The sequence below is a fragment of the Miniopterus natalensis genome, chromosome 1 (assembly GCF_054644295.1).
Source record: "Miniopterus natalensis isolate mMinNat1 chromosome 1, mMinNat1.hap1, whole genome shotgun sequence".
NCBI classification, from domain to species: domain Eukaryota; kingdom Metazoa; phylum Chordata; class Mammalia; order Chiroptera; family Miniopteridae; genus Miniopterus; species Miniopterus natalensis.
Window position 1 is genome coordinate 7,673,830 of NC_142081.1, and position 69,668 is coordinate 7,743,497.

General features: G+C 52.2%; 3 protein-coding genes across 3 annotated transcripts; all 3 read left to right on the forward strand.

Annotated features, from left to right (window-relative positions):
- The first annotated feature begins 20,321 nt into the window (after positions 1 to 20,321).
- Positions 20,322 to 29,233, forward strand: SERPINA12 (serpin family A member 12). Its single transcript, XM_016212488.2, has 4 exons — positions 20,322 to 20,967; positions 22,619 to 22,889; positions 27,218 to 27,365; positions 29,042 to 29,233. The coding sequence occupies exons 1-4, from the start codon at positions 20,334 to 20,336 to the stop codon at positions 29,231 to 29,233; spliced, it is 1,245 nt and encodes a 414-aa protein (XP_016067974.1). The 5' UTR covers positions 20,322 to 20,333.
- A 7,753-nt stretch (positions 29,234 to 36,986) lies between these two features.
- SERPINA9 (serpin family A member 9) lies at positions 36,987 to 44,716 on the forward strand. Its single transcript, XM_016212484.2, has 4 exons — positions 36,987 to 37,617; positions 40,600 to 40,870; positions 42,819 to 42,966; positions 44,516 to 44,716. Exons 1-4 carry the CDS (start codon positions 36,987 to 36,989, stop codon positions 44,714 to 44,716), a joined length of 1,251 nt encoding a protein of 416 aa, XP_016067970.2.
- Positions 44,717 to 52,818: 8,102 nt separating this feature from the next.
- On the forward strand, positions 52,819 to 58,430 carry SERPINA11 (serpin family A member 11). Its single transcript, XM_016212487.2, has 4 exons — positions 52,819 to 53,440; positions 56,094 to 56,367; positions 57,386 to 57,533; positions 58,221 to 58,430. Exons 1-4 carry the CDS (start codon positions 52,819 to 52,821, stop codon positions 58,422 to 58,424), a joined length of 1,248 nt encoding a protein of 415 aa, XP_016067973.2. The 3' UTR covers positions 58,425 to 58,430.
- The last annotated feature ends 11,238 nt before the right edge of the window (positions 58,431 to 69,668 follow it).

Sequence of the window (69,668 nt, forward strand, 5' to 3'; positions counted from 1 at the left end):
TGAAGAATTGGACCAGACCGGGAACAGCAAACTCCAGTATCTTTGTTAGTTTTAGCTGTGGACAAAGAAGGGGTCCTCAGCTCTCTGCAGCCAGTCAGGACCCATTTGGGGCCTGGATCCTGCCCCGCGCCCCCAGCTTGCCGTTGTGGATGCTGCGGCCTTCGAGAGCCTTCCAGCTTTAAGTTGCATGGTTCTGAGATGGAACCCGCCGAGGTGTCACATGTTGGCCTTCAAGGACAGTGCATCCCAGGGGCAAGGGTGACATGGGCTGGGACCAGACCCCTCCTTGGGCCATGGATCCAATTCCACATTTTCTCTTTATGGAGCTTGAAGCTGTTCTTTCTCCAATCATCAGTGAGCTTCAGCTTCCTTGGTCGGTTCTGGGACAGCTGGGTGCTTCTCAAGCCATTTGGGAAAGGACCACAGGGAAAAGACCACAGGGAGTGACTAGCCCTCAGTGTCACATGGAGGGTGAATGAGATGCCCTTGGCATTCAAGCTTCCTTCTGTAGACTTTTCTGAATGTGTCTCTAGGTACTTGGGGCCTTAACTTGAGTGAAATATGCACCATTGAGCAGCACGACCGGGCTGGGAGCCCTGAACGGGGCAGAGCACAGAGCAGTAGAGGAAGAAGGCCCAAGACAGGCCTGGACCCAGCCGGCCCAGGGTCCAAATCCCAGACCTGCTGCCGGGCTCACAGAAGTTCAAGATGCGGACGAAAGCTGGTTTCCAGGGAAAGTAACCTCCCAGGGCAACCTGACCTTAAATTCCTAACGGGGCAGGTGTTGGTGGGTAGTCACAGCCCAGATAAGTAACTTCTTTGGAAAAAGGGTGATCTTTGCCTTGAGTAAGGCCTGTCAGTTTTCTGTGTATCTAGGTTAACAGGCCTTTGAAATGACTCTTTTCAGGGCCCTCCTTTGACCCCCGTGCCCCCTCCCACCAGCTCAAAGGAGCACATAATCCTGTTAACTACCCTGTAGCCCAAACCCTGTCTTCCTTCCCCCCATTTATCTCAGTCTGCTGAGGCCTTGCTTCCAGTCGTATCCTCTCTACAGGTTTGGATATTCCTACGTCCACAAAAGGCATGTCCCAGTTCACAGGACAAAAATGCATCAACACCAGGGCAAGACTGGAACTTGATGTGCCAGATAAGAGCCTCTCTCTCCCTCCCTCTCTTCCTCCCCCCCCCGCCCCCCCCCCCACGTGCGCATACAGACACACTAGGGGTGCTATCCTTAACCCATTTACAGATGAAAAAACTAAACCCCAAAATAGTTGTTAGCTCAGATTCCAAGTCAGGACTTGCACCCTGGACCATTCTTTCTCTGCATGGACAAGCCCATCCCCCCACTAGAATGTCCTCTCCAGTTCTGTCCCCTGCTGTGACCGAAGCACTAGAACAGGGTAAGACAGGCAGCAGGTGCCCAGCAGTGTCCCCTGAGTGAAGGAACGAAGGAAAGATGGCTGTTGACTTTTGGCCTCATGAGTGCAAAACCATTCCCTTCACAATAGTCTACAGTTTGGGGTCCTGCCTCCCTAGCCTGGCTGCTGCGGTGACTCAGAGGCTGATCAGCAGAGTGTCTGAGCTGCAGCTGCCCTTTGGGTCCTAGCACCCGCCCCTGCGGCACTCTGGGCAGAGGTTAAGCTTTGGAAGCAGATAGGACCTGCCACCGCTGAGCTGTGTGACTCTGGGCAAGTCACTCCACCTCTCTGAACCTCACTTTCCTCATTTGTCAAATTAGGAGCAATTACTAATTGGAAGGGCTGATATGAAGGGCGTGGGGGAGCGGGGCATCCTCGATGTGTCCAGTTGTACGTCTGTCAGGCTCCAAGGGTGTTTCCTTCTTCCCTCCCACTCGCCGCTGCGCTGGAGGGCAAGGACTCTGGGCCATTTAACCTCAGCATATTGGCCAACCAGCCAGAGGCCGCAACAGCCCACATTTTCCCCCTCAGAGGCGACTGAGCTTTTGTAAAAAAAAACCACTGGTTTATGCTGGTAGCCTGAGAGCACCCGAGGGAGGGACTGTGTGTGACTCTGGCCCTGCGATTCCCAAGGCCACACTCATGGTCACAGGACTGAGACGACTGGCCCCTAAGACCACAGAGGCAGCTGGGAAACTCAAGATTCGGCCACTCTTTGGCCTAAGACCAACATTCCTCAACATGTGGTCCTGGGGTCCTTCAGAAGCAGGTACTTACTAACAGCAAAGAATCACAGACCTTCCCCCAAGCTTCTTGGGTCATAATCATGGAGGTGGCGTAGGGTGGGTCGGAGTATCTGCGCTTTAGGGAGCTCCCCAAATGAGCCTTGGAAGTCACCCGTCTTCTCAGAGCCAGCGCTTAGCTGGGCTTGGTCCCTGCAGTTTCCCATTTCACCAGCAGAGGGCGCGCCACCACTTCTATTGGCACAGGCGTCCAAGCCGACAGGTGTCCCAAAACCTTTGCCCTGCGACTTGGGGTGAAAAACGGCGGTTTTGTGTTTAAGAAAGCACACCTGGCTCTCTGCTATTCTGAGCGAGTGTTAAAGTTAACTCATCCAGCCAGAGAGACAGAGCTTGCCCAAGGCCAGTTAATGGCAGAACTGGTCTCAGAAAGAAGGCGCAGCTCCGTCCACACTAGCACAGGCCCCCTTTCCCTTTGAGCTCAGGCTTGACTACAGATCGGAGGGAAACTGACACACCTGGGGGCTCTGGAGGAGAAGACATAGGCTGGTCCCTGCATCCATTCATTCATTCAATCATTCACTCATTCATTCATTCACTCATTCCCAGCTGTTTGCTGAGCCCCGCTGCATGAGCAACATGACCGCATCCTCGATGGGGGGGCAGGGCTTAAGCGCACACTCGCCTGTGACCAGCACTGTAGTGTGTAGTTCTGAAGGGCAAGTTCAGGAGGCAGGACTGACTGAGCCGGACTTGCTCTGGCCGGGGCAGGGCGGGGGCTGGAAGGGTTTACTGAGAAAGGGACCCCTGAGCTGAGCAAGAGGAGACACGCTCAAGGAGAGGGGCTGGCGCAGAGAGCGGTGTTCCACACAGGGGAGCAGCCGCTTTGGGGATTTCTTCCTTAAGAGTGAAAACAAAAGGTCGCACACTGCTGGTCACAGTAAAAAGGACTGAAACAGGCCCTGGAAAATTATATGGCGACAAACTAAAATGAGCTCATTTGTCAGCAAATACTGTTTAATGAGCCGAGAAAACATTGCTGACGGTCCAGGGCAGGACTTGAGCAGAGCAAATCCCCCGCATGGCCGCTCTGCTCCGTGGCTGGGGGACCATAGTGGCCACTCTGCTCCGTGGCTGGGGGACCACAGCGGCCGCTCTGCTCTGTGGCTGGGGGACCGCAGCGGCTGCTCTGCTCTGTGGCTGGGGGACCGCAGTGGCTGCTCTGCTCTGTGGCTGGGGGACCGCAGTGGCTGCTCTGCTCTGTGGCTGGGGGACCGCAGTGGCTGCTCTGCTCTGTGGCTGGGGGACCGCAGTGGCTGCTCTGCTCTGCGGCTGGGGGACCGCAGCGGCTGCTCTGCTCCGTGGCTGGGGGACCATAGTGGCTGCTCTGCTCTGTGGCTGGGGGACCGCACCGGCTGCTCTGCTCCGTGGCTGGGGGACCGTAGTGGCTGCTCTGCTCTGTGGCTGGGGGACCGCACCGGCTGCTCTGCTCTGTGGCTGGGGGACCGCAGTGGCTGCTCTGCTCTGTGGCTGGGGGACCGCACCGGCTGCTCTGCTCTGTGGCTGGGGGACCGCAGTGGCTGCTCTGCTCCGTGGCTGGGGGACCGCAGCGGCTGCTCTGCTCCGTGGCTGGGGGACCGCAGTGGCTGCTCTGCTCCATGGCTGGGGGACCATAGTGGCTGCTCTGCTCCGTGGCTGGGGGACCATAGTGGCTGCTCTGCTCCGTGGCTGGGGGACCATAGTGGCTGCTCTGCTCCGTGGCTGGGGGACCATAGTGGCTGCTCTGCTCTGTGGCTGGGGGACCGCACCAGCTGCTCTGCTCTGTGGCTGGGGGACCGCACCGCTGCTCTGCTCTGTGGCTGGGGGACCGCACCGGCTGCTCTGCTCTGTGGCTGGGGGACCGCAGTGGCTGCTCTGCTCTGTGGCTGGGGGACCGCACCGGCTGCTCTGCTCTGTGGCTGGGGGACCGCAGTGGCTGCTCTGCTCCGTGGCTGGGGGACCGCAGCGGCTGCTCTGCTCCGTGGCTGGGGGACCGCAGTGGCTGCTCTGCTCCGTGGCTGGGGGACCATAGTGGCTGCTCTGCTCCGTGGCTGGGGGACCATAGTGGCTGCTCTGCTCCGTGGCTGGGGGACCATAGTGGCTGCTCTGCTCCATGGCTGGGGGACCATAGTGGCTGCTCTGCTCTGTGGCTGGGGGACCGCACCAGCTGCTCTGCTCTGTGGCTGGGGGACCGCACCGCTGCTCTGCTCTGTGGCTGGGGGACCGCACCAGCTGCTCTGCTCTGTGGCTGGGGGACCGCACCGGCTGCTCTGCTCTGTGGCTGGGGGACCGCAGTGGCTGCTCTGCTCCGTGGCTGGGGGACCATAGTGGCTGCTCTGCTCCATGGCTGGGGGACCATAGTGGCTGCTCTGCTCCGTGGCTGGGGGACCATAGTGCCTGCTCTGCTCTGTGGCTGGGGGACCGCAGTGGCTGCTCTGCTCTGTGGCTGGGGGACCATAGTGCCTGCTCTGCTCTGTGGCTGGGGGACCATAGTGCCTGCTCTGCTCTGTGGCTGGGGGACCGCACCGGCTGCTCTGCTCTGTGGCTGGGGGGCCGCACCGAGTCCACTATGTCTCAGGCGGGGGTGTTTGCTAGACTCTCAGGCCCTGTTTTGCAGTGAAGTATGCCCAAAACGCTATTATTTTTTGGTGAAGCATTAAAGATGTACTGGAGGATACATATTTTTCAACACTACGTTATTTCTTAAATCAAAACAGAATTTTTATGGGAAAAGGGTGTAGGCACAGGTGTATTTCTTTAGACTAGGACAGGCAAAGGAGCCTGGGGCGTGCTTATAGGGGGAGCAGCACGTGTGAAGCGCCTCGCCTCGCCGGCAAGCGGGCTGAAAGGGCTTATCCATCTGCTAGATTGCATTTTGAAAACTTTACAATTTTTTATAATGACATGGAGAGTCATTTTGAAGGTCTTGATTTGAAAGGTATTTAATGAGTTTTATAAAAATCACATCTCAAAGAGAATCTACAAGGTGGGGAATTGTGCTAAAGGTTTTGATGCCACGGAAATTTCCTGCTCACCTGTGAAAAGTCCTGGAAGGTGTGATTGGCAAAGACGGGGGCATATTGTTTCTTTCATGCAAGACAGGTATTTCAAACTTGTTGACTCTTTTTTTTTTCTTTTTCTTTTGCAATAAGAAGTGGATCTTATTTTGCAAGTAGATTTATTTTCCCCCAAAATCTGCCTTTTCTAAATAAAATAAGTTTTCAGTATGAGTCAGACGATAATAGTTTTCAAAAGACAAACAAAAGCAGCCTCAAGCTTTGAAAATCTTTTGAAAAATGGATGTATGGGGACAGTTCTGTTGTTATCTAATGCCGTTGTTCAAAGCCATGTCAATGTGCCACCTATAAAAATTCTCCACTTGCCCTGGCCGGTTTTTTAAGTGGTTAGAGCATCAGCCCGTGGACTGAAGGGTCCCGAGTTCAATTCCAGCCAAGGGTGCGCACCTCGGTTGCAGGCTCCATCCCCAGTCCCTGTCGGGGCGTGTGCAGGAGGCAACCAATCCATGTGTCCAACACTCTCAGATCAATGTTTCTCTCTCTCTCCCCCTTCCACTCTCTCTGAAAAGCAATGGGAAAAATATCCTCAGGGGAGGAAAAAAAAAATTCTCCACTCAACCCCAGGAAAGCTTCTAAAATTGGGGTCGTGGGGAGGCAGGGGCAAAATCAACCCAGTATGTAGAAAAAGACAACCATCGACTAAACACACAGGTAAGTGGGCAGCTAGACATGTGGAAGTGCGGTGTCAGCGATGGTGAGTGTCTCCCCCTGCTCCAGGGTCAGATGCACAGGGATGTGGCTCATGTGGGGACAGCGATGGTCAGTGTCTCCCCCTGCTCCAGGGTCAGATGCACAGGGATGTGGCTCATGTGGGGACAGTGACGGTCAGTGTGTCCCCCTGCTCCAGGGTCAGCTGCACAGGGATGTGGCTCATGTGGGGACAGTGACGGTCAGTGTCTCTCCCTGCTCCAGGGTCAGCTGCACAGGGATGTGGCTCATGTGGGGACAGTGACGGTCAGTGTCTCTCCCTGCTCCAGGGTCAGCTGCACAGGGATATGCTCATGTCTGCCATGCCCAATGGTGGTCCCAATGCCCAGTACACAGTTGGTGCCAAATGCATGTTTGCGAATGAATGGGGTGAGTGAAGGCTAAAGAAGGATTTGACCAGAAAGCTGGGCGATGTCCTCGGGCAGGAGAGGAGCCAGTGAAAGCTCGCTGTTGGCTTTGAGGAGGCAGCAGGTGAGTAATAAGGCGTGAGCCTGCCAAGCACACCTGGGGTCCCCTGTGTGCTTCCTGCCGCGACAGGTACTTCCCAGGGTGCCAAGTGCATTAGACATGGTCCCATGCTCCGACGCCCACAGCAGAGTGAGGGACTCACACACACACACACACGCGCGCACACGCCCTGGGAAATGTGGGACTACATAAGGTCGAGTTTCCTTCCTCATCAGGTCCTTGGCCTGTCTCTAGCCACCAACTGCCACCACCTCAGAAGCCCCTTGGCCTTTCGCTTCCCTCGGGCCTCCTAGATACCTGCATTGGCCCAGATCAAGGTCCTGGGCTCAGACCCGCTGGCCCCGAGAACATCTGGGCCGCCCGCCTGCTGGCCCCCTCCCTGGACACCCACACAGACACAAATCACATCTCACACCAGCCAGCCCTCATGTTCCCAGCCGTGGCCCAGATCAACCTTCGCAGCCACATCCAAGGCCCCACCCAGCGCTGAGGCCTGAACATTGCTCTCCCACCGCCGCCAGCCATAGCTGGCAGGTGAGTCACAGACACCTGCAGCTGGCCAAGAGTGCCTGCCTGGCGCCTCTGGCATCCGGCTCTGCCCACACACCTCTGACACATGGCTCCTGCCCAGCCTAGCACGTCCAAGGCCACCAGAGCGTGCCAGGCGGAGACAGCTGTGATTGGGAGGTGGGTGGGTGTGGCAGGGTGATGGAGACATACCTGCCGTCTGTGAAAATGCTCTGCCTTCTGTGGCTCCATCTCCATTACCAGTGTCATCACAAAATAACAAAGTGATAAACAATTATGATAATGGCAATCGTAAAACAATTAGAGCAGCTCGCATGAAGTGCTCTGTGCCGGTGCAGTGCCAGGGCTTTGCCTGCGTAATCTCTTAGCCTGTCAACAATGAGAGGTAGGCACGATTGCGCCCATTTTCCAGGTGAACAAGTGGAGCCATGGTGGGGTTTGAAGTGGCATGAGGCAGGAGGCCGGTGCTCCTCAGACCTACACCCCTTCTCAGGCTGTGAGTCTCCCAAGGAGCCCCCAGAACAACGGGGCTGGTAGTTTGAGGAGGGAAATCATTTCTGGTCTTGGGAAGCCACACAGAGGGGCCGATGAAGTCCCCACTGGCCACGTTACTCTGGTTTCCGAAGCCTGACCCGAGGACCCTGGCGGTTGTGTGGTACTTAAGTTTAACGCTCACACCACACAGATTTCAAACCGATTGCGTAGTAATTTTTTAAAAATCATCCCCAAAAGGAAGAACATGAAAGCTACTGGTCTGGCCCTAAGGGACCCCAGCAAAATAACAAAGTTATGGGACATCCTGTGCATGGGCGGGCGTGGCTCCCGTGGAACCTCCTCCAGCCACGCGTTTCATGGGTCCTCCCAGTGGGTTTCTCAAGCATTTCCCCAGTTTGATGGGTGAGGAAATTAAGAGATGAAGTAACTTGAGGAGGGTTTGCAGCTGGGATGTGGCCGATGGGGAGCCTGAACCCAGATTTGCTGTCTCCAGGTCGAATCGTCTGGTCCCCACCCCTCTGTTTCCCGGCTTTGTAACCCTTCCCCACTCTGAGGTCTTTCATTTTTGCTTCAGATTCCTGGGTCTCTACTGTTTCTTCCCTTGCCCCCATTAAAGGTATCTGATATCAGTCATTTACATGTTAGTATAAGTTTCAATCACTACATTCTCTCTCCAAAAGTACTTGTCCTTCATTTTGCCTTGGATGGTAGAGAGCATCCTCTGTAAGAGGTCTGTGTGGTGTCAGAAACCAGGTGGTGGAAGCCAGGATATAGCCTTGCAGACAACAGGCAGGTAGGAGCTGTACTATTGCATCGTGCAGAGGGGCTCCCTGAGGCTCAGTAGAAGTGGATGGAAATCAGCCACGGGCCTGCGGTGCATGTCCTACCTGGCCGGCTGCGGGGCACCCTGGAGGAGGACTTCCCAGGGCCAGCCTTCACCTGGGCATGTCCCACGGCTTCCTGTGGCTTTGTCAGGGCCACACTTTCTCCAGCCGCAACTGTGCTGGGGCCTCTGGAATGAAGCTGAAAAGCCTCAGACTTCACTGTAGAAAGACAGACATCACCCACTCCAGGAAGCCTTCCTCGCTCTCCTGGGTGGCTAAGCAGCATCTCTCCACTGGGAGTTCCCAAGGCTTTGGTCAGGCCTCTGTCACAGAACTGGCTCCAGTGTCCATCCCTCTCCTGGTCGGTGAGTTTGGGGCGGAGGACTGGGGTCATTTCTCCTTGCTGGGCACCTGGCTCCCTGCCATCTGTGTTTCTATCCCAACTCTGCCAGCCAGTGACAGACAGGGGGCCACCGTGGAAGGAAGCAGGACAGAGGACAAGGAGGAAGGTGAGGACACAGGAATGGCTCAGGAATGGAAGGTGGGGCCGCCTCCTACTCCCCGCTGGGCTGCGTGAACCAGACCAACCAGGGGAACCAGCCGAGCCGCCTGGAAGCCGGCGCAGGCCGCTCAGCAGCAGTGGCTTTCTGTGGAGCTCTAGAGGCGATCCAGTTTCCCTCCGTTTCTCCCGTTTACGCCACGAGCAGTGTCTACATTCCTCTTTTTCCCTTTGTAGTAAGATACTCTTTTAAGGCTATACATCTACTTAATAACCAGGTGATACTCAACATCCTATCCACCATCTTGAACCTCAGTTTCCTAACCTGTATAGTGGGATCACAACAGTCCTCCCCTCGCTTGTAAGAATTAATGTGCACGAGTGTGTGTGTGTGTGTGTGTGTGTGTGTGTGTGTGTGTGTGTGAGTGCACGTGCACTGCTGAAATCAAATGGGTGGGCTTCTCCCCGATACAGTAAAGCATTAAAATGGGGAATTTTTTTTCAGTTCGCACTTGTCCTCCCATAATGATTTTTCTGGTGCATCCTGCTCCTAAGTCTTCCGTTCTTCTGCTGCTGCGCCAGCCTCTAGCTCTGGCTGGAACGGCATCGGCACACACTTGGGTCGGCATTATTTTAAGTGGAACTGATTCACAGCATGGCTTCTAAGAGCTGGGCCCTCCCAGGCAGTCATAGGTCCAGTGCATCCGGACCTCCACTGAACAGGCAGGTAAACCGAGAGCCAGGGCGAGAGCTGGCTGCCCTAGTCACTGGTGCATTATGGGTCACCCATGTCTGGACACCTGCACCCAGGCCCAGGCCGTTGTGTTCCAGGCCTCCCAGAGCTCCGGGAGGGCCGGGGGTGCCCGCTCCCAGCCCGCACCTAGGCGGTGGGGCAGGCCGTGCACACGCCCGAGTCTCGCGGCTGGAATTCTACAGCGGGGCCAGGGCACCAGCGCCCACTCCCCTCCTCCCCTGGGAAGGAATCTGGTGGAGGAGTCTAGTCAAAGCATTACAGACATCGGGGCTGAGGGGCCGGGACCGGGGTCAGCCTGTCGCTCTGATTCTGGGCAGCAGGCCCTCGCCTTTCCCTCTGAGCCTGACTTGGAGCCGAGCCTTCAGGTCCTAGCGAGCTAAGCGGGCGGGTGAGCCTAGCGCAGGGCTGGGTGCCGCCTGGGGTGGGGGAGGAAATGCAGGCCTGAGCCTTTGGGGGGGGGGGAATCCCAGACACGCTGCTCTCTGGGAGCAGAGCCCAGCGGGGCGACTGGCCACCTGACCCAGGGAAAGGGCAGAGGCTGAGGCTGGCCTGGCAGGTTCTGGGGGGAAGCCCACGAAATTTGTAAATGAGGCTGGGGAGGCTGGGGAGTCTCGGGGACCATACTTGAAAGCTGGAGGCTGGAGGAGGACCAGGACAGAAAGGGGGCCGGCAGGCTGGGAGCAGCAAGACCTGGGGAAGGCCGAAGACGGCTCACCAAGGGGGAAGGAGGGGACGGGAGGGCCAGTCCAAGGAGAGTGTGCCTCAGGGGAGAGAACCAAGGGCCTAGGCGGCCACTGAGATAAACATTCTGCCTCCTTCCCCATGGCTGGTGGTAGGGGCTGGAGCCCCAGTTGGGCAGGGCTCCAGAGGCCACTGCTGGCTGGCCAAATACTGTGGCCACTGATTCCACTTATGGTCTTCCAGAGCTGTCCATAGAACAGGGTTAGGAACCAGATGGCCTGATTTTTCATTCCTGGGCCAGCTAGTTATCTGGCTATAGAAGCCTCAGTTTTCTTATATGTAAAATGGGTCTAACAGTACCCAGTTTACAAAGTTGATGTGAAAAGTACGTAATATCTATCAGTAAATGTACTGGAAATAACGGGCATGGAAGTGTTTTGTTCTGCAGAGGTGACGATGAAGAAGAGAGTAAGACCAAGAGAATGCGAGGAGCCCGGCCAGGCGTGGCTCAGCGGTTGAGTATTGACCTAGGATCCAGGCAATTGGTGTTCGATTCCCGGTCAGGGCACATGCCCGGGTTGCGGGCTGCAGCCGATCAATGACTCTCTCGTCATTGATGTTTCTATCTCTCTCTCCCCCGATCAATGGCTCTCTCGTCATTGATGTTTCTATCTCTCTCTCCCCCTCCTTTCCTTTCTCTGAAATCAATAAAGATATGTTTAAAAAAAAAAAAAAAAAGAGAAGATGCGAGGAGGGGAGGCACAGAGGCCTCAAGGCCTGTTCCCACTTCTCCCCCCGCCCAGTAGGAGGCTCTGTGGTCATCCCAGATGCCGAGGGGTTCTCGTGGTTACCGTCAGCCCCCCACCGAGCACACACGGTTCAGTTTGCAGCTGGTCCTCACTTTGTGTGTGCTGAATTTTAATACATTATATCACAAGATACCCATCTCTTTACTCATTATTACATATTTTATTCTGGCTTTTGCATGTGTCCTGCTTATAAAGTTCTTTCCTACTCTAATATTATGAAAGGTGCTCCCCCAATATTTTTTAATTTTTTAAAAATTTAAGTATTTAAAATTTCATTTTCCAATGACTTTTTTTGGTTTCTGATAACATTTATAGAATTGTTTACCTTTTCTCCATTGTTTTGAAAGTCCAGCTTGGATGCAATGATTTTTTGTTATTTACAGAATGCTTTCTCCATTTTTTATGACATATTTCCATTCCTCTCATTTTTTTTCTTACTTGCTTAGATTTTTGTATGGAAAGCCTTTCAACATTTTGTACTGAAACCTCTTTGGGGTACTCTAGGATCTTGAGGAAGAGGGCTTTAAAAATGTTCGTTTTCTTTGAAAATCATTTATGATGCTCTAATTGGAGCCAATTTACTGGATGAAGTTGCATTTTTATCAATTCGACCTTTACCTTATTGCTTGGAGGTCCAGTTCAATTTGTTCTAATGTGATTTGGACTCCATGGCGTTTCACACTGTTGGTCATTGGCTCCCGTGGCTGCCTGTCATGAGCACTAATTGGGGAGCCTCTGAAACACAGAGTTGCGGGATCACCGTGGAAATGAAATCACGACCCAGGGTGGTGGCTGAAATCTTTTTTTTTTTTTTTCATTCTACTGTTCACTGAACATTTGGGTCATTTCCACTTTGGGTTATCACATAAAGTTGTTATGGATGTCCCAGTACCTGTCTTTTGTGAACCCACCGGCACTCATCTCTGGGTCTATACTCGGGGAGGCAATGAATAGGTCATAGGTTTAGCTTTATTGGATCCTGCCAGGAATTTTCCACGGTGTGTGTGCCAGCTTGCACACCCATCAGCCGTGTAAGAGAGTTTCACTTGTTCCACACCTTGGAATTGTCAGCCCTTTTTAATTATAGCTACTCTGTCATCATGGAAAGGAAAATCAAAACCACAGTGAGATACCACCTCCCACCTACGAGAATGGCTATTATCAGAAAGACAACAAACAGCAGATGTCGGCGAGGGTGTGGAGAAAAGGGAGCCCTTGTGCCCTGTTGGTGGGAATGCAAATCAGCACAGCCACTGTGGAAAACAGTGTGGAGGTGCCTCAAAAGATTAAAAATAGGGCCACCATTCAACCCAGCAACTCCTCCTCTGGGTATTTATCCAAAGACAACAGAAACAATAATTCACCCTCATGTCCATTGCAGCCTTGTTTACAAGAGCCAAACGATGGAAGCGACCTAGATATGGAAGCGGCCAGCTATGGAAGACTGGGTAAAGAAGATGTGATACGTAAACACAGTGGAATATTACTCAGCCATGAAAAGAATGAGGCCTTGCCATCTGTGACAACACAGGCGGACCTAGAGGGTATTATGCTAAGTGAAAAAAGTCAGACAGAGAAAGACAAATACCATACGATTTCACTTAAATCTGGACTAAAAAATCAAAATGAATGAACAGAATGAAACAGAAACAAACTCATAGATACAGAGAACACACTGATAGTTGCCCCAGAGGGGAGAGGGTGAGGAGATGGACAGAAAAGGGGAAGGGGGTTAAGAAGTACAAACTTCCAGTTATAAAATAACCCATGAGGATGCAATGAGCTAAAATCAACATGCCATACTAACGATGTGCGATGGGAGAGGACCCCTCGACTTACCACGGTGGTCACCTCATAAGGGATATAAATGTTGAACCACTCCATTGTACACCGGAAGCTAATATAATATTGTATGTCATCTATAACTAAAAATAGATTTTAAAATGAATGAATAAGTTTAGCTGTCTGGTGCGTGTGTAGTGGTTGGTCGCTGTGGTTTCAGTTGTACGTTCCTGCTGACCGAGGATGCTGGGCGCCTTTCCAGGTGCTAACTGGCCATGCGGATCCCTTCGCTTGTTCAAGTCTTTGCTTAGTTTTTAAGGTGTTTCTTTTCCCTATTGATTTGTAGAAATTTTACAAATCAGAAATCAGTCCTTTATTAGACACATGTCTTACGAGTGCCATCTCTCAGTCTGTGACTTGTCTTTGTGTTCTCTCAGGGGTCTTCTGATGAACAGAAGTTCTTAATGAAGCTCGATTTCTCATTTTTTTATGGTTAGTGCTTCCTGCGTGCTGTTTAAGAAGTCTTTGCCTGTCTCAGGGTCATGGAGATATTCTACTGTATTTTCTTCTAGAAGCTTTATGGTTTTGATAATTGTGGGTTTTAATGCAGAAAAGTCATTGAATATCAGCAGTTGCACATGGTCCATTCTAACACCTTCCACATTTGGGTCTATGGTTTCTTTTTTTTAAAATATATTTTTATTGACTTCAGAGAGAGGAAAGGAGAGGGAGAGAGAGAGATAGAAACATCAATGATGAGAGAGTCATTGATCGGCTGCAGCCCGCAACCCGGGCATGTGCCCTGACCAGGAATCGAACCCTGATCGCCTGGATCCTAGGTCGAAGCTCAACCGCCGAGCCACGCCCGGCTGGGCTATGGTTTCTTAAATTAACTTTTGTGTGTGGAGTGAGATGGGGTTAAGGTTCCCCCTGTATGGATCCCAGTGTTGCCAGCACATCTGTGGCAAGGATCACCTTTCCCTGCTGAACTGCAGTGGCTTTGCTACATGTCAGGTGGCTCTTCTTGGGTGGGATTGTCCCGGATTCTCCAGTCTGTTCCATTGATCAGTTTATCCATTTCTGTGCTAATACCTCACTGTCTTAATTGCTATGGCTTTATGGAAATTCTAGATAGCTGGTGGTGTAAGGAAGCTCACTGTTTTCAGAGATGTCCCAGATCCTTTCCACAATCACCAGGTGGAAATTACCTGCTTGAGAGCAGATATTCTCCACCCTGGATGCTCATCCTAATCCTCAGGAGAGGTTCCTAAAAGCACCCTGACCCAGGCTTTATCCTGGACTGACAAACTCAGAACCTCTGGAGGGGTATTCAGGAAATGGAAATTTTTAAAACTCCCAGGGCTGAGATGATTGCTTTAGAGGTAGGTTATTTTAATTTTTCAGAATAGAAACCTGAAGCTCAAAGGCACATTTTCTAGAGGCATCAGATTGTTCACTCACTTTCTTCAGGCTGCAGGTTCTTTGCTGTGCTACTCTTGCTCTCACTTTTTACTTAGAGAACTCCTACTCATACGTCAGAACCCAGGTCAAGAGTACCCCACCTATGAGGCTGTCCCAAACACTTCAGTTGGGATAAGGTGCCTCTTGAATGCCCTTACCTCCCACAGATATCTCTACCTCTGCCTTTAGCAAGCTTGGCAGTAGCTTTGTGCTCTCCTGTGCTCCCACCAGACCCTGGCTTGGGATGGTCATCAAATGTTCCTAGATCTCTCACCGGCCCACCATCTGGGAGAACAAAAAAGCAAGGGTGTAACTGGAAGCTCCTTGCTCCTATCTCACTCCTACGCAGGCCACGCTGCTCCCAGGCCACTCCCCAGGCTCAGCCACTGCCTCTGGTCCAGCAGCTCTGTGTAATGTCCCCAGACTGGAAAATCATCTTCACCTTCCTAGCCCTCAATGGACACCAGGCCCAAACCCCTGGGCCTCGAGTCTTCCCATCTACAGGTGGTAGGTGGTCGGGGCAGCCTCAGGTCTAGGCCTGCCCCTCGATGGGTGCTGGGAGGGGACTGGTCCTCTCAGAGCCTTCTCCCGCTGCTCCTCACTGCAAGGCGACCTTGGCTCAGCTGGGACTCCAAGGGCTCTTCTCCAGCACTTGGCCGGGCCTGGCCTCCAGCCCACCTGTGGCTTCCTTCTGCTGTGGCCTCCCTGCCTCTGGGTGCCATCTGCGCCCAGGCATCCCCAGGGCAGCCCCCCGATCCTCAGGGGCATCCCTTCCCGGCCCGATGCTGACCCTCTCCTGTGGTCTCCCATGGGAGTTTGCCCTGCCCCTGAGTGTGTCGGAGACAGGCGGCGGGCGTGGCCCTCAGACTCACACGGGCCTCACCCTGTCATTAGCAGGCAGGGTTTTTCTTTCCAAACCGGGGCGCAGACCTGGATTCTGGGTCAGCGTCTGCTGGCCGGCTTTCACCAGGCTTGTCCTCTGTCAGGGGTACGCGGCCATGGGCACCCTCAGTGACCAGAGCCCCGCGGTGGGGCTTCTCCCGCACCTAGTCATTGGGTGCACCTGGCCAGGTGCATTCTGGCGACGGGCCTGCCTCCCTCGGGAAGGTGGCAGCTCTGGACCTTTCGGTGGCTCTTCCTGATTCTGGAAGCCCTGGGGCCCCAGTCCCCACAGCCTGGTCGGTCTGGTCTGTGGGTGCAGGAGGATGTGGCTGAGCCAGGCCACTGTCTTTTGTCTCCTAGAAGCTTTCACTGTGCCACCTGCTCCCTGTCGCTTTTGGGGAGGAGAGTCGTGACCGGCTGAAAGCAGCCTCAGCTGCTGGCGCTGTGGTCACACAGTGGCGGCAATGAAGCCTCGCTCGGCGGGAAGGGGTAGCTAATGATTTCTCTGCTCGTCGGGGTTCGTCAGAGAGAGCAGAACTGAGAGCAGGTCGCTGGGCTCGTGGCTGTCCCCTCCCAGGACCCGTGGGTTTGGGAGGTTCTCAGCCTCATCACCACTCCTCTCTCTGATACGCCTGACGCTAAGAATTTCATTTTATTTTTAATTGTTTAAAAATGAATTCTAAAGTAACACCTGTTCCTTTAGACAACTGGGAAAATACAAGAAAGTGGGGGGGGGGGGGGGCAGCCATGGCCTCACTACTCCAGAATGACAAATACGCCATCGGAAAACAATTTGTGATTTTCTTGAGGGATCGCACACTTTGGCCCAACAGAAACTGTGTGTCCGACTGTCTGCTCGTCTGTTCAGTTGTCCTCCCCGCAAGGTCTCCAGTGAGCTAACGCAGCAGAGCTGACAAAGGCGCCGTTCCAGGCCCGCGATTATTGGGAAATACAGCCATTGCATAAAATAAAAAAAAGAATGGACTTCATTAGGGAAGCCGCCGCCCCGCGGGCGTGGTCAGGGTATCGCCCGCCGCCAGGGACAGAGGCGCAGTCCCCAGGGAGGTGCCGTGGCCGCTGCTCAGGCCTCCGCCGCTGCGCCGGCCCGTCCGTCCGCTTTCGGGGCGGCCATGGGCGTGTGAGCGACCGGGCGCCGTCAGTCCCCTCCGTCGGCTCTGCGGGTTGCTCCTGGATGCCCCGTGAGTATGGCGTCTTCCCTTTGGGGGGATCGGGGGCTTCTGCTCGTCCGTGTGGGGTGAGGGTTGCCCCGGATGACGAGGGGACCCAGCCCGTCCCGGGGCGCGCTCTGCAGAGGGGTGTGGAGGGTGCGGACCTGGGAGCCCCCCTCGAAGAGCCAGGCCCAGAGTGGTGTTCGTGGGTGTCTGGTTCTCATGGGTGTTGACTTCCAGTGCTTTTCTAGAGGAGACTCCTTTGTAAGGGAGTGGGAGACAAGGGGGGCCCCCAACTCAGGCCTGCCCCGCGCCCCGGTTCTGGCCACCTCAGCCTCAGCCGTGAGCTTTTCTCTCCGAGGACAGAGGCTGCATGGCTGTTTATTTCGTGGAGAAAGTGAGGCCAGGCAGCCCGTCTCACGCCCTTTTGCGGACTCGTCCGAGCGTGGTGGATCCCCGCTCTGCCCTAGCAGGTGCTCGCTGCGACCTCCGACAGCTCCTTTGCCCCCCCGGGACTCAGTTTCCCCTTGCAGCACACGCGGCCTTAAAGTTGACGGTCGCTGCACCTCTCCAACCCACATATCCCCTCAGGCCAGGACGGAGTCCTGGGGCAGGGGAAGCAGCCAGGCAAAGAGCTGGACGTGCTTGAGGGTCTGGCGGAGTCCGGGGGGGGCTGGGGACACCGCGTCTCAGGAGGGGGCTCCTGCTCGGGCTCCGGGGGCTGCGGGTCAGTCAGCAGCCTGAGCGGGACCATTCGCGGGGCAGGGCTCAGAGCCCCAGTGCCTGGCACAAAATAGCGAGGGCTCAAAATATCTCTTAGGAGGACGGAGGTGGAGGTCCCCAGGGCCAGTTTAGAGGCGGGTGTGTCCCATGTTGTCTCCAAGGAGGGGGCCCAGGCACACCACCGTGGCCATCAGGCTTATTTCATGGGTCTTCTCTCACCTCCAACAGAGGAAGACAGGTAAGCCTTGCCATCACTTAGCTGTAACTTCTAATATGTCGAGAGTGATCTCTTAAAACAATGTCGACCCCTTAAAATAGGGGGGCCACGGAGCATGATCCGATGTCTCCTGGAGCCCGGGGCCTCGGGCTGGTGTGTAGGAGGACCCCTAGCGTCACGCAGGCAAAGGGGGGCACTGGGTTTATCAGCATGCTCTACGCTCCGTGGGAACTGCGGGAAGGACTGGGGAAAGCTGGGGTCTGAGGGCCTGGGGTCCCTCGGGGCAAGACACCGGTGTCCAGCCGGGACAGGAAAGGGCCCATCGAGGAGTGGGCGCTCCAGCCGGCTGGCGTTGGCTCATTAGGGCTCACTGGCAATGGGAACTCCCCAAAGCACCCTAAACTTTTAGTCTCATTGGCTTGTGAGGACCGACACCTCGTAAACTTTTCCTTCCATTCAGTTTCATCGAGGGAGGAGAGGTAGCACAGCGACGGTCACAGGGGCGCTGTCCCGGACCTGGGCCCTCTGAAGTACACACTTGGCACTGAGCGCCTCCTTTGTGCCCGCGGGTGCTGTGCTGGCGTGTTGTCTCCTCAGACCTCTGGTGGAAATCATTTCCCCAGATTAACAGGGAAGAAACCTGGGGCCAGGATAGCCAGGGAGGAACTGAAGCTCTGGCCCCGTGTGCCCACAGGGCTCCGTTTCTGTTTTGTCTTCTCTCTCGTTTATTTTGTTTACCTAGTTTATCTAGAGTGACAGTCCCCGCCTCCCCCCACACACAAAACAAAAACCAAAGGAGGGGTTACTCAACTTGGGCAGTCTAATGATTTATTGGGAAACAACCAGCCACTCAGCTATTTTAATTGATGGAATAAACAAAAATGAGCCAACTCAGGCAGCTGGGACTGGTACCCACCCATCTGACAAGTCTAGGTCAGGGAAGGGCCCGTGATGACGGATAGAAAGGCCCAGAAAGGGGTCTAGTGTGGGCTGTCTGTGGGGAGAAAGGCCAGGCGGCGGGCACTCGGGGAACTGGGCAGGAGGCCTGTGGGGGCCACTGTGACACAGCCTAGAGAGGTGGGGGAAGTTGAGACCTGGCAGGGTGTAGACTGTGTCCCAAGGGCTGGGGGCTGCGAGCTGATTAGCAGCATCTAGTGGGGAGGAAGCCAAAGTATTACTGTCCCCCATTTAAAAGGTGACAACATCAAAGCTCTGAAGGGCAGAGGCTTGGTGCCTGCCACCAACAGACACATGAGCAAAAGAAGGCCAGTATCCTGACTTCTGATCCCATAGTCAGTTGCTGTTCCTGAAACTCGGTGAGTTTTAGGGGTCACTGCTGGGCATCACTGTAAAACCGTGTGTGAGAGCTGTCTGCGCCAGAAAATGTTTCTGGGATGGAGCTCCCAGCAGTTTCCCTCCCCTGCTCCGGGTCCTGGTACCGTCCTGCCCGGCAGGTTGCTCAATGGTTTCTCATCGCACCTGGCTGATAAGCCTGCTGTGAGAATGTTCTCTGAGCATGTTGATGAAGTGTCTAAACGCTACCCCTGGGCACTAGGAAATGGGGCCCTCAGAGGGGCCATCTACGTGAATACAAGAAGCTCCCATTATTAATCCAGGCAGACTTCGTCCACTGTCCAGTCCACTAACCTGGGAGACTGAACCCATTCCATTTGCTGTTTTCTTTTCTTATCTGAAACATACCCGGGGATTTTACTAATCTTCTTTCCTATAATCTATTTTTAAGCAATCTCTAGAGCCCTCATTCATCACCAGCTATTTAATTTTTACTGAGAAAAATGTGTCATTAGAAGTGAAAGGTGCTTAGACATCACCTAGGCTCAGAGAGGGGAAGTCATTTCCACAGTGTCACACAGCAATAAGGCGTAAGATCAGAGCCAGGTCTCCTGACTTCTTGGTAGTCCCAGGTTAAAATGTGTGTGTGTGTGTGTGTGTGTGTGTGTGTGTGTGTGTACACTTGTGCCCTGGCCTGTGTGGCTCAGTTGGTTGAACACTGTCCCATGCACTGAAAGGTTGGTGGTTCAATTCCCAGTCAGGTCACACACCCAGATTGTGGTTCCTTCCCTGGTCAGGGTGCATGCAGGAGGCAACCGATTGATGTTTCTCTCTCACATCGATGACTCTCTCTCTCCCCCTTTCTCTTTCTCTCCCCCTCTTTCTAAAAATCAATAAAACATTTAAATATATGTGTATATATATATATATGTATATATATACATATTTGTGTGTGTGTGTATTTATGTATATATTTGTGCTAGTATGCTTTTGGCTTCAAGTAACTGACCATGTAACTCACACTAGAGTCACTGGAAGTCTAGAGGTAGGGTGGGCTCTGGGTGGGCTTAATCTGTGGCCCCAGCTCCAGTTTCTCTGCAAAGCCCTTGGATGCATCCTCATTGACTTGTCCTAGAGTCACTTCCCTCACTGGGCAAATGGCTGTGGAAGTCCCGGTGTCTACACCTTCCTGCCAAGGACATCCAGAGGACGAAAAAGGGCAGTACCCCAACATCCCAGCAAAGAGCCTGAAATTCCCCTTCGTTGGATCACCTACCTCTCGTGCCCCTCCCTGGACAACAGTCGGGCAGAACTCACTGTGGCCTGACTGGCTTAGGGCCGGCTCCTAAAGCAGCCACTAGCAGGGAGCCGAGGTTACCCTGCCCCAGGCAGAGCCCCCTTCTGTGCTGGGGATGGGTCCTCTATCCCTAAGGCTCAGGGAGTGGAGGGAGCAGTTCCTCAAAGGAACTGAGATTCTGTTACCATGAGATGGGCAAGACAGGTACAAAAACTAGAGCTGTTTTCTACTCAGGCCTGTCATTTATAAAATGAGGACAATCATTTCTTGTCCCCAGGGTGATTGTAGAGGTTAAGTGCTATATGGATGTCAAAGCACTTATAAGCCACTGTGCATGGCACATGCTAATCACTGTATTACTTCTTCCATGGTCTTTCCTGAGGATAGACAGGGGCAATGGGGCTCTTTTGTTCTTTTTTTCCACTAACCTCAGGTCTACTACTCAACAGGACAATCTCCAAGGAAAATGAACCCCCCGCTGGGCCTGGGCCTGCTTCTGGCTGGCCTCCTCACCGTGGAAGGTCTTCTGAAGCCCAATGTTTCTCCAAAGAATCATGGAGCTGTGAGCCTGGCCCAAGAGTGGAAGGGAAGGAGGGCAGCCCAGGAGCTAGCGAGGCAGAACGTGGACTTCGGCTTCAAGCTGTACAGGAAACTGGCCTCCACTGGCCCCAGCAAGAACATCTTCTTTTCCCCCATAAGCATCTCCACAGCCTTCTCCGTGCTGTGTCTGGGTGCCCAGAACACCACGCTGGCCGAGATCAAGCAGGGCCTCAACTTCAGGGGTATGTCGGAGAAGGGCCTCCATGAGGGTTTCCATTACCTTATCCAGAGTCTGAACCAGAAGACCCAGGACCTCCAGCTGGACCTCGAGAACTCCTTGTTCATTGACCAGAGGCTGCGGCCAGAGGAGAAGTTTATGGCAGATGCCAAGAACCTGTACAATGCAAACAGTGTGCCCACCAACTTCCAGAACTTAGAAAATGCTCAGAAGCAGATCAATGACTATGTCAGTCAGAAAACCCAGGGGAAAATCGATAACCTGATCAAGAATATAGATCCTGGCACTGTGATGCTTCTTGTTAACTGTATTATCTTTCGAGGTAAGGCTTGGGACAGGTTGGCATGGAAAAGATAGCATGACCACTAGACTTGGATTAGAAACCGGGATTGGCCCTTGCTTGCTCTGTGACCTTGAATTTATAAGTCTCTCAAAGACTCACTTTTCCTATCTGCAAAATGAGCACCTTGCTATGTAACTCACAGGGCAGTCCTCGGTGTTCAAAGCAAAAATGTATGCAAAATGAACTCTATGAAGTCTAAGCTATTTTCCACATGTGCATTCTCATTACCACTGGTTACCCTAACACAACACTGGCTATACGGGTTGCAGGGACTTTCTTTTCCTCACTTTTTAGAAAAAGAAAGTGAAATTCAGAGAGACATTAATTGACATACTCAGTTACGAAGCCAGTCAGTGAAAGTCAGAGCTAAAACCCACGTTTCTTGGCCCCAGAGCGGTGCACTCCCCAGCATTCCAAGCAGATTCCCAGGACAGTGACGGTGTTGTTGATGATGGTGATTGGTGGGTGCTTTGGTCTCTTATCAAACCCTGTAGATTCCCAAGTCTGAGGGTGAGAGATTGAAAAAGAAGGTGGAAGAATGTCCCCAAATCCAAGCAGCATCCCTCCCACCATACACACCTACACGCTTACACAGTTTCACCAACATAGGTGAGAATCAGAAGCCAATAGCCCTCAGGCCAGGCAAGGTTACTGCTGGGCTGTCAGCAACATGGTTCTGAATATGGAAGTTCAGTTCTCTCCAAACCCACAGGGAGATGGATGGCAAAAGAGGGGGGAAAGAGTGAAAATGGTAGACTGAAATCTTAGGCTTCCCAAAGCAGAGGGAGAAAGGAGAATCTGGGAATTCCCTAATTCTCACACCCCCTAGATTACAACAAGAACAATGGTGCCAATGATGCTGATGATGCCTAGCATTCACTCAACACTTACTATACACAGGCACTAAGCTGTGCTGCCTTTTCCCAGTCTCACAGCGGCCCTATGAGGTGTCCATCAATATCCCCATTCTGCAGATAGGGACACAGAAACCCAGGGAGGTTAAGACATTTGCTCAAGGTTATATGTCTAGAACAGTAGAGCTAGAATTTGAACTGTGGGGGCTCTGAAGGTAGTGAGTGCGAAAAGACCCAGATCTGACTTTATGCTCAACAGCATCAAAGAATCCTCAGGATAGAAAAGGAGGGGTCCAGACACCCTGCTTTGGGAGTTCACTGCTCTTCAGCAGGCTCCCAAGGGCAGACTGTTCCATCAGTTTTCTTAGTCCCATGTGAGAACAGCTCCTCCAGAGCTGACTTAGAATAAAGCTGAGCATTTTTACTCATATCAGGTCCAAATAGCCCCCACTAAGTATAATCTAGTCCCCTCTGCTGAGACACAGTCCACAGACTTTCTCACTCTCAGGAGTACCTGGGCTTAGGGCTGCCTGAAGCTCCCCCCTGGGCTCAGCAGCCCCAGCTCTGGCTTCTTTGGGAACTGGTAATCAAGCCCCGGCCCACCTCACTAGAAATCCTTGGGGTATGTCATGAGCACAGGGATTCCTGGAGATGTATCCTGATGTCCCAGAGTATCCCTTTCCTTGAATGCATGTGGACAGAGACCAGTGCTAAGCTGGATCCAGTCACTTCTCCTTCAGGACACTCACATCACTTTGTTCTTCTTCGATCTTAAGCCAGGTGGCGATATGAGTTTGATCCAAAAGCAACCAAAGAGAAAGACTTCTTTCTGGATGAAAACAAGCCAGTGAAGGTGCCCATGATGTTCCACGGGGGCATGTATGCGGTTGGCTACGACGAGCAGCTCGGCTGCACGGTCCTGGAGATGCCCTACTTCAACAACGTCACGGCCACCTTCGTCCTTCCCGATAAGGGCAGAATGAGGCAGGTGGAGGAGGCCCTGACTCTGACCACTTTCGACAGATGGAAAAAGCTAATCACGCGAAGGTAAAGAGGGGTCTGGAGTGTGCGGCTTCCTCCCTTCCTCCTACTCTCTTCACTTCTTCCATCCCAGGTTTCCTGAGCTCTTGCCCCATCCCTGCCCCCAGGCTATTTCTATTTCCCACGGGGCTGCAGCCACGGTGCCCACGGTGGTTGCTCCACGGTCCCCTGGCCAAGCCCCTCTGCAGCCCCCGGAGCTGAGGTCACCACATGGCACCACTGACCGCATGCAAATGTTTCTGGGGGGCTGTCATCATTTTTCTGGTTTCAGGAGAGTACACACGCCTCCCTTTGCCCCTCTACCCAAGTGTGGGACAGGCCCTGTGACATTTTCTACAGGTCAGCACAGGCCTTGCAGGAGGTCTGGGGGTAACAGACCCCACGTTCCCCACAGGGGCCCAAGGATACCGACAATGCACAGAAGCGACTTCTCGTGGAGTCCAAGTGCAGGCTGCTCTTAGGGCCTCCTCCAGATGCCCTCCTAGCTACTCCTGTCTGCCTCCCCCACCACTAGGACTTCTCCCGGCATCTCCATGCTCGAGGCTTGGCCACCCAGCCAGGAGGTCATGGACAGCAGTGCTCTTCCCACCGAGGCCAGGCCCGGCCTCCCCCGTCACTTCTGGCCCCAGAATGACTGGCGGCAGCACTGTCCACACCCTCGTGGGAAACGCCATATCCATCTGCAGGGAAGGACTCTTGTCCATGGTCCCCGGGGGGGAGGCTGCATTTCATCAGAACATGACAGGCCAACCTTCTTACCTTCTGAGCTCATGCAGTCTGGGGGACAAGTTGTCAAGCCTGGACCACTCCACTGGTCCTTAGTGGGAGAGGGCAGGGGGACGGTCCCCTCCAGACCAGAAGGCCTAGGACAAGCTGAAGAGAAAATGCACGTTTTCCCCAGGAGACGGGACCGAGCCAGCAGACACACACCTGAAAGACGCCAACAGATGTGTGCACAGCACACTTGGGAACTCAGGCTCTGCGTGGCGTCAGCCTAGGGCCTGCACGTAGGCAGCCCCCGCGTTGTCCGCGTAATTAGCAGCCTGCCCTGAGATTCCCCAGAGGACAGGCTCCGTGTCCCCAAAGGCAGACCAAAGCTCCACCTGCAGGACGCGCGATCGCTGGCGGCCTTGAAATGTCCATTTTCCTGTTAAGAACGTCCTGGGTTCCCACCACGCCTTCGCCTGCTCAGTAGCCACCTGGCACGCAGCATGGCATGTTTCCCGTGTCCCCAACTGGACAGGAGCTAAAGCCGTCCTTGCGCCCCACTGCTCAGGGCGGCTCCCTGAAAGCCCTTGCTTTCCGAAGCCAGCAGGCGCGCTTGCTCTCCACAGAGCCGGCTGCAGTTTCCCCTCCTGCCCCCTGCCCCAGGGCTCCGGTTTTGCGCCCCGTTGCAGGCGATCGATCCCCTTGCAGCAGTCGCCCCCCTTCACTGTCCACAGCTCTCTCCCGGCCGCCCCTAAAGCCGCTGCAGCCGGCCCTCTGTGCTCGTCTCCACGGGGCGCTCGCCAAGGTTCCCGGCCCAGGGCCTCGTGGGGCTGGATCCGGGTCGGTTTCAGGCCCGTCTTTCTCAGCCTATCCGCACACTTGACCCAGCGGGTCCCCCACCTTCCTAAGAGGTGTCCCCCGTCTCCTCATTCCTCTCAGCTCCTCCTTCTCAGTCCCCTTCTGGCCCCCCTCTATGCCCCAGGTCCGAGCTGAGGGCACAGGCTCCCTCATCCTCAGCTTCCTCCCACTGATATTCACCCCCGGCGCGCATCAGGCTCCGAGCGTTCACTGCAGCTGCCACGTTACTCTGTTTCTGGTCTCAGCTCTCTCCCGGCTCCAGGCCACAGGCCCATCTGCTCAGCCAGGACCTCCCCGGGATGCCTGAGATCTCAGTCCCACGTGTCCAGAAGGAGCATCCTGATCTCCCCCCAGGGAACCTCCAAAAGCTTCCGTCTCCCCAGTGGTGACTCCATCCTTTTAGTTGCTCAACTGAAAAACCTTGGGGGCCTCCATGACCACTCTCGTCTTTCCAGCCCCTTGTTTGGTCTGTCAGGGGACCCCATCAGCCCCACTTTAAAATATACCTGGAGTCTGATCCTTCTGGCCAGCGCTGTGACTCCCAACATCCGACTGCCACTCTAACTAGCAAATGGTCTCCCGGCATCACCTCTGGTCCCCGCCCTTCGCCATTAGAAGAATATTTTTAACAGAGCAGACAAAATGGTCCCTTTAAACCAGGGGTGAGGAACCTTTTTTCTGCCAAGGGCCATTTGGATACTTATACCATCATTTGCGGGCCGCACAAAATATCAACTTAAAAATTAGCTATGAGAAAAACTTCTAGATTTATTGAACTTTGAGTAGCCTGCAGTTGCCTTGGCAGGGCCAGGCCAAATGGCCCGTGGGCCGGACATTCCCCAGCCCTGCCCCTAAGCAAGACCATGTTACCCCTCTGTTCAGAACCCTATGGCGGCTCCTCATTTCACTCAGAAAAAAAAAACCCAGCTCCCCTAACTCCTTTGTCTCTGTGCAAGTTTGCTCAATTCTTCGCTTTTCTCCAGCATCCCTGATGCCCATGAGCCGACCTGTATTCTCCCATATCGCGTGCTGCCTCCTTATACGCAGACTACCCGTCTGTGCGTCTCTGCCCAGTGTGGCTTTTGTTCTGTTGATTTCATTGCCTGTCTTCCTGAGGAAGCACAAGCTCAAGGGCATGGATTTTTGCCTGTTCTGTTCACGGATGTACCTAAGCATCTAGAACGGCACCTGGTACACAGTAAGCACTTAATAAATACTTGTTGAAGGAATAGATGAGTGGAAAGGTAAGTTTGGGAGTCGTTGGGCCTATCTCTGGTATTTAAAACTGTGATGATGAATGAGCTCCCCAGGGAGGGAGAAAGATAGAAGAGAGAAGACCATGGTCTGGGGCTTGGAGCATCAGCGATGACACAGGCGACAAGGTGGAGGCAATAAAGGGTGAGAGAGGGGGCGGCTGGTGAAGGAAGGAGAAGGCATGGGCTTGGGTCACAGTGCTCCAAGATGGAAAGACGCACCAACTGTCTAATGCTGGCCTCTGAGAGTTCGCAGTGGAGTCCAGCAAGCTAATGTCGCAGCGGCTCTGGAAAGAGCTACTTTGGCAGAACGTGGAGAACAACCCCTGGTTAGAGTGGGTGGAGGCAATAATGGGAGAAGTGGAGATAACTGGTGGGTACAACTTCTGCAAGAATGAAAGAAAAGACATGGGCTGGAGGCTGGAGAGGTGGCTCAGGGCCAGCAGAGATGTTTTGTTTTTGTGTTTTTAATATGTTTTTATTGATTTTAGAGAGAGAGAGAGGGAAAGGGAGGGAGAGAAGAGAAACATCGATGTGAGAGAGAAACATGGACCGGCTGCCTCCTGAACACACCCCAAATGGGGACCGAACCTGGGCCCTGGGCACATGCCCAGACTGGGAATTGAACCAGTGACCCCTCGGTGTACAGGATGACACTCAACCAACTGAGCCACACTGGCCAGGGTCCAATGGAGATTTGTTTTGCTTTGTTTTTTCGGATAAGGGTTATTATAGCAGGTGCTCTGCTCCTGAGAGTGGTCAAGTAGTCACCATTTAGGGGGAGTGCAGGCGAGAAAGGAAGCATAGGCGGGAATGGGTTCTTGGTGACGCAAGAAGAAATGGGGTTCAGGGACAGAAGGACAGGAATGGAAGGCCCACAGGTCCTCGTGGACACCTGACTACAGGTCCTAGGCAGAAGGATCAGGCCGGGTCCCACCCACGGAGGATGTGAAGTTGCTAAGTCCAGGGCCAGAGGGCGAACACTTGCCAACCACTGGCTGCTGAGCACCCTCCGTGCCTCCCCACGAGCACTCTCACTGCCCTGTGGGTGCATGGTTATCATCATCATCTCCCCACAAATGACTCAGAGAGGTGAGATCAGCTCCAAGCCACAGAGCTCCTGAGTGACGGAGGGGATATGACCACTTCTGCCTGGCTTCAGGTCTCGGGCCCTGCTGCCAAGCGTCAGGCCTGCTGGCACAACCGGCTGGGCTGGGGCATGGCTGAGCTGCAGTGGGGAGACCTCAGTGGCTGCAGTTGAAGGGGCCCTGAGACAGAGGGGACTTGAGAACATCTCTGGGATTAAGGCGCTGGAGCAGGTTTGACAGGAAGCAGGGGCAGTTCAGAGAGAGTGGGTATTTTGAAGGGTTGGGAAGCCCTCCTCATTCTGTGGATAAAGAGGAAGCCTGAGCCCTCCAGGGCTACGAGGACAAACGTCTCATTCACTCTTTCTCCTGGGCCTGCCCTGAAAGGGTAGAACCCTGCTGCTCACCCTTGTCTCTTCCCACTCCCCAGGGTTGTCGACGTGTCCTTGCCCAGGTTCTCCATCACTGGCACCTACGACCTAAAGAAGACTCTCTCCCAACTGGGCATCACCAAAATCTTCGAGGCGCACGGTGATCTCACCAGGATAGTCCCTAATCGAAGCCTGAAAGTGGGTGAGGTAAGTCAGCCTGGCCTGGGCATTGCCCCGTCCAGCACAGGGAGCCTTCACACAGCCAGGACCAGAGGACCATCACGGCAGCCGGACAAGCCAGGATCCCACCCACCAGCCAGGCCGAGTTCAAATCCGGCTCTGCCCCTACCAGCCATGCGCTCCTGGGTGAATCGTGACCCTCCCCAAGCCTCATGCTTTCCGTCTTTAAAATAAGAACCATATTCCCAGTGCTGCTTTGGAAGTCGATTCAGGGCAACAAAAACTGATCAAGGTCCTGAACATTTATCAGGCCTAGAACGGGCCAAGGTCTGACCCAGACCCTCACTCAAAGGCATCACAGGCCTGTTGGGAATAAGTCGTAAACATGGTCTACATGATTAAGAGATGAGTGAGCAACCGGCCAGTGGTCTCCAGCAAGGCTGAGCACCTGCCTGTCGGGGGCAAACAGAGAGGAACACTTGGGGTAGACTGAGCACCTGCCTGTCGGGGGCAAACAGAGAGGAACACTTGGGGTAGGGTTCCCAGATTTAGCAGATAGAATACAGGGCACCCAGGTAAATTCAAATTTCAGATAAATGATGAATTTTTTTTTTGGTATAAGTATGTCCCAAATATTGCATGGGATATACTTACACCAAAAAAAAAAAAAAATCATCATTTATTTGAAAATAAAATTTAACTGGACATCCAGTATTTTATCTAGCAACAGTACTTTTAGGTTAAAAGGGAACTGAGGGGGGAAAGATTTCAATAAGCAGAATCAGATGTGGGGAGGGGGAGCAGCGTGGCCAAAGACTGGTGGGTGGAGGGGACCATCTGGTGCTGAGTGTGAAGGTCAAGCCAATCCGAGTTGCCAAGCTGAGCTGACGGTCACCACTGATTCAGATTTATTTTCCAGTTTGCAAGAGGAAAAAAAAGAGTTCATAGAGTTGTCTCTCTGTAAGTTTTCCTGCCACTGACATCTCCTAAACGTTCAAGGCCAGCTACCCCTTTCCTGCAGCCTTTATGGAGCTCAACGGCTTGTGTCCTTCCTCAGTTAGATGTGCCGATGGCTGTGATCCTATATTGAACAATGGCTATCGGCCTGCTGGAAAATGGTTGGAATTGTGTAGAATGGAATGAAATGTGTCAGCATTTCACAGAAGCCCATCAATTTCCCAGCATGGATCGCCTAGTCACAGATGTTGATGGTGCTGGGGTGGATCTGGGGTCCAGGTCACCTCCCACAGTTCGCCTGGAATCTGGCTCCCTCTTCACCATCCACCAGCCACCTGCCAGGCAGGCAAAAGGGGTGTGGAGGGGACTGGAGGCCTCAGGGCAGGGCCACCACCTTCCTTCCATCTAGCTAAGGTCCCGCAGACACTTTCCACCATTACAGCCGTTGGCGCTTCCCTGTAATTCCCAGGAAGGACAGCAAACCACACTCCAACCCCCAGGCCCCCACCCTGCACCCCATAGCGATGCTCCCCTGCATCACTTCTTCTTCACTCTGCATTTCCTTGAGTGTCCTTTAGTGACGACAAATGACAGCAGAAGCCCGGGGAAGGCTGGCACCGGCTGTCACCGCTGTGCTGAGCAACTTTGGTTGAGGCTTGTCCCTCTCTGAGCCCCTCACCGTCCTCGGCTCCCCCATGGCCTCCGGGTGGCTTGGCGAGCACTGATCTTGCTTCTGGTCCCCACAGGCGGTGCACAAGGCCAAGCTGAAGATCGATGAGAAGGGCACGGAGGGGGCTGCGGGGTCCGGCATGCAGACGTTGCCCATGGAGAGGCCTTTAAGCTTCAAGCTGAACAGATCCTTTCTGCTGATGATTACAGAGAACCTCACCCCTACCATGCTCTTCATGGGAAAGATTGCTAATCCTGCCGGCACCTAAGGAGAAATTCTAGTTTGCTGCAGACCCCCAGTCATGGCCTGGGGCTGACCCCGTTTCATCTCCCTGGGATTGAGACCACAGGGACATTGTAATCTCCTCTCGTGTCACCAGGACCTTCCCAAGACACCCCAACAGGCAGCTGGGCTGGCGCTCAGGCCTCTGTCTTAGCCCCCTCCCTGCCCATTCGATTGCTGGGATTCAATGCTCCACCCCCACCCTCTTGGCTGGCAGTGGGTTCTCTCCCCTTGGCAGGCAGTAGGGTTTTGGGATTTAATAAATATCTGAAATACTGGCTGGTCTTTCAAATTTGAATGGAGGAGCCTAAGCTCTAGTGGTTTGTTCATCTTCAACTAATTTTACGCCAAAAAATGACTGCTGTGCATCTTAAATATTTTTCTAATGATTTCCTACCTCACAGCCATATTTTCAGTCTTCACTACAGAAATGAATTCTGAGGAAAAAAGAGGGTGAAATGTTGGGTGGGGAGCAGAGGGGGCTCTACCAAGCAGAGGGAGCAGTGGGAGCCGGGGGGGGGGGGGGCGGCATGGACAACGAGCTGAAATGAGATTAGAATCGCGGGAGCCGCAGAAGGAGGCAGGAGGGGGCGGTGAGGCTGGGGGGCAGGTCGGGCCTCGGGGGCCCGGGGAGACTGCTGGCCGTGAACTGAAGAGCCGCGATGAGCTGCTGCAGGTGTTTAGTTGGAGGGTGACCCAGGAAACTCGTTTGCTACAAGTGTCCCCCTGGCTGCGGACTGGGTTCCTTGGGCCCCCAGTGCCCAGGCTGGTGCACGTCGTGGAGAACGTGCTGGGGGGGGGGGTTTGCTGAAAAGGAGGTTGGCCGCAGCTTCGCCGGGTGCCAGCAGGGCCAGCCCCACCCGCGCCCTCCTCTCTGGGAGCAGGGTGCGCCTGCCCCTGCGAGTCCCAGGCACCCTCCGGCCCCTGCGCCATGCCCGCCACCCACCGCACGCCCCGCTCCTTCCCCACCGTCTCCCACGCCCACCTGTTCCTCTCCCGCATTACTCACGCTTCTTCTCCGAAGCCTCCCCGGGCCGCATGTTTGTGGCCTGACTGGCCGGGTGAGCGAATGAATGGATTCCGACTTGGTGCCACCAGCCTACTGAACGCCTCTCAGAGCCTGGCACCCCGGGGGCGCTTTCTCCAGCCCTGAGACCCACTGATCCGTCAGGTCAGTGAGGCCCTTCCATCGGACTGATGAGGAAACTGAGGATCCGGAAGACCACAGGATTTGCCCTCGGCCCCACAGCTAGGAAGCCACGGAGCTGGGCCTTTAGACGGGGCTTCAAGACGTGGCGGTCGGTGGGAGGCCCCGGAGTCAGACAGGCCCAAGTTCACATCCCAGCTCTGCCAGGTGTTTGGTTGGTGACATTAGGCAAGACACTTAATGGCACCCAGTTCTTAGCTTTTCCTCTCGTGAAGTGGGGGTCGCCATGTCCATCTCTCAGGGTGTCGGGGGATTAAGTGACATCATGCGTGTGAACCTACTTTGCAAGGGGCAGGCATCCATCCATAGCAGTGATGTCTGTGAAAGGCCCCGGGGTCAAGAGGGATGTCTGCTACGGGTGCTTCTGCAAGAGCGGCTGTCTCCCAGCAAGGAACCTTTGGCTGTTGCTTCTCTCCGTGTGACATGACTAAAGGAGCCCTGGGGAAAGGGGCCATCCGGAGAAGGGTTCCATCTGCAGCAGGAAGCCCAGCTGTCCTGAGTAGTCAGACAAAAGTCCTCAGGCTTCTACTCCCTTCCCCATCTTGACCACTCCCACAGGTTAGGAAATAAGCCATGATGCAGCCAAGGAGATGCAGGGCGCTCCAGGGAGCATTTTCCCCAGGAAACAGGTGTGCGTGTCCACAATAGACATTGCTGGGTCCTGTTGGTGGACATCACAAGTCCAGCCTCAAGGCACCCAATCTGCTCCACAGTTAACAGCAAATATAGGTGAAAATTTTAAATAATTTAAAAGTGAAAAGTATAAAGATGGAGCCAGATTTAAAAAGTGATATGAAGATCTTCATAAACCAGCAATGGGACAAAAGCGTAAAGGTGTGTGAGGCAGGCAAGAGATCCTGCAGTCAGGGAAGGAAGAGTCTACACAGGACTGGACAAGGCAGGAGAAGGTCCATGGAGAAACAGGCTCCACGGGGATCTGCTCCCGCTTCGCCACTGCTCCAGCAGGATGGGTTGAATCCATTTGAAGAGAAACAGGCCTTTGCTTTCTGGAAGCCCTGAGGTCCCAGGAACTGAGGAGCTCAGAGCTGGATGTGGTCCTGGAGAGCTTCTCTCTGGGGCAAGGGCAGAGGTTGTGGGGTGGGAAGGCCCAGGTCCCTTCACTCCCAAGTCTTCTCTTTCCCTGTTAAATCTGACTCAGTAGTTCTTGGCGGGGCCTGGGAACCTGCATTTTAATGAGACCATGATTTCTCTCTACAATTAACCAAGCTTGAGAATCCCCATACTCATTCAGACAGCCAACCTGCTTCGAAGTCCCCGGGGGTGGGTGAGTCAACAGAGTCTGGCCCTTAGTGTTCCAACCATTGTCCCCACTCCCTCCCACTTCTTTACATTCCCCTTCATTCTTCTGCCTCTGTCCCGTCAATTGCTGATCACAGTCCCTGCCCTAGAGGAAGCCACACAAGGTCCAGGCTATCTAACCAGGGAGACAGACACTTAAGAAGGTAAACTGCAGCGGGGTGCTCCAGGGAGGGGCAAGCTTTCCATGGGATTCAGGAAGTCTCTGGAATGGGCCATGTGGACCGAGCTGGCAGGATGGGAAGACGTTTGTCAGGTGGGGGCACGGGGGAGGGCCGTCTAGGCAGATAGAACCATGTGTGATCAAACAACATGGGGGGGGGAGGCAGGCTGCATTCATTTCATTTGATTGTATTTAGTCTTTTTTATTTAGATATACTTTACATAGAGTGAACTAACAAATATTTCCGGTCATTATTTCTTGAAAAGTGTTTCTGTTTTTCCTGGCCCCATTTTGCCTAGAACTTCAACTGCACGTATGTTAGGCTCCTTGGTTGTGTCCCACAGGTCGCTGGGGCTCAGCTATTTTTTTTCCAGTTCGTGCTCTTCAGTTTAGGTAGTTCCCCTTGCTATTTTTCAAGCTCACTGATATTTTCTTCTGTGCCTTTGCTCTTAAGTCTAGCCAGCGAGTTTTTCATTTTGGATAGTGAACTTCTCATCTCTGAAAGTTCAATCTGATACTTCTTTCTAGTTTTGATTTTTCTCACATTATAGCAAAGTTTTCTTTAGTTAAGCACATTTTAAATAGCTGTTTTAAAGTCCTCGTTTGTTAATTTTATAACCCCAGTTATGTCTGGGTCCGTTATCTATTGCCTGATTTTCCCTTCTGGTCATGGGTCACATTTTTCTATTTCTTAGAACATCTAGCAATTTTTGGTTGGATGCTGGTCATTGTGCCAGGACAGGTTTTTGGTCTGGATTTTGTTACCTTCCTTTACAGTGCTTTGACATCTGTTTTGATGGCAGACTAAATTACTTGCTTGATTTCAAGCCTTGTTAGGGTATGTAAAGTAGCTTTAAACCAAAGTCAGTTTAGCCCTAATGTCAAGATGCAACAAGTAGGGTCTCTACTGAATGTTCCAGATCTTCAATGAGGTCTCTTCACTTTAGCTGATCATAACCTAAATATCTCCCCACGTTATGTGAACTCTGGGAATTGTTTCACTTACATCTAGCAGTTTTTTGTTTTGGTTTTGAGGCTTTTGGGGTTGTTTTTTGTGGGTTTTTTTTGGACCAGGCTCGTAGAATTTCAGTTTATGTATGCAGAGCTTAGAACTTAATTTTGGACTTAAAGTAATGCACACTTTTGACGTACAATTGTAATTTCCTTAGCTTTCTCAAACTATGATCTCTGTCTCCTAAGCTCAGGAGGAGATATCAAGTAGGTGGTTGGATATATGGGGTTCAGAGGAAAGGTCTGGGCTGGAGATTAAAAATAAGTGAGCTCTCCCAAGGACAGCTTGCCATGCTCTCCTTGAGTTTCCTTCTCTGTGTCTAGAAAGTGCTTTCAGGCAGAAAACTGGGACAGTCATAGGGTTTACCTCATTTGTTTCCCTTCTCTGCCTGTGTTGTCTAATATCTGAATTGTTTCACACATTTTTTCAGTGTCTTAATCATTTTATAAATTTTTCTAACTATTTAAAAGTCCAACATCAGTTATTTTGTTTTGGCCAGAAGTGTAAGTCAACTCGAATTTTATATATGTATATCCCTGTGAACTATCACCTTAATTAACCCTAAAAGACCCTGAAAGAACCTCTCATGCTTATTTATGGTTAGTATCAACCCCCAGGGGTAAACCGCTCATTTATATTTCCGTCCATCAATTTACTCAGTCATTCATCAAACACTGACTGGGCCCTTAGTACTGGCCATACAGTGACGTGCAGGCAGAACAAGATGGGCAACTGCCTTGACTCATTGAATTTTCAGTCACACAAATAAATGTGAGATTAAGACAGTGGTGTTTCACTAAGAGGGGATATCGAGTAGGTGGTTAGATATATGGAGCTCAGCGGAAAGGCCTGGGCTGGAGATTAAAAGAAGTGATTTGCATTTTTTAGTAATGCAGCAGTGGGTGGCGGTGATGAGATGCACTCATGAGAGGAGAGATTCAAGCGAGGAGAGTCCTGTGTGCGATGGGTGCTGAGGCCCACGGGGGCGGGGCGGGAGGAGAGAAACCGGCCAAGGTGACGAAGGAGGGACAGAGGGAGGAGAAATCCAGGCGAGCATGGCGCCACAGGCAGGGGGCCTGCGTAAGGAGCTGAGTGGCCTCTAGTGCCAGGTGCTACTGAAAAGTCGGTAAGACGAGAGCCTAGACATGTCCGTGGGCTGGGCCCATTTCTCTGGACTCGGGACCCAGAGAGGAGAGGGCAGGGAGTGCGTGGGAGGTGAGCCACGGAAGCCATGGATACGCGGCTCTCAGATGTGGCGGGGGGGGGGGGGGGGGAGGGGGGGAGATAGGCAGCAGCTGCCTGGCTGGTGTGGCTCAGTTGGTTGGGCGTCGCCCCGTGTACCGTAAGGCTGCGGGTTGGATTCCCAGGCAGGGTGAACGCCCAGGTTGCAGGCTGATTCCTGGCAGGGGGCAGCCCATTGACATTTCACTCTCACATCGATGTTTCTCTCTCTCCCTCCCTCTCCCTTCCTCTCTCTCTAAAAATATAAAAATCTTTTTAAAAAAGACAGGGTAGTAGCTAGAAGGGAATGAGATTTTTATTGTGATTTGACTGGATGGGCAAGACCTGGACATCTTTAAAAGCCAATGGCAAGGATCCAGTGGAGGGGGGGGGGTGTTTAAATACAGAAGAGAGAGGTGTAGGGTCCTGAGATGGGGCAAAGGACGCTGTCTAAAGTTCCCGGAGACTTGGCTGGAGAAGAAGGGGTGCATGAAGGGGGGTGCTGGGGAAAGTAGAGCTATGTCTCTAGAGGAGGAGGTCGGGGCAGTTCCTTTTTTGAGGGGCTCTCTTTAATGGGAGGCAAGAGGCAAGGTCTCCTGGTGCGTGTGTGTGTGTGTAAGGGCGCGTGTGCGTGTATGTGCAGGCCTGCACGCGCATACGTGGAAGGGTGAGGAGCCCATCATGAGGAAACGGCAAAGGCTAAGATATTCCCCATCGTCAGTGGGGCAGTGAATTGATTGATTAGTGCTATGGCAGCCGGGAAACCGACTGGCGATCCGCAGTTCGCAGGGAACCAGGCTGCCTGCCTGAGGGGCCTTGCTGAAAATGTTCATCACGGGCGCAAAGACCCGGGGCATGGAGGGGTTTGGCATGAAGTGAAGCCTCTTGACACTCAAGCTGGAACGAAGGCAGATGAAACCAGGGCAGGTGGGTGGACTGAGCAAATGCAACCTTTCCAGGAAACTGGAGCAGCTGCTGCTTGGGGGTAAAGCCGGGGACGTAAGCTGGGGCCCAGAGGAGAAGGACCTGATGTGCCAGGTGCTTGGGCGTTCCTCCCAAGGTCAATGGGGAGCCACTGAGGAATCTCAGTAGGGGAGTGACACATGAGATTTGCATCTGGACAGCTCACCCTGTCCACAAGGCAGATGGGTGACTAGGGGAGTGAGGAACGGAGCAGGTGAGAGACAATGGAAGGCGGAATGAAGGCGGTGGCAGCTGGGAGGGAGGCGCCCAGAGAGGGGCAGGCTCAGGGAGGACATCATGTCCCTGTCACCCTGATTGCAGAGCCCACTGGCAGGAATCCTGCACACCCTCAGAGCACAGTCACATCACAGCAGAGAGAGGAGCTTCATGGGACTGGGAGAGAGAATGTGGGGGAAAGAAGGGAGGGCAGAGTGTGGATGGGGGGAGGCCCAGTGTGGAAGAAGGCTGGGTTCTGAAAGCTGACTGAAGGAGGTTGTGCAGAGCTTTCCCTCGAGAGTGTAAGGACCTGCTCTTGGGGCCATAGAGCCCAGACTCCGAGGAAGGAAGCCCTTCGAGGCCACCTCCCTGAGGCCCAGAGAGAATCAGCCACTTGCCTGAGATCCATGGAGGCCAGGCCATGAGAGGATGATGGGATCGTGACATTTACCAGCTGACTCCCACAGGGGCAACTGGTTCCGGCAACCCCCCCACCCCTGCCCAGCCGAGGTGCCCCACTCAGCACAATTTGGGGCGTGGAGTCAGATGTCCTCCAGCAAGGCCATGTCTGCTGACAGGGAGGTGGGGCCTTCTGGGAGGCAGAGCCAGTGTTAGCAGGTGCCCCTGAGAGCCCCCACCACACCCACACCTCCCAGAGAGGGGTACAGGCGCCTGGTGCCCTGTGGTGTGCCCATCCCTGTGCCTAGCAGTGATTTCTCTCCCCCAGGGCATCCTTCAACTTGATCCCTTCTCACAGTTATGAACATCCAGGGGCATGCCTGTCCCTTCATCCCACCTCCCATGCCCATTGTGGGCCAGATGCCATGCTGGGCATTATGCAGACTGTCACCCTTTCCTCAGAGCCACCCTCTTCCACAGATGGGGACAGTGAGACTCAGGGAGGTGACACAGGGAGGTGATTGCACAAGGTTGCATTCTTTAAACACCATTTATTACTCCAAGGTTGTGAGGAAACACGGTTTTGCTTAGGCTCTGACTTTGGGTTGATGGTCAAGATCAAGTGCTGCGATCAGTCATCACTGCCCACACTAGCACAGCAGCCCCCAGCCCATCACAGATGCCCTGCAGACCCCACATTCCCATGTGGCTTCCTGGAGACCCCAGCCTATCACAGGGTTCACCAAATAGGAGAAACTGGGGGTTTTAGCGCCACATTCCTCCCTCCTTCGTTCCCATCCGCCCTGGTTCAGACACTGGTGCAAAGGCTCTTCCAGCTCAGGCTGGTGCACCAGCATCTACCGAGCTCCTATACGGCGCACTGCAAGGGGCGCAAGGTGAGTGGAGCAATGAACGGCACGTGTAGTTACCAGAATAGTCCTTGAAAATTCCCCCGGGACTGAGGCAGGCCTGTGCTTCAATCCCAGTGGGTCCACAACCCGGAATCCAGCCTGCACAGGTCGGCGCGAGCCTCCGATTCTGCACCCTCCCCCACTCCTGTCCCGTTCCCCCCGCCTCTTAGGGCTGAGGTTCCAGTCCATGGAGTCTGCTAAGTATCCTGCTTGTCCCCATTCAAAACTAACGGTGCAGAGCGTTACACGGTCTCTGATTCAGGGGCCGGACCCTCAGTTTACCTCCCCTCAATGGTTCTTTCCTCTCTTGCAGACTTACTTCATTCCAAGATGGCATCTTCCTTTTACCATATTTTCTTAGTAATCAGCCTCTGTGCTCCAGTCTATTGTGTGTCCCCACCCGGTCCCCCCAGCAAAGGATCCCCCCGCCCGCCCTCCACAAAGAGCATCCCTGCCTCCCAGGTGTCCTCCAGCAACACCAACTTTGCCTTCCACCTGTACCGGAGGCTGGTTTTGAAGACCCCGAGTCAGAACATCTTCTTCAGCCCCTTGAGTGTCTCTGCTTCCCTGGCCATGCTGTCCCTCGGGGCCCGCTCAGCCACCAAGACCCAGATCCTTCAGAGCATGGGGTTCAACCTCACACACACGCCGGAGTCCACCATTCAGCAGGGCTTCCAGCATCTGGTCCACTCGCTCAGCGTCCCCAGCAAAGACCTGGACCTGAGGATGGGGAGTGTCCTCTTCATCAAGAAGGAGCTGCAGCTGCAGACAAGTTTCTTGGACAATGTCAAGAGGCTGTATGAGTCGGAAGTCTTTTCTACAGATTTCTCCAACACCTTCTCTGCCCAGAGGAGAATCAACAGCTACGTGGAGAAGGAGACCAAAGGGAAGATTGTAGACTTAATTCAAGACCTTGAACCTCAGACAGCCATGGTTCTGGTGAACTACATTTTCTTTAAAGGTAAGGCTCTGAGAGGTTGATTTTGATTTTAATGTTCTGTTTCTCCCCACCCTTAGTCAAATAAGCAAGCTAGACAAACCCTGGACAGCAGGGTGGAGCAGGGGGAAGCCTAAGTTGAACTAACTTTATAACTAGCTGGTTAAATGACCTTGGCTATCTCATGTTCCCTCTATTAGCTTTAGTTTATCAATTACAGTTGGGGCTCATTCAGTTCAGCCTGATTATGTGTCTTGAGGGGCTAACATTGGGCTTGGTGGGTAAGCCCTTGGGAAAGTTTTTTTCTAGAAATTAGCTTGGGAGAAAGGACCTTATTTCTTGCCACCAGTAGCTGCCCCACTGCCCTCTGAAGGTTTTGAGGAGGGACATAAAGCTTTCCGACAACCTGAGTTAAGAAACAGACTGATGGTTGCCAGAGGGAAGGAGGGTTGGGGAGCTGGGTGAAAGAGGTGAAGGGATTAAGAAATACAAATTGGTAGTCACAGAATAATCACAGAGATGTAAATTACAGCATAGGAAATATGGTCAATAATATTGTAATAACTATGGTGGTGCCAGGTAGGTACTTGAAATATTGAGAGGATCACTCTGTGAAGTACATGATTGTCTAACCATTACGCTGTATGTCTGAAACTAATACAGAATACTATTGAATGTCAACTGATATATGTCATTTTTCTTGTTTAGCCTGTTTATGTGATGGATTAATTGATTTTCAAGTGCTGAACCAGTCTTGCAAACCTAGGGTAAACCCTATTTGGTCATGGTGTATAATTCTTTCTATACATTGTCATATTTGATTTGTTAATGCTTGGTTAAGAATTTTTGCATCAATGTATGTGAGAGATATTGGTCTGTAGTTATCTTTTCTTAAACTGTCTTTATCTGGTTTTAGGGTAATACAGGCTTCATAGAATGAGTTTGCAAGTATTCTATCTGCTTTTTTTCCTTTGAAAGAGATTGTAGAGAATTGATATAATTTCTTCTTTAAATACTTGGTGGAATTCACTGGTGAATCCATCTGGACCTGGTGCTTTTTTGCAACTGCCTCAGGCAGCTGCAAAATTTATCACAGCCTGTAACTTTTTTGTTTTGGAAAGTTATTCAATATTGTCAATTTCTTTAATAGATGTAGGCCTATTCATTGTCTGTTCTTATGTGAGTTTCAAGGAATTGGACCATTTCATCTAAGTTATCAACTTTGTGGGCACAGAGTTGTTCATAGCATTCCTTTATTTTCCTCTTCATGCCCATAGGGTCTGTGGTGGTGTTCCTTCTTTCACTTCTGATATTAGTAGATTGTTTATTTTTCCTGTGTATAGTCCATCCTTTGTTTCTTTTTGTGCCAAATATTTTTTTTGTAAAAGCTTGATTTTTAAAGTAATGTAATGTGGCAGCTCTGAAAATCATATTCTTTCCCTTTCCCAAGGATTATTGCTTATTGCACTAGTTGTTTGTTTGTTTGGTAATTTTTCTGAACTAATTTTTAAAGCCTGTACTTTGTCACGGGCAGCCACAGAAGTCCCTTCTTGGTTATTTAAATGGTCTGCTCTGATTGGGCAGAGATTTCTTAAATGCCTGGGACAAATAAATCCCCCAGTCTTTGCAGAAGGTCTTTGTGTGCATGGTGGGGCATGCCATCAACACTCATCAAGGCAGCTTATAACTCTGATTCAGCACTCAGTTTCTGTTTATGCAGACCTTCGAGGTCAGCCAGAGGTAAGATCTTACAGCCTTCTCATATTTTTTTTCAAATATGCATGTAGCATTACATATGCATGCAACATCTAAATGCCCAAGGTATACTGGAACTTTCCAAAGTCTCTATGGACATCTTTTTCCTCAGCTTTTCCTTTTTAATTTTTTTATTAGTCTATTGTCTGTTATTAGTCACCTGTTATCCTCATCCAGGCAACCGTGAAGCTAAAACACTTGCTTATGATTGTTCCTAACAAATACTCCCTGACCCTGGGGGAGAAATGCTTGTAGCACTGAGTGAGCTCCAATCAACCCTGTAAGTGAGGTCTTCCAGGAAACTATCAGACAGGTCAAGTAATCATAATTCTTTGAGAGCGAGGCTTTGAAATTACTTCAGATCTCTTCCTCTCCCTCTGGTGTTGGGGATACAGTCTGATATTTTTCAAAGCTACTGCTGAGCTAGAGAGAGGGGAATGAGGCTAGCACAAGTTAAAATGCCACAAAGTTGACTGTTCTCATAAGGATTCAGCCACTTTTCTTGAATAGGCTCTCCCCAGGTTGCTGTGAGCCTTTGGTTAATTTCCAGAGTTCTGAAAAAGCCGATTCTGACCATTTCTGCCAGTTTTTCTTGTTGCCTTTATGAAAGGGTAAATATGCAGAGGTCCTTACTTGGTCATTTTTGCAGATGCTACCTCCACAGTCACCCCCAACCTGTCCTGTTAAGCTTTTTGGTTAGTTCATTGTTATCCACTGCCTCGGGCAGCTGCAAAATTTATCAGTGCCTGTAGCTATTTTTTGATTAATTTTCCCCGCGGAAATGGCTTTTGCATTGGTTGAGCTCCCAATCAGATCAAATACAGACAGCTTTGCAAGTGATGCCTTCCAGGGAAGCATAAGACAGCTCAAATAATGAGAATTCTTTGGGAGTGAGTCTTTGAAAAGGTTCCAGCCCCATTTCTTTCCCTCAGTGGCTGTCAGGTTGCTGGGTTTCTAGCCAATGCAGCTATTATTTTTCAAGGCTACTACACAGCTGGGATGTGGGGAATGGAACTAGGGCAAGTTAAAATGCCACAAAGCTGACTGTTCTTACCAAAATTTAGCCGTTTCTCTTTAATAAATTGTTTCTCAGTTTGCTGAAAGCATTTGGCTAATTTCCAGAGTTCTAAAAAAGTTTAATTTTAACCATTGGTGGAGAGAGTGTTCAGAGGTCCTTACTTTATTGTTGTTTCTGTCTTCACCTCGCTGACTGCACTGTAACTAAAGACCTCTCTTCTCCCTTTGTGCTAGCCAAGTGGGAGAAGCCCTTCAACCCCAAGTACACGAGTAAGAGATACCCATTCATGGTGGGCAAGGCCACTGTGACCATCCCAATGATGCACCAGGTGGAGCAGTTTGCTTTGGGGGTGGATCCCGAGCTGAACTGCTCTGTGCTGCAGATGGACTACAGTGGAGACACTGCGGCCCTCTTTGTTCTCCCGGGCCAGGGCAAGATGAGGCAGCTGGAACAGGCCTTGTCATCCAGGACACTGAAGAAGTGGAGCCGCTCACTCCAGAAGAGGTGGGCACCTGTGTCAGTTTGCTGGGGCCCAAGGCAGGGGATGGTATATATACATCCAAGGACCAAGGCCGGGGAAAGACTGTGATAGCAGCCGTTTAATAATAACTCCTGCAAAGTGAGCGCCAGCTGCATGCTGGGCGGGAAGCTGGGTGCTGCGCATAAGTGTTCCTACTTGAACTTCGAAGTCACCTGATGGGTGAGTGTTATCACCCCCACTCACAGCAAGGAAACAGAGGCTCCAAGAGGGGAAATGAATTACCCAAGGCCATGTAGCTGACATGCCCCTGTAAAACTCTTATGTCACTGTAGCTATTCTGTGCTCGCAGAGCCTCCCCTACCAGCCATTATGATGTTTAACCCCATGGCACGATTCCACAAAAATAGACAAACACACACAGCATTGGTGCCCACCTACAAAAAGAGGACAATCGTATCACTGAGCTCCCCGGCTGCTGAAAGGATAGAACAAGGTACTACTTATAAAGTGCTCAGAAGGATGCCAGGGAGATAGCAGGTGCTCGATGTTAGCTAATAGTAATATTATCATTAGTTCTGTAATTAAGGAGAGTACCAGAGGGCTGTTAACCATAAGATAAAAGGGAGCGTCAAAGTCCTATGTATGACCTCTTAGCAATATTTTCTTGGCATTGTGGGCATCGTGTAGGGGGAGAGAAAACACAGGAGCAGGGATAACTGTAATTCAGGGAAGACAAAGAGCAGTGCCCAGGGGAGGGAGGCAGAGGGCTGAGGACCTTCTGAGCAGAGAGAGGTCACTTTCAGCTGCGGCTGGTGGAAGCCTTCAAGGAGGTGGTGCATTTGAGCCACAAGTATAGCTAGGCCCTGAAGGTATGGGTGGGACATAAAGGCTTGGAAAAGGCATATTTGGTAAAGGAAACAGCACTAGCTAAGATGTCAAGTGGGGGATCGAGGGACGCTGTAGCATGTTTCCCAGGTTTCTTCCCTTCTTAGATTACAACCAGGGCCGGACAGAGGCAGAGGAGCCAGCATGGAGGCTGGCGGTGGGGTTGTCTGTAAAGAGACAGAGCAGAGAGATGAAGATAGCCAAGCCAGCGCAAGACACAAAACAGGGAAGAGGGAGCAGCCCATTGTGCTAGATGTCACAGGAAGCCCATCTATGAGGACCAAAGTGTCCATCCAATACTTTTGTGCATATATTTCTGTGGCTCATTAATCACATGACTGGGCAAAGCACTAAAACTAAGCTTTACCGTCACTGAAGTGGAGATAGTGTCAATGACCGTGCCTGAGACAATGCCAGGCACACAGTAAATGCTCAGTAAACGAGGGCCGTTCACTCTTGGTTCTGAAAAACTCTTACAGAGGGGGAAAAGTGCCAAACTCCAGGGCTCTGCTAACACAGCAGACATTAGCCACATATGGTTATTTAAATGTAAATTAATTAAAACTAAATTAAATTAAAATTTTAGTTCCTTGTTGGCACTAGCTACATTTTAATTGCTCAATAGCTGCATGTGACTAGTGGCTACCATGTTGGACATCACAGGTAGAGAATATTTCCGACTTTGTAGAAAGTTCTATTGGGCTTTGCTGCTCTCAGAGATTGGCAGGGTTTGTCTCAAGGAGGGTTGGTGGGTGGCACTCTAGTCCAGGGAGGTAGCCTCGATTCCGTCGCTATCCTGTGCCTCTTGTTGATCTCTGGCATTGGGTCCCTTGTTGAACCCCATCTCTGCTCTGTCCCCTACTTCATTAGGGGCCTATTTTTCATCTCATACCTCTTCAGGGCTGGACTTGCTCATCCAGGAGGCTTACTTCCAAAGCAACCTAGGCTGGTTGTCTGGGATGTGTCTACTCATTAGCTGCAGCCAGCAGTGCTGAGTGGGAGAAGTGACTCCTAAAATGCCACCTAGAAACAGAAATGGGGACCCAGGGCCTGTGACCTCACCTCTTCCTTTCCCCTTCCCCACAGGTGGATAGAAGTGTTCATTCCAAAGTTTTCCACTTCTACCTCCTATGACCTGGAAACCATTCTCCCGAAGATGGGCATCCAGGACGCCTTTGGCAAAAATGCTGACTTTTCTGGGATCACAAAGAAAGGCTTCCTGCAAGTTTCCAAAGTGAGTTGGTCCATGAGAATAGCTGCGTGAAAGCCTGAGTGGGAAGGGCCTGTGGAGACTGACTCACCGAGCTCCCTCGTCTCATTGATATGGAAACAGAGTCCCCAGAAGGCAAAGTGACTTCTCTGTGGCATATCCAGGGGCGCACCTGCCAGGCCTGCTGCTTCTTGGCCATCACAGCTCTGACACACAAGCACCCATTATCCCTCCTCAAACAAGTGTCCCTAAGGTTCAGCTACAGTCCTTTGGGAACCGGGCATCTGGACACCTGCTGCACACAAGCAGGTGGCCACCTGGCATTCGCCCCCGCCTCCCTGGAGCCCAGGTCCTCACACTGAGGTCAACGTGGCTGCCTATGGGCCATGAGCACCCTGTTGATGTGTTGTGCTTGGCCTGCAGTGTAAGAAGGAAAGAAGGGGAGGGGGGGAGAGAGAGATAGGAGAAGAGAGAGCTGACTTTTAAACTGTAGAATATTGGACTTAAAAATTCAGATTTCTGATTCTCCTGAAACAAATCATCGAGCCCAATTCCCACATAGTCTGTCCAAAGCTCTACACAGTGGCCGCTGGCTGGAGCTGAGCCGTGAGCACCCCTTGTAGACAGAGGGCACCCTCCAGGCTCCCCATGGACCCCATGCTCTTATAAGAGGTTTTCTTATCTCACTGGGGTTACCTTCTAACCCCTGTCTGCTTATGCCTTTCTGATCCCTGGCCTAAAATTTATTTTGATAACAGATTGTAATGGTCAGAAGTGGCCCTGGGCCACTGAAGGGGACCTCTGTCATTGGTAGCCAGGGAAGGAGTACTGACAGATTCCACAAGACTATGATGAGCAGCGCTGGCCGGGTGGCTCCGCTGGCGGGAGCGTCACCCTGTACACCAAAAGTTTGCGGGTTCGATTCCCAGTCAGGGCACATACCTAGGTTGTGGGTTCAGTCAGCTTGGGGTGCAGATGAAGGCAGCCGATCGGTGTCTCTCTCACACTCTCTCCCCCTTCCTCTCTCTCTAAAATCAATGAGCATGTCCTTGGTGAGGGCAAAAGAGAACATGACGAGGAATGGACCTCAGGGCACCTGTGAAAACTGGTTGCAGCTGCCGAGAGTTCACGGGACCCCGAAGCTCAGCAGGACATGAACCCCGGCTAAGAGTCTCTTGTGCAGAAGCGCAAGCAGGGGCGCGGCCTTCGGCGGTGCCTCACCGCGTCTCCCACGCAGCGGTGGCGGCCAGCACCCGCCACGCATACTTCGCAGGCTCGCCTTCGATTAACCCGATAACCCGATGGGACACGTACAGTTATCATCACCCTTTTATCCATTTGGACAGTGAAGCTTGAGGCATCTAAATGACTTTTGCAACACTAAGCGGCAGAACTGGGAATCAAACCTGGGTCTTCCCAGGCTCCGTTTGTAACCGTTCAGCCCCATGCTTGAGGGCCAGCTGCCCAGCGGCAAATCTCACGCCTCTCAGGGCGGCAGGGGGGTCCCCATTCCCAGGCAAAATATCAAAAGCTCAGTTTTTAAACAGTATTCCTGTTTCTTTCCCCTTGGCAGGCCGCCCACAAGGCTGTGCTGGAAGTCAGTGAGGAGGGCACCAAGGCCGCAGCAGCCACTGCCACCAACCTCACGATCCGCTCGAAGGATGGCTCCTCTCGCTGCATGGTCTTCAATCGGTCCTTCCTGCTGCTGATAATCCACAAGGCCACACAGACCGTGCTCTTCCTAGGGAAGGTCGAAGACCCCACTAAATTCTAGGCGGGAAGAGGCCTGTGACGCATGACATGCTAACAACGCACAGGAAGTAGACCATCTTGCTTGAAGGTCCCTGTGTGACGTTGGGACCTGCCCCTCCTCTTCGGAGGGTCCACCTGACCCCAGCAGAGCTGCATTGGCTTCCCAGATGCCACTGTTGAGGCTCATTCATCAAAAATCAGCAAAAATACGGGTCACAAACCAAAGCCCATGAACCCCAGTCATGCTCTTCCCACAAATCTCCCAGGTAACTGGCTTCATGGGATGTTTTTGGGTTGGCATATCACCGTTCCTTAGCGAGATATATATGGTGACATATAGTCCAGTGACCTTTATTTCAGAATTACAGTAATAAACTTAATAAACCTAAAGTGTGGATTTGGCCAGCACAGTGCTCTCACACGCCCCCAGGGTCCTAATTTGAAATGGTCTATTTGTTAACTCACGGTGGCCAGGTTGTCATTATGTGACATTTCAGTGACTGCAGGAATTCATCCATTCGTTCAACAAAAACGTATCAATCACCTAACATGTTCTAGGAATGAATCAGACAGCCAAGGTGCCCGGTTTTGGGACCTAGATGAGGTGATAGACCACCACCACCATGGTAAAACCAAACCTATAACTAGTGTGATTTTTACAGGTCATGGTGAGTGCTGGGAAGGCATGGAATAGGGTGATTGGGAAAGGGGTGTTTCTGGGAGCACGAGGACCGCGTCAGGAAAGAGTCGGCGTGTTGGGGTGTCAGAGAGAGCCGCTGTGGCTGCGATGGTAGAACCAAAGTCAGATCGTGCCAGGTGCTGTTGGCCAAGGAAAGGGGTCTGGGTTTGGTGGAGGTGCCATTAAACCCACTGAGTTCCTCAAACAGGAAATGAGGGTTGATGTATAGGTTGTAAAGGCCTTTCTGGGTGCACACGTTGGTTTTCCATCCAGACTGGTCAAGGCTGGCTGCCTTCTTGGCTCTGACACTGTCGCATGAGCACACACAGCCCTCTGGGTGCTCAGCCTCCTCCCTACCAGTTTGGAGTGACAATGGCCTGGGCCCCTTACTCTGATTGCTCAGAGCCACACGTGGTGCGAGGGGCCATGGGGTTCCAAGCAAAGGCTCCCCTGTCATCCTTCCCCACCCTCTGGTTAACGGGCTGCTCTGGCTCCTTCCACTTCACCTTTCATTATCCAGGGTAACCCCTGCAGCCTCCAGTGGAGCCCCCCCCCCATCAGATCCATAGACTGCCTTTCTGGGGGGGGGCCGGTAACCCACACCTCCTTGACGTGCTGAGGGCCTCACGTTGGCTTTCCTAAGCTCTTTTACACACAAAGAAAGAAAGAGAAGGGAGTTATGCTAGAGCACTGGAGAAGCTTCATGGGGATCCCCACACTCCCACCTTATCACAAACATGACAGAGACTCAAAGAGCGAGAACAGCTAACCCAGGGCGGTGTGAGAACCAGGCCCGAAGCCCAGACATGGGGCTGCAACGCCAGCCCTGTTACAGCTGCCAGGGCCAAACCTCATTTTATGCACAGCGCTCTGCCCTCAGGCGCACACGCGAATCACGTCTCTGTGGACAGGTTCACACGATTTTTATCTTTCATGGTCGCCGGATGGGAGGGGAGTGAGGGATGGGCAAAAGGCGAAGAGCAACGAGAGTACAACCTGCAGTTATTACACTATTAATCACGAGGATGTGCTGTACAGTGCCCGGCGCAGGGAATACAGTCAGGAGAAAGTGTTTTGGGTAATCATATCCCATTTTCCCATAGACCAGTTGATCTAAAACTTCTTAATTTACTTTGATGTCACTGTGTCGTCTAGCATTGTAGTTTTGCTCCCTGCAGTCCTCTCGGTCATATTGTTTGCCATACAGAAGATACTGTGGGATCAAATGCAGTGACTCGCACTGGCAGAAAGGACACAGAAATCTTTGGCAGAGGCATGCGCACCAGCTAATTCGCGTTCGCAAGGCCAGAGCAGCACCAGACCAGATACTTTTCAAAATTGTGTCCAGTGCTGAATTCTGGGTCACCAGGTGTCGAAAATATCACTTTCAGTTCCTGGTCACAGATCTTGGCTTTGCTTGATCTTCAGGTGGGTGCACGGCTGTCACTCCCCAGCATCTATTTCCTTCCCTCTCTCTCCACTCAGAGCTACCAGCCTCCTCCCTCCACGATCTCAGCCGACGGCCTCGCCTCCTTCCCAAATGGGATGCCCTTTGTGTGCCCAGTGCCAAGCCCGCCCATGCCCGCACGCTTGTCCTCCAGCTCCCCCCTCCCGTCACGGTGAGGCAGTGCTCGTCCCCTCCCCTGCTTGCCGAGGGTCCCCTTCCATCCTTCCTGCTCACAAACTTCCTCCACTTCTCTTTCCAAGAGCTCAGGCCCTTTCTTTGTCTCCTTTGCCGGTTTCTCCTCTCTGTCTCCCATCTCCCCGGGGCTTAGGGCCTCAGGCACCACCTGCGCTCTGCCTGTTCCCCAATCTCTATATTTCGCTTGGGCCACGTCTTCTGAGGTCCAGCCTCTAACATTCATCTGCCTACTGACGTTTCTTTGTGGATGTTTCACCAAAGCCCTTTGGATGGCCACGGAAGGCATCTTTGAGGGAGGGTGGAGGCATACAGGCTGAGGCTTAAAAGAAGAGGGGGCTCCATCTGGCAAAGGATGGGGGGAGGGACATTCCAAGGGAAGGAAGAGACTTGCACCCCAACCGGCACCCTCCCAACCCTGAGCTCTCCTGTGGTCCTCCATGTCTCAGAGTCACGCCACCCACCCACCTGCTCCAGGCGCGACCTCTCCCTCAGCCATGGCCAGTCCCACAGCACATCCTTCGGATTCGCCTGCAAAGCTTATCGCGAATGTGTTCACGTCCTGTCCTCTCCTCCCACGTCCCCAGACCAGGTCGCCACTGCCTCCCAGAGGGCACGCCCCAGTGCCTAGTTGCTCTGTTCCCACTGTGCCTCGCTCCAATTCCTTCTCCACTAAAAGGCCAGAAGAGTCTTCTTAAGGCACAAATAAAATCCCGTCGGCCCCCAGCCTCAAGTCCTCCTGCAGCTCCCTGCTGCCCTCGGAGTGCAGCCCCATCCCACCCGGCCGCGGGTGCCTGGCGCCCTCTGGTCCCTTCAGTGCTCCCCGCCCCCCATGCCTCCCACTCCTAATGCCTCACCCACCTTGACCTTCTCTCCTTCCTTCACTCCTTCCCTGCACCCCACTCTCTCCTGTCTTGCCCATGGTCTTCCTTCCCTTAGAATGTTCTTCCTCCCAGTCTTTGCTGATGGAGCACCTCTTCTTTTAAGCTCCCCCTCCCCCAAAGAGGCCTTCCTTGGCCATCCAAAGTAAGTCCTTCCAAGCCAGTGCTCAGCTCCTCACTCGTGTCTTTTGTAATGTCCACCATACTTTGGAATCATTTGCACTGGCGAGTGGCTTTTCTCCCTGTATTCCGAGTCCCCCAAGAAAGTAAACTCCACAAGGACACAGACCTCCTCCATTTTGCTCGTGGCTGTAACCTTAGTACTTAGTACAGTACCTGGCACATTTTACATGCCCAAGAAATGAGTAAATAAATGGATATCCTGAAGAGGGAAGAGACAGGAGGATGGTCATGCGCAGAATTGTGTCTGTGGGGGGGGGGGGGGTAGGGGAGGCTGGGAATGGGGCGCTACCTGGCTGGCCATGACTTGCCTTGGACATATGAGATCATGAGGTCTGATAGCATCAGGTCCTTTGACAAGAGAGGTCAGACCCAGAGGCCACGGGCATAGCTGGCAAAGATATTGACCAAATGGGTTGACCTAAGAATGACACCCAAGAGGCCGGGCCTTGCCTGGAGAGACTAGTTCTGTGTGGCAACCCAGAGCAGATGATGACGGAGGGTGAAATAAAGTTATACAGGTAGAGAGCCAAGGCTAGGAATGAGACTGGAGGCCAAAGATGGGGTATGGGGGGCTCCTGAGCCATGTAAGGACATGACCCAGCCACAGCCACCTGCAGGGCGCCATTTGCTCTAAGAGCCAGGAGCTGGATGAGAGAGAACAGGGCCAAAAATCCACCGAAAGTCCACTGTGGGTGGTTTAGGACAGGGCACAAGTGTTTTCTTTCCTGGGGTGATGCGACCCTGAAGGAACCCCGTTTATCACCAGAGGCATCGCCTCAGGGCTCGGTACTTCATTCATTAAACAAAAACATTCAAATGCCCAAGGAAGGGGTTCGCTGTTTGTGTCAGCACTTGCTGCGCAAGCTCCGAGGGATGAGAGGCCTGGGAATGGGCCACGAGAGCATCCTGGAGATGTGGCTCTGGAGAGTTGAAAGAACAGTAAGATGGATTGTTCTAGAAGGCAGAGGAAGTGGCATAACTAGAGAGAGGAAGGCCTGGAGAGCCACGCTTGTGCGTGTCACATCCAGGCAGATCCATGGCTAAAGCAAGAGGAGAGGTGCCCACAGGGGATGTGAGGGCCTCGTGCCCCACAGAGCAGAGGGTGTTCACAGAGGGAAAGGAGGGTCTAGTGTCCCTCATGCTGAAGGGACCCACAGGTAGTGTTCTGTCCTAACGTCCCCCATGCTGAAGGTGTTCATAGAGGATATCAGGGGCCAGTGTCCGACATGCTGCAGGGAGGTGGCAGTGTTCCAGGAAACAAGATTGTTGGCACATGTAAGAAAAAGAGAGACATAGTAGGCACCCGGCTCAGCTCTGCAGACGTAGCAAAGGCCAGTGGCCCAAGCAGTCCCGGTGAGCTATGTCACCTCATGCCTTCATCGTGAGGCTACTCCTGAAAAAATGCTGCCTGGGACACGCAGAGCACCCGTAAAGGATCCACAGCAACCGCGCCTCGACCCCCTGCAGACGGCACCCATGTCAGGGTCTCCTCAAACCCAGCGGGGTCCAGATTCCCACTCACTGTTTGCAGGACAGGCCGGTGGGACAGACACTTGGAAAAACAGGTCCCTTCCTATTTGCTGCGCAGTCTTCACACCATTCCAGGAACTGACTTGACAAATATTGACCAGGCTGCTGTGATCTGCAAACGCCACTCTCCTGCGGGTTGGAGGTGGTGCAGTGCTGCAGGCCCAGCGCCCCAGCCGGGCTCCTCGCTGTGAGTACTGAGCTTGCTCCCCTAACGCCAGGAACGAGGGCCGGGGTGCTGTACGCTCTGTGTCCCCCCCCTTCTCTCCCGCTCTCTCTCTCTCTGGCTTTGGCAGCAGGGATGGGAGAACCGAGGGCCCCTAAAGGAAGAAATGCCACGATGTACTGCTCCCAAGGCTTGAAGTAAGACCCTCAGGTTTAAAATAACCTTCTATGAAAAACGGTCTTCAAAAATTTTGAGAGAGGCGCTCCCAGGATTCCTGGCAGCTCAACAAGAAAATAGAACAACCCAAAATGACAACCTTGTTGCAGCAAATGTACTAGAAACGCTGTTGTTTGAAAAGGGTCATTCTGCAGAGCCCTGGTCTGGGCTCTGAATCACGCTCCCCCCGCTCAGCAGGTGCTGGGTTGACCTGAGCCGCGGTTTCTCCACTCGTACAGCAGGGGTAATAATACCTGTGTCTTAAGGTTCTCGTATGGATTTAATTAAATGGCGTGAAGCAAGTATTTCTCAACAGGTGGCATTTGGGCAGGACCATTCTTCATCACATAGGACTGTCCTGGCGTTTCCTGAGCTTTCTCTCTCCCGGTAGACTCATCTTTGAGATGATCCCCCCCTTCACACTCAGCCCTCTCCCTGCATTTCAGAGCATCTCTGGTTGGGGACCGGGGCTCAATATATCTAATATCCCCACCACAAATAAACCGTGCATGGGAACATTATAATTAATTGAGTTCTTAATTTGCCTCTGGGATCTTTCTGGAAAAAGAAGGAAGCGATAAATTGGATAGACTCACACAGCCTCAGTAGGAAGGGGGGAGATGTAACATTGCATACGCTCCCCGGGCCAGGGGCCTCAGACACTGTCAGTCCTGTCATCCTTAAGTGACGCCCCCAGGAGGCAGGAATTACCATTTGCCTTTTGCGCAGGGGGACACAGCTGTCCAGAGGGGTCCTTTGCACAGGATTGCCCAGTGAGTGCCTTCGGAGCCTCGATTCAAACCCAGGCCCCCAACGTGCAGGTCGGTCCTCTGTGGGGACTAGACCCCCAGCGAGTCTGGGAGGCTTGGCGTGCAGGTGGCAGAAAATGGTAGTGAACTCGAAGGGGCGGAAAGGATAAGCCCAAAATAGTTTCATCGCGGTTGTATTATATTTCCCCCCAGGGCAGACCAGTTTTTAAACAGTTCTGCTTCTTTCATGTCCCTGCTCGAAAGAAACCCCGCGGTGAAGGGAAAGGGTGGCTGAGGGAGGCCTTGGGGAGCTGCCCTCGGTACTTTGACCAGCACTCGCGTTTCAACATCACTGATAAAGAGGCCGCTTGCGTCCCTCCGGACACCTGGCCTCTGGGGTTGGCCGGGGCATGTAGGGCACCAGGCACGACAAGCCATCTGCAGAAATATGGTCTGTCCCACCCCACTGTGCAGTCTGTAATCGATCCAGAGGCCGCAGGTCTGGGAAATGGTATTCAAGATGCTGATTAAGACATGAACGTTATCAGGACAGATGGGCAAGGATCAGGTGGTCAGCGGTGAACAGCCACCGTGGCGTGGGCGGTGGGAGTGTCCATTCTGAAGGGAGGAGGGGGACAGTACTGTCCTCACTGGGACATCACGGTCAGGGAGCCTGAGAGGCAGGGCGGCAGTGTGTGTGCTGTGGGCACGTGGGGATGCGTGTGGAGACCCTGAGAGGGGAAGGGGGCTCTAGATGGGGGCAGAGTAAGCAGACAGGCATCCACACTGCCGCTTCCCCTCTAGAGGAACTGCGTCCCAGGCCGGAAACAAGGGGTCGCCCGCTCCTGCAACCTATTGTCCCCTCGAGGTGCACTGAGGCTCTCCAGGCAGATGTGGAGCTTAAAGCACGAGAGATACTGGGTTAGTGTCCTGGGGCTGTCACAACCAAGGAGAGCAGACTGGGTGGCTTCAACAACAGAAATGCACTGTCAGTTCCAGAGGCTGGAAGGCCAAGGCCAAGGTGTGGGCAGGGTGGTTCCTTCCGAGGCTGAGGGAGGATTGTGGCCTCTCTGGAGCTCCTGGCGGGTAGCTGGGATCTTTGTCTTCTGTGGCTTGTCTATCTCTGCCTTCATCTCACACGGTGTTCTCCCGAGGGTGTGTCTGTATCCAAATTCCCCCTTTTCATAAGGACACCAGGCTTAGTGGATCAGGGTCCATATAATGACTTCAGCTTAACTAATTCCTACAACTCAATGACCCACTTTCCAAAGATGATCACACTCTCAGATATTGGGGATCAGGATTTCAGCATATAATGAGGGGGGGGCACAATTCAACCTATAACAGAAATCTTTCCCGAATCTTTGCATCAATTAAAATATAGTTTAAGCCACTACATGTGACAAGAGGAGCTTGAGGTAACAAGTTTGATGGAGGCAGAGTTGATTTCTCTCCCATGTCTGCCCCCAGGTTCCATCCAGCCTCCAGCCTGGCCAACCCTCAAGGGGTCCCCATGGCTGACCATCACGCCCACACTCCAGCTATGGAAGGCCAAAGTGTAGAGGGCACGCCTGGCTCTGTGCGTGCCTGTCCCAGGAGTTACACATGCCATCCTCTCCCCTCCAGTTGGCGAGATTATAGCTCATGGCCACACCTAGCTGCAAGGGAGGCCCGGCAACACTCACTGTCACGGTGTCCCAAACATTCGCTCAGGACTTTTAAGCATCATCTCAATCCTTGAGACTTAATGAATGATTGGAAAGAAGAAAGGAAAAAAAAAGAGAGGGAGGGAGGGAGGGAGGGAGGAAAAATAGATGGTGGAAGTTGTTTATATAGCCCGGAGTCCTTTTCTCAACCACATCTTATGGCCGTATCACTGTGTAAAGCAGACAAAGGGCCACTGCTCTGACTGGGGCCTTGGGGAAGAGTGTTGGCAGCCTGGGCTGCTCACCCCCACTCATCCTCTGCAGGGCTCCTCAGGACGCCTGTGGGGTACAGTCTGGATGTGAGGTTTGCTGTGGGAGCCTTGGGGAGCCGTGCTGTCATTTAGAGAGAGTGATGTGTTCACTCCTTATTTTCAGAGGATGTGGCCAGCATGGCTGTGGCTGCTGGGCGCAGGGGTCCTGGCCTCTGCCCATGGAGATAAGAGCCCGGGGCTGCCCCCGGCCCCCAGCGGTCAGCTCTCAGAGCCAGCTCCCGCCTACCACCAAGTCACTCCGACCGTCAGCAGCTTTGCTTTGCGTGTGTACAAGCAGCTGGCCGCGGAAACCCCAGGAAACATCTTCTTTTCCCCAGTGAGTGTCGCCACCACCCTGGCCCTGCTCTCTCTCGGGGCCCAGGCTGACACTGCGAGGCAGATCCTGGAGGGCCTCGGCTTTAACCTCACGGAGACCCCGCCCGCCACGGTCCACCAGGGCTTCCATAGCCTCATCCGCACCCTCGACCTGCCCAGTCCCAAGCTTGAGCTGAAAGTCGGCCACTCCCTGTTCCTGGACAAGCAGCTGAAGCCTCGGCAGCACTTTCTGGATGACATCAGGGAGCTATACGGGGCCTCTGCCTTTTCCGTGAACTTCACAGATCCTGCCACAGCACGGAGGCTCATTAACGACTACGTGAGGAAGCGAACGTACGGGCAGGTGGCGGACGGCCTGCAGGAGCTCACCGAGGACACGCGCCTGGTGCTCTTGAACTACGTCTTCTTCAAGGGTGAGCACTGCCGCCTCCCCGTCCCGCCCGCCCGAGAAGGGCCCCATCCTAAGTCTTGCAGCTGAGGCGGTGACGCTGTGTATTTAAATAATGTGCTATACTATGGCTTCTGATGTATCAATATGTGCTTTCTCTTGCCATGGTTTTAAATTTTTTTTAAGAATCTTTATTGACTTCAAAGAGAGGAAGGGAGAGGGAGAGAGAGAAACATCAACGATGAGAGAGTCACTGATCGGCTGCCTCCTGCATGCCCTCCACTGGGGATCGAGCCCGCAACCCGGGCATGTGCCCTGACCGGGAATCGAACTGCGATCTCCTGGGTCCTAAGTTGATGCTCAACTGCTGAGCCACTGGCTGGGCTTGCCATGTTTTTTTCTATTTTATTTTTATTCTGAAGTTTTGTTATGCACTCGATCTCACTTTTCTATTAATAATTCACTTTTAGAAAAATATCTTATTTTTTATATTATTATTATTGATTTCAAACATACAGAAATATACAAAGAAGAATATAAAACCACTATACACTCCCCCCACCAAGAATGAGCACATATTAACATTTTACCATTTCCTTCAGATTTTTTTAATACGACGTTGCAGATACAGTTCAATTTCTTTTTAATGCTTTCCTGGCCCCATTTCCTTCTGTCTGTCCCTCCCAGAAGCCAGCACTGTCCTAGGGCTGGCGAGTATCCTTCTCACCCATGTGTTCACACCACGAGCACATTAGGTGTATGTACATAATCATCTCTAATACACTCAAGGTGTTTTAATTTTTTACAGCGATGCTCTCATTCTCTACATATTATTTCACATATTTTACTGTCATTACCAGATCTTAACTTATGTAGATAATTTTGACTGTTGCATTGAACATTTCACCCTTTTAGGGCCCTTATCTTTTTTTTACTTCAGTTATTTCCTGAATTAGTAGCATATATCTTTATATATGCTGCTAGGAACATGAGCTCCTCCATTCTTTGAAATGCAAGTTCACACTTGATTCAGATATTCTTTAGTTTTCACCTAATTTTTTTTGTTTTTTCCTGTTCCGCGACCCCATCCACCATCTACACTACATTTAGTTGTCACGTTAGTTTTGGCCCCTTTTGGCTGTGACAGTTTCTGACTCCCCTGGGTTTAATGACCGTGGCGGCTTGGGGGGAACTGGCCGGGTATTGTGCAGAAAGCCCCTCAGGATTTGTCTGATGCTTTTCCCACGGTGAAGACTGGGGTGAGAGGACTTGGGGAGAGTTACGAATAAGAGACAGTCTTTCCACAGTCGCACGTGAGTTAAATAAGTAAAAGGCAGGTACAACTCCGTGGGAAAATGGTGCTCTGCATGAGGGGGTGTGGGTGCCCCGGGCTCTGACGGAGACACTCACCCAGACTTGGGAGCGAGGGGAGGCTCCCTGGGAGACAGGGAATCTAAGTTGGGCATGAAAGCTGAGGCAAAGAGGCTGCAGGAAAGGTGAGAGACGGGGTCTCAGGTGGAGTCAACAGAACATGTAAAAGTCCAAGCTGAAGATACCATCGCCTTCTCGAGGAAATTAAACACATTCGGTTTGGCTGGAACAGAACCAACAGGGGAGTGCCTGGGACAAGGCCCAGAGCGGCCGTGGAAAGAGCTCCACGGAGAATCCCAGACTCTATCTATGGGACCCCAGGGTTACCCAACAGGTGGAAGCACTGAGTGACATAATCACATCTGGCTCGGGAAAGACTAGTCTGGCTGCACTTTGGAAAATGGTTTGTGGGCAGTAAGGGTCAGACAGCAGAGACAAGTTAGGATGTTCTAGAAGCGGAGCAAAGTAAGATGAGGGCTTGGATAGAGTTGTGGCTTTGGAGATAGAATCAGCGGTACTTGGTCACTGGTTGGGTGCGGGCAGGGGGGACAGGAGGAGCCAGCCCCTCCTCTCCAAGACCAGTGCTTTTGAGAGGCCAAGTCAGGATGGGCTAGGGGTGGAGATTATAAATAGAAACAGAGGCGATACCACGCACGTGGACAAGACTGTGACCACCAAATTCTGCATTTCCGACGGTGCCTTACTGGGCTTTTGCATTATATATTACAGTTTATTAACTAAATTCCTTCTTTTTCCAGTTTGAATATTAGGGAGTCGGGAGGGGGAGGGTGGCCCTCCACCTTCTATGTTGAAGGCATAGAAGGCAGCTGGGTAGAGACTGCTCTTGGGTGTTTGCCAAGAGCCTGAGCCTCAGAGCAGAGTCAGCCCCAACCCCTGCGCTAGCACTGAGTGGGTCTGCACATTGAGAACACTTCCATAATTCACAGACTCAATTCCTCACCTCTGACATGAAGATTATAATACTTGTTTACCATTAATTTTGATGAAGATACAAAGAGATAATGCCTCACACATGCTTAGTAGGTAGATGAAAATACTACATTTTCGCCTCTTGAAAGCTAAATTGCTCTGACATGAAATGAAATCACAGGCCATTAGAGCTCACACTCTGGGGACTTGTTTTGGTGGCTGAATCAGACCTAAATTCTGGCCTCCTGATTCCGTATCTGTGCCTTAGACTTACACCCTCAAGAGGAAGTCACCACAGCAGTGTGGTGTAGAGTACGTCCGCGCAGACTTGCTCTTGTGGAGCGTGTCCTCACGGTTTTACGGTTTTGTGTCCTAAGCCAAGTGGAAGCATCCCTTCCATCACTACCAGACCCAGAAGCCAGAGAGCTTCTTCGTGAGCGAGAGGACCTCCCTCCCCATCCCTCTGATGCACCAGAAGGAAATGCACAGGTTCCTGTACGACCAGGAGCTGGCCTGCACAGTGCTCCAGATCGAGTACAGCGGGAATGCGCTGGCCCTGCTGGTCCTCCCGGACCCGGGGAAAATGGAGCAGGTGGAGGCCACTCTGCAGCCTGAGACCCTGAGGAGATGGAGCCAGCGGCTCCTGCCCAGGTGAGTGACACGCGGAAGGACCCAGGCAGACCTTGGTCAAGACCTGAGCAGGTCTCAATAAACTCCAATGGCAAGAGTCCAGCCCTAGGTTAGGCTAACCAGCTGTGATCTTGGGCAAGGCAGGCCAGGAACAGGAGAGAGAGGCATTCTAGTGACTTGTGCCCACACTTCACGTCCACCATCTCTCATCAGATCCCTGAAGTTCACTCAGGGGAGAGATGATGGTGGCCTGCACTGGGGGGTTGCCAATAGATGGATTTAGGATGTAGTTTAGGAGGTAGGCCAGCAGAACTTGCTGATGAATTGGACATGGAGGTAGGAGAATGTTACCAGTGTTTACCTTACATGGTTATCATGTGGATTCGATCAGTTATGCTTTGTAAAAACCCCAGCCCAGTGCCAGGCATCTAGAAAGCTCTCCCTCAAAGATGGAGATAGATGGCCGTGCCAGGGTCTTCTCAGATCCAGACACAAGAGGTCTGAAGGGGTCTGTGAAGAGGTCACACGAGGTCTGTCAAGTCTGAAGAGAAGGGGCCATGGGATGTTTGGTGTCCTAAGCCAAGTGGAAGCATCCCTTCCATCACCACCAGACCCAGAAGCCAGAGAGCTTCTTCGTGAGCGAGAGGACCTCCCTCCCCATCCCTATGATGCCCCTGAAGGAAACACACAGGTTCCTGTACGACCAGGAGATGCCTGCCCAGTGCCCCAGATCGAGTACAGCGGGAATGCTGTAGTTTAGGAGGCAGGCCAGCAGAACTTGCTGATGAATTGGACATGGAGGTAGGAGAAGGTTACCAGTGTTTACCTTACATGGTTATCACGTGGATTCGATCAGTTATGCTTTGTGAAAACTGTTTGGGCTGTGGAACATTCTGGCAGAGCAGGTAGTGTCGTGGGAAGACTGGATCCCCACACTCTGGGAAACACTTTCCCTCCCGAAGCACAGGCTGCCGACCTCTAGGGCAGGAGCAGCAAGGGAACGAAACAGCGCTCCCTCTCTGTCTGACTCTCTCCCCAGCCTGCTGGACTTGCATCTGCCAAGGTTTTCCATTTCTGGAACATACAACCTGGAAGAAATACTTCCCCACATTGGTCTCACCAACATATTCAACTTAGAAGCTGACTTGTTGGGAACCACTGGACAGCTCAACAGAACCATCTCCAGGGTAAGGAGGCGGCCGTGGGCGTATGCGTGGGAGCGGCGACTACTCCCTTCTGGCATAAGTTCCCCTTTTTCTTCCGATACTGGTTCTTTAATACACGATCCTTAAGGCTCCTTTCCACGGGCAGCCCCCTCTCCACCTCTCTTTCTTCTTCACACAGGACACGGCCCAGATAGATAGGCACGTATTCGGGGCCATCCATGAAGCCACATTTCCCCAGGTGTGGGACAGCTTTGCTTTGATTCCTCACATCCCTGGGACAGCAGTGAAGCCCTACCTGCCTTTGTTGTAACTATGGCGAGAAGAGGGCCGGTTCCGCCGAGTGCATCTTAACCACCAATCGGGCTGAGCAGGCCATTTTAGAGATGAGAAAGCTGAGGCTTAGAGAGAGGACGTGCGGCTCGTGGGCCTGTACCAAAACATTGCTGTTGAGTCCATGCTCAGGCGGCCCTCAGCCATGCTCAGGGTCGTTGGTCCCCCCACCAAGGAGCAGGCGTACCCTCCCATGAGAGACAGGGAAAGGCGGGGAGAGGGGAAAAAATAAAGCCAAGGCTGGAGCTCCTTTCTTGGAAGACGGGGCCTGTGAGGCCTGGATGAGAGAGGCCTGCCTCCCTCTCCTTAGCGTCACACGACGTGGACTCTGTCCCTTGGAGTGTCCTGAGCTGTCCCTGCCCTCTCTTCTCCTTCCAGGTGTCACACAAAGCAGCACTGGACATGAACGAGCGGGGAACCAAGGCAGGGGTTGCGTCTGGCCTCCTGTCCCAGCCCCAGTCTCTGAACGTGACCTCAGCCCCACACGCCCATTTCAACAGGCCCTTCCTGGTGCTCCTTTGGGAGGTGACCACCCAGAGCTTACTCTTCCTGGGAAAAGTCGTCAACCCTGCTGGAGGGTGACGTGGCAGGAGGCCAGGGGGTGTCTTGTCTGTCCCCTGCAAATTAACAGGAAGGCTATCGCCAGCCTGCACCGTGGGCTGCTGGGAGGACCCGTTCACCTGTGTGCACAGCTCCTAATAAAGTTGACCTTGGGTTTTGTGAACACTGAGGAGCAATGGTACAAAGGGGGGGCGGGTCCCTTTCACCCATTCACTCTACAGTCTCCTTGAATCTGGTGTCAGCTGTGGTCAGCAAGTTGACAATGAGAATAGCTCCATGTTCTGTCCTCCTGGGACATGTCCACTACCACCGTCACTGCGGTGGGTCTTTCCCGAGTGTCCTTTGGGTAAGGGTCCCAGGAAAAGGAGCAACCAGTGAGTCTCTCCCTTCACAGTGGCCCATGTCGGCACTACAAAGTGAGGTCGCCCTAAAACGTCATTGCCCAGGAGTCAGGGGCAGATCACCCTGAGAGGAGACGGGTGCCAAGACAGGAACTCGGTACCATGCTCCATGCGGAGGCGGGTGCGAGGATGGGCCAGTGCACAAACGGGCCAGTCCAACATGGGCCATCACACGTCCAAGGGCAACCCCATGGTCAAAGGAAGTGGAGGGTTAATGTGGTCAGGTGGCAATGGGTGTGGGCCAAACGCCTGGTTGGTGGGATAAACTAGGGGGCAGTATCTGGTTGCAGTGCAGCCTCCTTCAGAGGTTGGAAGCCCATGTCCCCACGCGTCCCTTCCCTGCAGTCTTAAAGGGACACCCGCCTGCAACTGGTGGGGAAACACAGAGGGATGTCAACTTAGCTGCGTGTACAGGGGTCGGAAAAAGGAGGTTTCCAGTTGAGAGCATGCAAAACACAGAGTTTATTCTTGTTTTATTATTTATTAATTACTGTATTATAAACCTACTTTGCCCACCCCTGTGTATACCATGAGTGTGACAATACCTGTCCCCACAACAAAGTCGGTGCCAGGACCGAGAGGGTGGCTGTGGGTGGTGCACGTCTAGGAAGAAGTCATATCCCCAAAATGCCCCCAAGCAGGTGAGACCTGAGTTGAGTCTTGAAAACCAGGTAGATCTTCTGCAAGGGGAAAGAGGCTGAGACAATCTGGGGAGGGCGGGGAAAATACGCGACGGGCACAGGCCGCTGGGAAGAGAAAGAAAAAGGCATGTTCTGGTAACGCGCGCGAGACCAGTGTCGAGCGACAGCAAGTCCATGCGGGTCACAGCGGAAGGCGATGCCAGAGAGGTTTCGGAGGTCAAAGGATAGAGGCTTTGGATGCCAGGGGAAAGGCTGGGAACTCTGTCCTGCAGACAGTGGGGACTGTCTGTAGGCTCGTGGCTAGACGTGGACGTGGACAGCTGGGCACGGGTAAGACCGAGTGGGGTGAAGCCAGGGTGAGGGCCGGCAGGGGGGTACTGCACTGTGAGCTCTGCCCTGACTGCGTGGCCTGGGCTGGCCCTTCCCACATCCCTTCTCCACCAGGCCACCAGCACACACAATCCCCGATCCCAGCCAGTCCCCTGTGACCCCCTGCAACCCCTCTCCCTGCCCTGCCTGCCTATTGGGAAAGTGGACACCACTTCTCTTATTTGAACAAGTACTTACATTAAAGCGTGTGGATAGCCATTACGTGGGGCACATGCATTCCCTGCTCCAACACAGATTTGTTGAACACCTACTAAGTGCCAGGCACCATTTTAGGCCAAAGCAACAGGGCAGTGAACAAAACAGATAGTAAGTTCTGCCCTCATGGGGCTCACATTCTAGTGGGGAAAACAGACAATAAACGAAACAAGTGAGTAAAACACTGTATGAGCACAGCGAGGACGAGTTTTTCGTGGACAAGAACGTGCTCAAGCAAGTCCCTGTTGCTACTGGGAAACCCCAGGTGGGTTCAATTCAACAGAGGTAGGTTGAGTCATAGAAGGCCAGCCAACCAAGAAGACAGGGGGCTTACAAGCATCCAAAAGCTGTCTCACAGCACAGTGCAAGGGACGGGATTATAAAGGGGAATAGGGTGGGGTAAGTTGAGGCTGGGAATGGAATGCAGCTACCTACAGCCCCGGAGGTCTGTAGACATCAGCTATTGTTCTTGACCAATCTGGCGATGCACAGATTAGACGGTATCTGAGTCCTGCAGTCAGCACATGTCTGACTATTCTGTGCCTCTAGATTTATGACTTTGTTTTTCTTAACGCCCTGTGGGTTTGCGTCCGACCATAAAAAGGTCTGCTGGGTTTAAAGGGAACGCAAATGGCCTGGGAAGGAAAAACTTGTAACAACATATCATGCATCATACTATGAAATAAATACAACTAGTTATACAATGAAACTGTAAATCATAATAATCAGGCTATCGCACCCCATCACTGCGAAGCGGCTGAAGGGGCAGCTGGGCCCATGACGGTGACCAGACGGAGGTCTTGGCGGAGAAGCTGGATTTAAGACGGAGACTATGATGTGTCCCCTCACCTTCCCTGTGACAGGAAACTACCTCCCTGTCCTCTCTCTGTCCTCTCAGGGTAGCCAGTGGTCCCGAGATATTTACTAACTCTCCGCTCCGGCCCAGGCCTGGCGATCCCAGAAGCATCAAACACCCCACAGGTCTCCCTCCGTGCCCAGTGTCCTTGCAGGAGTACCCGGTGCTGCGTCCACCGCGCACTGACCAGTGCCACACACTGTTGTGGGCAGATTATCAGCAAACTCAGCCAACAATCGTGAGACAGCTTCTGCCGTGTCTCCCTCTCACAGGCAGGAAAACGGAAGCAGGGCCTGGACTTAAATCCGGGCGGCTGGGCTCCCTGTCCCTGTGCTTAGCTCTATGTGACACCTCTGCTTGGGAGCACTGCTGAGAAGCTGTCTGTCCACACCTGCCTGCCACCCCGCAAGGACCCGGCTCTCGGGGCATCTGCGAGGACAGGGCTGACCCAGGAGCAGGGGGGCAGCTGGTGGTCTAGAAAGCCCTTAGTGGGGACAGAGACACGACCATTCATCCGTTTACTGACGTCGCCTGGGACAGGGGCTGGTGCAGAAGCAGCAGGAAAACAAAAGCTCTCTCTAACCTTACGCTGCGACAGGCGAGGGGAAGCAGGGTTTGCCACCCCAAGACATGCCTTTGGGGGAAGCTGATTCTTTTAAGCTGGTTATCTTTAAGAAACAGAAGACTCAGAAAGAAACTTTGGCCCTCCCCCTTACCTGCCTAAAGGAACTCAGATGGAGAAACCTGCTTAAAGGTCAGCATGACATGAACAGAGAGGAACCCGACGGAGCCTGTTTGGTAGACGCCTTCTGTGCCCACTGTTTCCCGTGGCCGTGGCCGTGGCCCGTGAGGACACGTTTCCCGCCTCCGCTCCTTCTCGCCCACCCGGGAACTGCCTGCCTTCCCTTCGCGGCCCCAGCCCGCCTCCCGCTGCTCCGTGCACAGCCGCCTACGGGCCTGTAGGCAGATCTGGGCTGAGTCCATATTCTGCGGAGCCCCCGCATGTCCCTACGTGACAGGCTTGTTATTTCCTCCTGTTCATCTGCCTCACGTCAATTTGATTCCTAGACCAGCCAGAAGAACTCTGAGGGGAAGGGGGGGGAATTCCTTTTCCTCCGCTACAGGGGAAGTTCTGTTACGTGGCGGAATTTTGAGGCAAAGACTCAGAGGTGGGGAAGAAAGGAGCTTGGTGACGGGCGGTACCAGGGTGCACAAAGCGTGCGATGGCTTAGTGGGGGGCCCTGGACTATTCCTCAGTCTTCCTCCCCTGCTCCTTGGGAGACCCGCTGAGGCGGAATTCCGACCCTAGTGAATTCTTACAGCCTCCCACTGGTTGGGCAACCTCGGACCCGCTGCTTGATCCCTCTATGCCTCGGTTTCTTCTGCAAAATGGAAAGTTTAAAGCCCATTTTACAGAATGGTTCTGAAAATCAAATGAGGTCATGAGTGTGACCCATTAAGCGCCTGACACACAGTAGGTGCTCAGGGAACATTTTTTTCCTTTCCGCCCTGCCAGTTTGGCCGCTCCAGCCACCAAGGCTGCGCTCTGTTCCCACAGAGCACGGCTCAACTCTGGGGACTGTCCAAATCCCAAGTGGCCACTGGTGTGGGTGCCGAATGTGACCCCTCCCAGGGAAACTGTGTGGGTTGCGCTTCTTCCAGACCCAAAGGTGTGGATGGAGAAGCTTCAGGCACTTCGCCTGCGCATGAAAGCCTTCACCTGGAAGGCAAGACCATTCTTGTTGCAGAGACGTTCACTATGACACAGTGGCACTACGGAAGGCACAGGCCCAGGGAACGGGGCTGTGACTGCAGAGGCACCCATGGGTGACAGCCCTGGGGCTCTGCCCCACAAAAGCATCATTGTTAGTGATCATTCACTGCATTCCTTCCCTTCCTCCTTAAGCTGTCACTTTCAATCATCTGGGACTTAAGTAAATTCTTCCCAAATGGAGACTACAAATGTATTTATACTCCATGCGGAACTTTTAGCCACCGAGAAGAACCTGACCTTTTTCACAATAAGTCAACAGCTACGTAAAGTTTCTATTTTTAAAGAGCTAGTGACGCTCTCTCCAGTGGGCCCTGAACCATCTCTGCAGTGCTCTAGAGTCCCAGACACACTTGCTTTGTCCCTGGATGGCAGTTAACTTAGGCTTTGAACGGCGGGACTATGCCCCTGGCCAGGTTCAACCTGCATGAACACACAGGATCCTGTGGTGAAAATATCACAGGGGCCACTGCTGTCTGTCACCCCGCCTCAAGGTTCCATGTGTCCCAAAGAGCCCATGGAAATTGCCATAAAATGCCTCCCCGCTTCATTCCAGCCCGAAACCCAGCTGAGAGCTCTGAAGCTGTCCTTGTAGGAGCGGGTCTGTCCCCAGGCTTTCTATTGACTATTGTGTTAAACTGTTTTCCTTTCTTGTGTCAACACCACACCGTCTTAATTAATGTGGCTTCAGAATGAGTCTTGCTATTAAGTCAGCTCCTCCAGTTCAGTTTCTCAGAGGTAGTTGTTTGCTAGTTTCGCTTTGTTTGCCTTTGGTGTTTGCTGTGCGGCCCACACCAGGAGTTCAGGCTAAAGTAGCTGGTGCCTCTTTCTCTGTCCCCCCCCCCCCGCCCCCCAGCAGCCCTCAAACCTCCACATCCCCCCACTCCTGTGAGCCTCAATTCCTAGATTAAACGGCTCAAAACACTACAAATACTTTAATACAAAAAACACTCACAGTGCCTGTTTTCATGACCAAGAAATCAGATGGACTCCTCTAAAACACCTTTCCTTTCCCCTCTATTCTGAGAGGGTATTTTCATCAGGTTTAGAATTTTAGGTCTGCAGGTGGTGACTTTTGGTGCTATAAAATGCCATGCTATCATAGTTTGACTTTCACAGCTGGGGTTGAAGACTTGCCTATAATTCTTAATATTATCCTTTGAAGGTGATGAATTTTTTCTCCCTCTGGCTGCTTTAAAATTTTCTTTGTTTTTGGCTTTCGATCGTTTTAAAGTGATGTCCCTAGTGGAGTTTTTCTTGTAGTAATTCTGCTTAGGGTTCATATAACTTCTTGAATTTGCGACTTGATGTCTGTTTTGGAAAGTTCTTGGACATTCTCTCTTTAAAAACCGCTTCTATTCCGACTCTCTTTCTGGAGCCAGTCGCACAGGCATTAGGTGCTCCCATCACGCCCTGGGTGTCTGATGCCCTTCTCCGCATTTCTCTTCTTTCTTTCCTAGGCTTAATCTGGAGATTTTCTGGTTGCCTCTCCCCCATTTCCAGCTCTCTTTTGCTATTTTTGATGTGCCGTGAAGTGAATCCACTGGCTTCTAATTTTCAGTTGTTCTAGGGTTTGAATTAGATTCTTTTCATGAATTCCTGTTCTCCGTGAGATTCTCTACCTTTTCATCTATTTCATGATACAAAACAATCATGGTTATTTTCAAATCTGTGCTCGATAACTCCAATATCTAGATTCCTGTGACTAGCATCTATGCTGTCTCTTCGTTTTCAGTTGTGTTTCCTGTTCTTTGACCTGCCCGGTTATTTTGTACTGAACGCCAGAGATGTGTATTAAAATTACGTAGCTTTGGGGCTTTTCTCCCTCCAGGGGAGACTGGACTTTCCCCTCTCAGGTAGGCAGGAAGGACGCCGGCGATGCAGTGGGTGCTGGCCTTCAGTCCTCAGTCCTGTTTGTTCGGCCTTTCCCCTGTCATGTAGCTGCTAGGAGGTCTCACTTGAAAGCCTGGGCTGTCTTCCAGGGCCCCTCCCCCTTCCCATGTCTATGCACCAATTTTTGTCTCCTGAGCGCTGCGAGCCAGCTCCAATCTGCTCCCCTAGCAGGTGACTTTGCATGGTCACTCAGCATCTCATCCCGCACACGCACCGCTCGGGAGAACGGCAGCTCCTTGATGAAGAACTGCGTGCCGAGCCTTGAGGTCACGTCCTTGGGGTTATCTCTAGGCTCCCGGTCCCTCAAGTCCTAACTGCCTGATGGTTCCAAACTTCATTCTTAACTCATGCTGCCTGCCCTGCGCTCCGGTTCCTTCAGCCATCCACATGGTGTATTCCATCCAGCGTTCATGGTTTGGTCCCAGCCTGTGTGTCACAGGCAGAGGCCAGCTGTGATAACCTCAAGTGAAGGTTCATTGAGTATGTCAACTTGACTGGGCCATTGGGTGGCTAGATATTTGGTGCCCAGACGTTTTTCTGAGTGTTTCTGCGAGGGTGTTTTAGGTGAGATTAACACTTAAACCAGTAGACTAAGTAAAGCAGATTGCCCTCCATAACGCTGGGTGGGCCTCATCCAATCAGTTGAAATCCTGAACAGAACAAACGGCTGACGCTCCACTGAGTAAGAAAGAATTCTCCTGCCTGATGACCTTCAAACTGGGTTGTCAGCTCTGCATATTTTGGACTTGCCAGCTTCCATAATTACTTGAGCCAATTTCACATAAGAAGTCAGGTATGAAATAGATATAGATATAGACACAGATATAGACATAGACATAGATTTGGATATAATCTCCTATTGGTTCTGTTCCTCTGGTGAGCCCTCCACACTCATCTGCAATCCCTAATGGCAACTCCATTGCTCGAGATGACCCTCGGTATTAAGAACTGTTGTTACCTCTTCTCTGGGTCTCTCAGTATTGTAGAACAGGGTCTTATTTTGTTTTTGTTCACTGGTGTTTTAGAAAGCAGTGTGCTATCAAGAATGTAATAGGGGAAGGATCTGGAAACGCCCATGAGCTTCCCAACAATATCTGAACATAGTGCAAAAGGCAAAGGAAACCCATGGGTTCTGTATGGTTGTCTATGGCCATGAACCAGAATCATCACACACCAGCTGGGCTGGACCACTGACATATGCCTCAGACCCATGGGGCCTGTTTTGCCCAAACCTAAATATGGAATATTGCTGTTAAAATTTTTCAAGACAGGGAGCCAACGGCAGGCGAGGGGATCAGGGGGTAGAGGGTTGGGTGCACCCAGAGAGTAGGCTGAAAGGGAGTATGTTGCCCCCAGCCCCATGCAGATGTGTGATGGGGTGCTGTCCCACCCTGGTGCACGTGTAAGAGAGAAAGCCCTCCCCCCAGCGTTACAGGGACTGATCGAAGGGCTCTGGCCTGGGCCCACTTACTGCTGGAAGTACACGGGGGAGTTAGAAGGCGAGTGGAATAGCTGAGTCTTCTTCTGGGTGCGGAGAGAACCAGACATGAGAGTGTATTCCTTGGCTGACATTAATCCACAGGGTCTGCACCCATTGGGCAATGTTTTCAAGTCCAAGTGTCAAGTTCAGTTTGTGGGCCACCAGTCTGCAATCCCTACAAAATGCTCAAGCCACTGACTGTTTAAATAATACCATACCAGGCTGGGCGGAGAAATCCCTTCACTTGAGCGCCAAAGAAAGATTAATGAGGCAACACTGAATTGTAAGTCTACGGAAATGCCTTGATCGACTCTGTGTTTGAGGGAAAATGTTTGTCAAAGTAACAGGGATCCCTCAGATAATGGGTGCCCAAAGCCTACGTCTTATCACCCACCATTTACACGGAGAGAAGCACAGAGAGGAAAAGATGTTTAAGCCACAGACGCTGCCCCAAAGGCTCGTGCTGCCCCCTGCTGGTGACAGAGCGTCACTGATGTATCCTAGGAGCAGCTCAGCATCCCCCCTTCTCCCTGGAGCTGGGCTGAGGAAGAGTTGGAGAGGAAGGCTGCCAAATAAAATGCAAGATGCCCGGTTAAACCTGAACTTCAACAAATAACCTTTTAGTATAAATATAGCTCGTGCAATACTGGGGACATACTTACAGTAAAAATTTTTGTTGCTATTTAATATTCAAATTAACAGGGTATACTGTAGTTTTACTGGCTAAACTGTAACCCCCCAAGGAGTGTATATGGTCAACACTTGTGAGGGGTCAGAAGAAAAGAAAAGCCCGTGGAGCTAAAAGGCAGGCTGGCCTGGCATCAGGCTGGAGGGAGCGGTAGTTTGGTTAAGAGGGGATTTAGATGCAAGCGCGGGGAGACGGGCGAGCTCGGGACCCTTGGTCTCCTGTGGGAGCAAGTCTGAGCTCGCCTGCTGAAGGATGAGCGATGCACGGCTCGGGTGCCCCATCACCACAGCTGATATCCAGCTCTGGCAAAACTGCTAGTGAGTCATCCTGGACCACCAAGAAGGCCCGCAGTAAGGAAACTTGCCTCACGTTGTTTAATCCAGCATTTACCAAGGTCATCTCATAAGCCTGACATCCCACAGGCTTAGTGTTCTGTGTTGCCCACTTAAGGACCAGCGCTCTGGTGTCTGCACTACATGGCCTTTCTTTCCTCTCCCTAAAGCAGTACCTGAGGCCTGAAGCCATAGTTGTCCCACCCAAGGTCACCCAGAGCCCTAGAGCAAATTTAGACTAAGATCTGGGTGCCCTTCTAGCATAGACTATCAGGCAACATCAGAAACATTTATGCTACGTGCAGGGGAAAAAACAAAAACAAAACAATAACAGCTGCCATGGCAGCCAAGCATTAGGTGAAAGGCGCTGGTGTGAGAAACTGGGGCTGAGAGGCAAGTGGGAGACAAACCCTCCAGGTTGAAAGAGAGGTAAAACCAAAGCATAAGCGAGACTCTTCCCTGGGGCAGAGGGCTGGGCTGCTCTGTGCGCCTGGACCCCTGGGCACACACTTGGGAACTAGCTCTGCATCTGGAAGACAGAGGCTGGACCATGGGGCGGGGGCGGCTCCTGGGCCAGAGCGGGGTGGATGAATTGGCAGATGGGCTGGGAGTGTCTTGGGGCATTAAGGACCAGAGCCCCTGAAGCCACAGGCGAGGGTGATGGAGGTGAATGCCTCCATCACGAGAGACCTCAGCCACCACCACTGGGCCTCGCTGTCCCTGCCTGCAGCCCTCCACGTGCTGGAGGAGATGCCATCCTGGGCTCCTGGGCCTTCACCACAGGCTCTCCTCTCTCAGCTCAACCCCCCTGGAGGCTGAGGCCTGAGTCTCCAGGGCTAGGAGCCCTGAGGCCTAGAGAGTGAGAAAGAACCAGACAGAGAGACCCTGCTGCACCTGCCAAGGTCGCCAATTGGAGGACACTCCCTCGGCCCCACTATACCTAGAGGGCTGAGTCTGGACCCACCTGCACTGGCTTGGTAACCAGCACCAGCCTCCAGCAAGCCAGGCTGACTGTACCTGTCTCTGAAGGTCCCAGTTTCCCCACCATCCCAGCCTCTCTGGAAAGGGATTCAGAGTCTAACTTTCTTCCACAACAGAATGGAGGCCTTTACATAACCACACAATATGAAAGAATATAACTCAAGGTGTTTTTTAAATACAAGAAAGGCCATTTGAAAGAGTATGAAAAAATGCAGAAAGAGATGTGTCAGTCATTTATATTGTCCATACTGTGCACTGAATTCAGTAATAAGCTCTTGGCTTTTGAAGCAAAAGAATATATATACACACATAAGCTACATACCTAGCTCCTAGTGACAAGAGAGTGCGTGATGATAGCAGGTATAGAAATGCTTTTTTTGTTTCTTTTTGGAATCCAGCTCCAGCTGGTCTTTATCTTAGTACAATTCTTCCTGCCCAGATTTTAAAAGGCACAGAAGTATTGTTCCAATGACTGACACCCTCAATGGCTCTAAGAAGGTCAAGGATATGCCGCCGATACCTGACTTAGCTGAGCCAGGTAAAACGAGCTAACAATTGGGCTTTGTGTCTGAAGCTCAGGTTTCAAGTAACCAAGACAAATAGGAAACTCAATTGGGGTTCAGATTTTTCACTGCCTGCCAAGGCACTTCTCCCTGAGAGAGCTTTCCTGAGGGTACATGTGTCCTGTGAGTAAGACACTGATGATGTTCTCAATCGTGTGACTTAGAAAATGAGACTGAACCACTCTACCAGTGAGGTTTTCAACCCCCTCTACAAATCTGCCCTTAGCAATGTTTAATTGCATAAGTCAAACACGATCACTATTTGCACTTCATAAAATCCATGAAAGCAATATGAAAAATAAAACTTAGGCACTTGAAAACCTAGCCCCTAGAATGAGTCTATTAGCTTTTGGCTATATATTTTTCTTATATAAATACATACCTTGCTAAAATAAACACACACACACACACACACACACACACACACTGTTACCAGAATGGTATCTTAATCTACATACTGCTTTTTAAACTTTTTTTGGGGCAGAATAACATAGTCTTTTAATGACTATATAATATTCCATTTTTAGGTGTGCTATGCCTAAGTTTTTAGTTTGAAATTCTTTTTAAAACAGACCTTTCAGTTGTTTCTTAATTTTAAAAACACCAAAATGCATATCCTTGTAATGTATCCATGGAACAAAAATTGCTCACTCAAAAGATATGCAGACTATAGGATATTGAAGCATTTTTTTCAGATTATCTTCCCCCAAAATTGTATCAAAGCAGCTGGGTAGCCATAGTTTATTTGGATTGTGATCATCTGTAAATCAGATTCTTATATACACATGGCTCTGTTTCTCCGTGTTCCCAATTTTATAGCCGGGACTTATTTGTTCGGCTTTTCTTCTTTTTGTTCCTTCTACTCTCAACCTGGGGTGCTCAGGAGACTCTTTTCCAAAGAGAATTCTTATTTCCACTATCCTGGAGTGGAAAAAGGGAAAACATCTGTGGATTGTGCAAATTGCGTAAATAAAAAAAAAACCTCTAAGGGTTTTTCCTCCCGTTCTAAGAATTTGGCAACTAGTTAAAAATAACTCTGAGAAGCATTAGAACTTCTGGGAAGCACAGTGCTCC

Bases quoted from the DNA above. Each gene is read 5' to 3' on its own strand.
- SERPINA12 (XM_016212488.2), top strand. From the start codon at position 20,334: ATGAACCCCCCGCTGGGCCTGGGCCTGCTTCTGGCTGGCCTCCTCACC. The intron at 20,968-22,618 runs GTAAGGCTTGGG...TTCGATCTTAAG, and splicing joins TAACTGTATTATCTTTCGAG to CCAGGTGGCGATATGAGTTT. The intron at 22,890-27,217 runs GTAAAGAGGGGT...CCCACTCCCCAG, and splicing joins AAAAAGCTAATCACGCGAAG to GGTTGTCGACGTGTCCTTGC.
- SERPINA9 (XM_016212484.2), top strand. From the start codon at position 36,987: ATGGCATCTTCCTTTTACCATATTTTCTTAGTAATCAGCCTCTGTGCT. The intron at 40,871-42,818 runs GTGGGCACCTGT...CCTTCCCCACAG, and splicing joins AGCCGCTCACTCCAGAAGAG to GTGGATAGAAGTGTTCATTC. The intron at 42,967-44,515 runs GTGAGTTGGTCC...TCCCCTTGGCAG, and splicing joins GCTTCCTGCAAGTTTCCAAA to GCCGCCCACAAGGCTGTGCT.
- SERPINA11 (XM_016212487.2), top strand. From the start codon at position 52,819: ATGTGGCCAGCATGGCTGTGGCTGCTGGGCGCAGGGGTCCTGGCCTCT. The intron at 53,441-56,093 runs GTGAGCACTGCC...TTGTGTCCTAAG, and splicing joins GAACTACGTCTTCTTCAAGG to CCAAGTGGAAGCATCCCTTC. The intron at 56,368-57,385 runs GTGAGTGACACG...CTCTCTCCCCAG, and splicing joins AGCCAGCGGCTCCTGCCCAG to CCTGCTGGACTTGCATCTGC.